The sequence below is a fragment of the Lampris incognitus genome, chromosome 2, assembly GCF_029633865.1.
Source record: "Lampris incognitus isolate fLamInc1 chromosome 2, fLamInc1.hap2, whole genome shotgun sequence".
NCBI classification, from domain to species: domain Eukaryota; kingdom Metazoa; phylum Chordata; class Actinopteri; order Lampriformes; family Lampridae; genus Lampris; species Lampris incognitus.
Genome location: NC_079212.1, coordinates 7496565 through 7567917, shown reverse-complemented (window position 1 = coordinate 7567917; position 71353 = coordinate 7496565). Strand labels below are relative to the sequence as shown.

The 71353-nt window shown below is 45.3% G+C and overlaps 4 protein-coding genes across 7 annotated transcripts in view; 1 reads left to right on the top strand and 3 right to left on the bottom strand.

The window, feature by feature from the left end:
• Positions 1 to 3910, bottom strand: part of LOC130108174 (ELKS/Rab6-interacting/CAST family member 1-like) — a 280684-nt gene extending 276774 nt beyond the window's left edge. The window contains exon 1 of the mRNA XM_056275029.1: positions 3041 to 3910. Within this exon, the coding sequence (XP_056131004.1) occupies positions 3041 to 3910 (870 nt within the window). The remainder of the gene's footprint in view (positions 1 to 3040) is intronic.
• A 21244-nt stretch (positions 3911 to 25154) lies between these two features.
• On the bottom strand, positions 25155 to 28828 carry tlr9 (toll-like receptor 9). The gene is made up of 3 exons (XM_056274093.1): positions 27417 to 28828; positions 25850 to 27149; positions 25155 to 25361 (listed from the first exon to the last, which is right to left on the bottom strand). Exons 1-3 carry the CDS (start codon positions 28826 to 28828, stop codon positions 25155 to 25157), a joined length of 2919 nt encoding a protein of 972 aa, XP_056130068.1.
• A 16009-nt stretch (positions 28829 to 44837) lies between these two features.
• apeh (acylaminoacyl-peptide hydrolase) lies at positions 44838 to 65228 on the bottom strand. Of its 4 annotated transcripts, XM_056273319.1 has the most exons (23): positions 65160 to 65228; positions 64582 to 64711; positions 64201 to 64327; positions 63988 to 64075; positions 63619 to 63694; positions 63401 to 63492; positions 63183 to 63257; positions 62856 to 62993; positions 62658 to 62749; positions 62262 to 62302; positions 62019 to 62140; positions 60894 to 60954; positions 60674 to 60771; positions 60426 to 60477; positions 60141 to 60229; positions 58856 to 58994; positions 51894 to 51977; positions 49033 to 49113; positions 46928 to 47016; positions 46335 to 46525; positions 45855 to 45957; positions 45529 to 45635; positions 44838 to 45426 (listed from the first exon to the last, which is right to left on the bottom strand). In XM_056273319.1, exons 1-23 carry the CDS (start codon positions 65169 to 65171, stop codon positions 45321 to 45323), a joined length of 2193 nt encoding a protein of 730 aa, XP_056129294.1. In that variant the 5' UTR covers positions 65172 to 65228; the 3' UTR covers positions 44838 to 45320. The 4 variants fall into 4 exon arrangements, with proteins under 4 accessions (XP_056129294.1, XP_056129293.1, XP_056129296.1 ...); XM_056273318.1 differs by lacking the exon at positions 65160 to 65228 and having other exon boundaries at positions 64582 to 64870; XM_056273320.1 differs by lacking the exons at positions 44838 to 45426; positions 45529 to 45635 and having other exon boundaries at positions 45911 to 46045.
• A 3036-nt stretch (positions 65229 to 68264) lies between these two features.
• Positions 68265 to 71353, top strand: part of capza1b (capping actin protein of muscle Z-line subunit alpha 1b) — a 5214-nt gene continuing 2125 nt past the window's right edge. Inside the window, exons 1-7 of the mRNA XM_056275477.1 lie at positions 68265 to 68317; positions 69919 to 69982; positions 70100 to 70151; positions 70454 to 70517; positions 70628 to 70834; positions 70919 to 70998; positions 71212 to 71290. Coding sequence (XP_056131452.1) covers positions 68279 to 68317; positions 69919 to 69982; positions 70100 to 70151; positions 70454 to 70517; positions 70628 to 70834; positions 70919 to 70998; positions 71212 to 71290 — 585 coding nt within the window. The 5' untranslated portion in view covers positions 68265 to 68278. The remainder of the gene's footprint in view (positions 68318 to 69918; positions 69983 to 70099; positions 70152 to 70453; positions 70518 to 70627; positions 70835 to 70918; positions 70999 to 71211; positions 71291 to 71353) is intronic.

Here is a 71353-nt window from a genome sequence, read left to right as displayed (position 1 = left end):
CCTCCATCACCATCCTCTACATCTACACCCCTTTATATCATTTATACATGGACACCTCCATCCTCTACAGCTACACCCCTTTATACCCTTTATACATGGACACCTCCATCACCATCCTCTACATCTACACCCCTTTATATCCTTTATATATGGACACCTCCATCACCATCCTCTACACCTACACCCCTTTATATCCTTTGTAGATGTAAGGAATAACAGACAAGATGAGGGAATGCTTGCTTGCTCTTTAAAGGAAAATTCTGTTGTTTTTTTTTCTTTTTCGTTTTTTTAATAACCTGTGTCTTATTTTCATAGTTTTTACCATTGTGTGCATCAGTTATAATTTCATTTTGTAGATTTTGGAGACAGGGCCACCACTGGACTCAGCTTTACAAGGGTGTCTTACAGGATAACCGAACACGAACATCAGACGTGCTTCTACAAGTCCAGTTTAACCCCGCTATCCAAACCACATGTTTGAAAGTGAAACCCAGACTACAAAAGAACAAATCGCTTACCACAACTATGCGGACGACACTCACTTACTATATGTAGCTCTGTCGTCACGAGGCTGTGCTCCTATAGGCTCACTGCCTCTGTGCACTGACCAAATTTATGACTGGCTGTGCCAAAATTTCCTCCAACTAAACCAGGGGTGAGAAGTCTTATCCAGAAGGGGCCAGCGCGGGTGAAGGGTTTTGTTCCAACCAAGCAGTTCCACACCTGATCCCACTAATCAACCAGTCGAGTCTTTGCTGAGGAACTTGATTAGGAGACACAGGTGTGTAACTGCTTGGTTGGTACAAAAAACCTTCACCCACACTGGCCCCTTCTGGATGAGACTGCCCACCCCTGAACTAAACAAAGACAAAACTGAAATAATTGTCTTTGGCGCTAAGAGAAAGAAAGGCTGAACGTTGGTGCTCATCTTCTTTTCCTTTCTCTGAAGTCTAAAAACCAAGTCAGAAATCGTGGTGCTATTATTGACTCAGCTCTAAATTTTGATACCCATCAATTCTATAAAAATATTTGCCCATTACCGCCTCAAAAATATAGCAAGAATTAGAGGATGTGTCCATTTCCTGTAGGTTAGACTGCTGTAATAGTCTTTTCTCAGATCTTCCCCAGAAAGCACCATAGGCAGTTACAGCTCATTCAGAATGCTGCTGCTACTCTTTTTTGGGGGGGGGGGCTTTTCCCCCAGAAGTATGTGGCAAATTATTCCAGTCTTCCGAGCCTCCTCCTGTACATGCGGCGTCACCAGCCGCTTCTTTTCACCTGACAAATTTGTAATTTGTGATATTGGGCTATACAAATGAAATTGTCTTGACCTGACTTGACGGTGAGGAGTTTCACCAGGGGGGCATAGCGCGTGGGAAGCTCACGCCCAGTTCCCCCTCCGAACAGGCGCCCCGACCGACCAGAGGAGGCGCTAGTTCAGTGACCAGGACACATAGCCACATCCGGCTTCCCACCTGCAGACACGGCCTGTCTGTAGGGACGCCCAACCGACTGCTGCTACACTTCTAACGAAGTCTAGGGAAACTGAACATGTTACACCAGTTCTCAGGCCTCTTCGCTGGCTCCCAGTGTGACCTCAAGATGCTGCTACTGGTCTATAAATCCCTTAATGGTTTAGGGCCTAAACATATCGCTGACCTGCTTCCACGCTATGAACTCCTTAGAACTTCTTCCTATAGACTTCGTGGGTCACCAGGGAGCGGTCTGCTAACTAGGATTCCTAGGATTAAGGCAAAATGTGGTGAAGCAGCATACAGTTATTACGCCACACATGGTTGGAATAAACCTCCCGAAGATCTTAGATCAGCCCCAAACTTGGCTACTTTCAAAAATAGGCAAAAAACCTCTACGTTCCCCGTTGCCTTTAGTTGAAACTTAGCTGCGGCTAAAACTGCACGCTGACTCTAAAATGCATTGAGACTTTTCTTCTTCTTGGTTTCTGTGCTTTTCTAAAACCTTTATTTTTTTAAAACCTATTTTATGTAAAGCACTTTAATTTGCCCAAGTTTGCCTCAACTTGTGCTAAGGGACCGCTCCAAGACACACGCCTGTTAGCATACGCTTCTTTACTCGGACAACCCACGTCACACTCCTTCTCCACTCTTACATTCACTTACATCCCATCTTGTCCTCTAGCTCCCCCTACTGTCCTCCAACTGCATCAACTCAAGACGTCACAACTTGCCAAGTTAGTTATTACCCAAAATGTCCGATATGATCAATGGTGGATGACATTGCTGATCTACTTCCTGGGTCAACCTGCAGGAAGTAGCAGCCTATACATAAACTAGCCGGCCAGCACAGTAGAGGAGTCATAGATGATGGACAGTCATGGACACAGTCTGACTGACACACTGGGGGGGGGGGTTGTTTATAGGACACGTGTAACACTCATGTTCACTTGTCCCCTAAGACACAGCTGTAAAGCTGAGTCCAGTAGTGGTTCTGTGTCCAGAATCTACTAAATGAAGCCGGGGAGTAAAAGGAGGTCATAACTGATGTATACAATGGCAGAAACTACCAAAATAAGACCCAGATCGTAAAAAAAAATAAAAATAAAAAAATAAAAATCCTGAATTATCCTTTTAGCATGGCTGTGTTAGAGAGTCTGGTAGGATGCTGCCACAAGGAAACACGTTCCCATGGAAACACAGACAGCACTGAGCCTCACGTAAGTCTTTATATTCAAACTGCACACAAGCCTCTTTATGTGCATGCGCGCGCATGTACACACACACACACACACACACACACACACACACACGGGAAGACAGTGATAACAGGTATGAGGTGAGGGTGGTTGGGAGCAGGAAGGTTGGATTTGACATTTAAACAGACAAACTGATAATCACTGAGGTGTTTCATTTCAAAAGTGAGATAGCCACCATTTGGTTTGAAAGCCCTCACTTTCTCCAGTGGTGTAATTATTTCCTGTCATGAGAAGTAACACTTTTTTTCATTTTGTAACTTACATGTCACATTGTGGAAAATGGCCCCGTGATTGTGCCTATAGTCTCACCTGGCTGTCCTCCTGGTTAGTCCTGTACTGGTCCTTCAGAATGGAGGTCCTAACGCCCTCCTCCCGCCGCGGGCCCCTGTCTCTCTTCACCTCCGGGCTCCAGAAGTTCACACTGTTTGCGCTGGGACACGCCCTCCCGTCCCTTCCTCCGTCTATCTCTCTCCTCAGCAGCTTGTTCTCTCTCTGAAGCTCCTTCAGCTGATCCTGGAGATCCAGACTCGACCCTTCTACGCGTCTCACCGACTCCGAGGCCGGCGGTTGCCTTGCAGGCCGGCGCCTCAGACTGGAGGAGTCCCTTGTCAGCAGCGGTTGGGTCGGGTCTCCGTAAGGGTCTGATGGCTGTGGTACCCCGGAGGAGGTGATGTTCGGGCTGCTGCCCATGGCAGTGGAGCGGCCAGTGTAGGAGGAGCGACTGGCGGTCCTGCCGAGGGTCATGGTGCCTTTGGGGTATCCGCCCGATGCCTCCAAGGCATCCCGGTCACTGGGGTACATGGCGCCGGAAGTGGCATAGGCTGCACTCAGAGACTGGATGTTCTCCATGGACAAGGTTTTCCCTCCCGGAGCCGTTCCCGAGCCGGTTACCGTCCGCGTGTCAGCCGCCAATCCAACTTTAAGCTTTGAATTTGGCCTTGAAGCAGACCCTTGACCTCCAGGTGTTTTTGACCCCACTGCAGGCCCGCCGCCTGACACCGAGCCCGGCTCTAACCCGGAGCGGGAGCCGGGCCCAGAGTTCAGGGCCTGTTTGCTCTTGCCCTGTTTGGGGGACCTGGAGAAGCGAGAGTGAGGCGGGCCGCCATCGGCATGTCCAGCGCTCTTGGAGCCGGCAGAGAGTTTACTCTGCGAAGGCTTGGCTCTGATGTTTAAAGGCATCGTTTATGTGGCAAAGGATGACGTCTGAAAAAAAATGGTTAAGACAACAGATAGGGCTCGTGCTCTTTTTAGGAAATTATTTTCCATTACAGTTCAAGGACATTTTCCAGGGCTGTTGCTTGGATCTACGACAGGCTTTGCTGACAGAAGGTCATGATATTCAGTATGAACCATCAGTGGAAGTCTCGTCAGTCTCTAAATGGACTGTGCCAGTGAACATACTGCCCAAACGTCACACACTGGTGTCACATCTCAGCTAAAATAAATAAAATAAATAAATATGTGGATGAAAATACAATCTGTAACCTCACTTGACAAGTTGTGCATCACCTTAATATGATTTCCAGGGCATGTGATCATTTTTTATCACGTTCCAGGTGTTTTCCATGACTGGCCATAGCTAGTCCATACATTTCCGGGTTTTCCAGGATGCGTGGGAAACCTGTAAGAATATGTCCATATCCCCTCTTGGGAGGAAAGATGAGAATAAAGGGCTTCCGGTTTTCGCCCGTCTATCCCTGCAGGTCTTGGTGGACGGTTGTACTTCCTGCAGGGGGGCGTCGGGGTCGAGTTCGAGTCCTAAGCAGCAGGAGAAGTTTGCAGAAACTGCGGGCTGTTGGTTTCCTACGCAGACAGGCTGGTAGTGCGGTGATCCCAGGTATAAAGAGTGACGTCACGGATCCTAGACGGGGCAGAGAAGGACAAAGATTCAGAGAAGGACAATAGGAAAGGATGTAAAGCATGGACGGCACTGATGAAGGATAAACACTGTAAGTTTCTTTGGATGGGGGGGGGGGTCCCCCTTTTTCTTCTCAATTGTATCCGGCCAATCACCCCGCTCTTCCGAGCCGTCCCGGTCGCTGCTCCGCCCCCTCTGCCGATCCGGGGAGGGCTGCAGACTACCACGTGCCTCCTCCCATACATGTGGAGTCGCCAGCCGCTTCTTTTCACCTGACAGTGAGGAGTTTCACCAGGGGGACGTAGCGCGTGGGAGGAGTTTCACGCTGTTCCCCCCAGTTCTCCCTCCCCCCGAACAGGCGCCCCGACCGACCAGGGGAGGCGCTAGTGCAGCGACCAGGACACACCCCCAGACACGGCCAACTGCGTCTGCAGGGACGCTCGACCAAGCCGGAGGTAACGCGGGGATTCGAACCGGCGATCCCCGTGTTAGTAGGCAACGGAATAGACCGCCACGCCACCCGGACGCCCCAATGCTGTGTAATGGGTCAGATCAGCCAAGATATTACAAGCTTTGGATGTTAGGTTAATCTTACTTTTCTTGTTAAATCTTCCCCAACTTGATTACGGGGGGGGGGGTCACCAAAGGACTCAAAGCACCAAAACCAGACAGCACCCTTTAATTCTCAACTACACAACACTGTTCCTTGTCTCGGTTCTTCATTCAATCTTTTATTCAGCTCTGCCCTTGTGCAAACCCAACAGAGAGAGAGAGAGAGAGAGAGAGAGAGAGAGAGAGAGAGAGAGAGAGAGAGAGAGAGAGAGAGAGAGAGAGAGAGAGAGAGAGAGAGAGAGAGAGAGAGAGAGAGAGAGAGAGAGAGCGAGGGAGGGAGGGAGGGAGAGAGAGAGAGAGAGAGAGAGCGAGAGGGAGGGAGGGAGAGAGAGAGAGAGAGAGAGAAGGAAGAAGATGCCGCTTCGTTTCTTCCACTCCAGCACGAGCGGAGGGTTAAACCTGCGCGCGACGGTGCTCGGGCCCCGCCATACTCACACGAAGAGGACTCCGTAACGTTTCAGGGGAGCGCCCGGTTCTGAAAGTCACGTCCAATCAAAGTAGTCCCAAAGGGCTTTACGGTCAGAGCGCCATACAGCGTTCGAGAGCGAGACCTGCACGTGCACCTGGCCCGACCCGGAACTGGAGAAACTGTAGCAAAACCGCTGTGGCCCGGACCCGTCCCACACCCCCACGTTCACACCGCGTGGAATGACGGCACTTGGGCGGTCCGCTCCTGTTTGCCAGATCCGGGCCAGAACCGAGCCATAGCAATGCCGCATGCGCCACTTATTTGCCAAAGGTGGCCCATACTTGTGTTGTGATATTTGGGCCATGTTCACCATTTATCACACGGGCCACTTCAGGGTCACATCCAGATCCCATATTGCCCAGAGCACCGCATCTTTGCCAGAAAAGGCCCCACATGTGATTTGGCAGATTTGGGCCATATTTGTTATTATACACGTGGGCCATTTCAGGCTCACATCCATTTTGTCAGGGCCAGAAGAAGACCATCGGTGCCTGAAGTGGCCCACATCCGGATGCTCTCTGGGTATCCATCAACCCCCAAAGGGCACTAACAAAACGCACCGCCAGACCATGGTATAGGGTGTTGGCATCAACTCGGGGATCGGGACCGTGTGCAACCCCGTGTGGGTCTTACAGTAAAGCAGAAACGGAGGTTTGAGCACCAGTCCAATAACACACCAGAGGGCCAAGAGCCCGGTCCGCGCGGAGCAGGCCGCGGGGACCGTCAACACCAAGCGGACGCCAATCTAAATCTTAATCCCTCCTCTAATCTGAGAGGATTGGGTGCTGGGAGTCACTACACGGGTTCCGACAGGGAGATTGGTTCGGCCTGTCTGTCAGTCACAGCCGGGCTGTCAATCCCCCCCCCCCATCCATCGTTACAATTCCACGAACTGAGCCCTCTGCGATCGCAAATCAAGCCACCGACGCCGTCAAATTGAGATTGCGACGGTGTTTGTGATTGAATCGTCAGGGTGATTGCGAACAAAATTGCCCCCCCCCCAAAAAATAAATAAATAAATAAATAAATAAATAAATGAAAGAGACTGTAGAGGCTGTAGATACGGGACGTTCTCGTACATGTGGACGCGTTCGCCGGCGCGTCGAAGGCGTTGAAGTCCGTGCGGCAACAGGCGCGAGGTTCCGCCGCACGCAAAACTTTACGCGTCCTCGCGCAACCGCCTCCACCATCGCTGCGCGCTTCTCAACTCGCCGGAAACAAGGAAAAAAAATAAAATAAAAAATAAACGTAACGCCAAACCCCGCCGGTAGGAACGAGGGGAGGGGGGGAGGGGGGACCGACTGGCCCCGCGTCGGTATCCGGCGCCCTGGTTCGCGCGCTAACGTCTAGGCGTGGGGTTCGCAGCCAGCTGTTGCAGGGCACGAGAACTCCACAGCCACGAGCCCGGCTCCTCCAACACCCCGCCACGCTTATTACCTATTGAACTCCACCACCCCCACCCCCCACCTCCACCCCCCTGCGCCTCACCGCTGCTAACGTGCGTCGCCGGCCTATGGGAATTGACGGGTCCGGGATGAGAGCGGCGGGCATGTGACTGGAACAGCCTGCGCGGATGGAGGGGATTAGTTTCCTCCTCCTCCTCCTCCTCCTCCTCCTCCTCCTGCTGCTGCTCCTGCTGCTCCTGCGGTGCGTACGGCTGCATGAGTTGCTACATTACATAAGAATTAAGCCGTGGCACACACCCGGAGCGTGCAGCGGCGCCTCCGTTGGGTTAAAACATCAGAAAGGAGAAGGAGAAACAGAAACAGGGTCAGCAAATGGCGCGCGTAAAACCACTTCGGATCCCCTGTCTTACCGGACCGGCCCCTCTCCTCCGTCACCTCCAAGTCCCGCTCGCACCCGCTCCAGCCTCGGCACAAGCTCCATCACACCGGCTCCATCGCACCGCATCCTCCCCCTGACCCGTCCCGCTATCGGGGCCGCGGGGCCGCGCGCTCCCCCTCCTCCTCCTCCTCCCACTCCTCCGAGGCGACGAGCACGCGCGCGCATGATCGGCGCCGCCGCCGCTCGCTGCCTCACCGGACACGCTCCCGCCGACCTGCACGTGCCAGACCCGCTACAGGTCGCTACAAATAAACCAAGATACGGTAACAGAGGATCATTTTATAGATATCATAAACTCGTAAACTATACACTGGCGCCACAAACCTGATGGTCTCCATCAAGGCTATGGATTATAAACTACACTGATGTTAAATACTGTTAAAATACCCGTACGTTATGGATATTGTAGCGAATTCGGGAAACAACGCAACCACAGGAAGTGCCGCGGCCGGGACGCGATCCCGTGTCGCCCGCAACGCAGGAGGCATCGCTAACCGCTAGACTAAAGGGTCAGACCCGCCAGCCAACGGCCAGCGTGTCTACTAATCCATGCACGTTATAGTATCATAAACCATACACTGGTGTTATCAACTTATAACACGCACACACACACACACACACACACACATATATACACACACGCACGCACGCACGCGCGCACGCACACGCACGCACACGCACGCACAGATATTATATAAAACCTGTACACTGATACTATGAACGTTCATACTATCCACAAAACGTGGATATTATACACTGGTATTATCCACTTTCACAATATCTATAAAAAGTGTCGTATACCATCAACTCCACACCTGTAGTACACGTTTTTACATCATAAATACAAGGTTATAGGTATCACAAAGTATACCCTGGTGCTGTCAGACTAGATCATGAATGTAAGCTATATGAGCAGCTTCCTCAACAGTTGCTCTGCGTTTCTCTGCTGCTGGAGACTCTTCATCGCCAGGCCTTCCCCTGGCGGCCTGCACATGACGCCACCTTCCTCATATGTCTTATACTTCCCTTATGATTCTATTATCCTCTTTCAGTGTCCTATTGTGTAAACAGAGGGCACACACACACACACACACACACACACACACACACACACACACACACACACACCTAGGTGAAGTATTAGTGGACGACAAGGCAGACAACCAGAATAGGGTTTGACACAACTTGATTATAGCCCCCCCCCCACCCCCCAGATCTTGTGTGCGTTGGCTCTGGGCTTTTGAGCTCCTCCGCATTTGTGTTGGTTTCACCGGTTGGTGTGGTAGGTGTGTTTCACCTGGGCCCCTGTGGTCCTTTTGAGCTTCATCTTGACTCGGTGGCTGAGCAAAGCGGGTCCTTCTTATGTTCTGCTGCACTTGTGGATTGTGCAGCTCTCGCAGATGGCTCCTGCAACGTCTGACCTGGTTTCCATTCGGTGTTTGGACCATGCAGCTCCTTGGCTCAGTGCACGTTTGCGGGACACTTGCTGGGCGCCATGTTCCCCTCTCCTTATTTAACACAGTGACATGCTGGCCCGGGTGGAGCGGAGGTAGTTCTCTGCAGCAGCTGCGGTCATGATGTCCCTCTTTGCCTGGGCCCTGGGTCTGCCCGACTTGGCGGCAGGGCGGTAACGGGCCTACCAAAGATCAGTTCTGCAGGTGAGGGTAGCTTACTATCAATAGGGGTCATCACAATTGATTTGATACGTCGCACATATCGAACCCGTGGCTTTTTGGGTAGTGGGGGTGCGCTTGTTATGTGTCTTACTCCCCAGTTAGTTACAGACTTTTTAAAAGCCTGCCCTGTGTACTGTGGCCCATTGTCGGTTAGTATTTCATCAGGGCGTCCAAATAAGGACGTGTACATTTGCATTTTCTGTGCGACTGCTTGGCTAGATACTGGGATTTTCATTTCATCCACCGGTGGACATTTTGAATATCTGTCTACGGTCAGCGAGTATTGGTGGCCATTGACTTCGTATAGATCAGCGGCTAAAGATTGCCATGGCTTGGAGGGAATTTCATGCGGTTTGAGAGGCTCTTTCGGATGTGCATCGTGGCGTTCCACATATGCACTGCAAGATCTGCAAACTCTTTCAATGTCGTCATTCATCTTTGTCCAGTAGACACTTTCTCGTGCAAGCCGGCGTGTTTTCTCCATGCCTTGATGGCCTACGTGTAACTGTTTTAGGATAGCCTCAGCAGCCATGGAGTCTGGAGTGAGAGCCTGCCTGCCCTTGAATATGACTCCTGACTCCACTGCGAGTTCATCCCTAAAGGACCAATAAGCACGCAGGTCTTTAGGCAGGTCTTGTATATTTTCTGGCCATCCTTGGTGAATCAGCTCTTTCAGCGCACTGAGTTTAGGATCTTCAGCAGTTCCTGTACGGAGTGCGTCTTGTTTTTCAGAGGGGACATTTATTACGTTGATGGTGTGCAACTCTGAATCCTCAATCTCTGCATCAATTCCATCTCGTCTAGCTCGATGTCACCATGGTTTTCTGGATTTGGTAACTGGCTTAGAGTATCCTCCAAGACCATTTGTGTTCCAGGTCAGTACCTTACTTCATAGTTGTACCCCTGTGTCTTGATCAGCATGCTCTGGAGTCGTGGCGGTGCAGCATGCAGTGGTTTTGCTCATATGGGGACGAGCGGTTTGTGATCTGTTGTCAGTATGAATGACATCCTGTACAGGTACGAGGTGTGGTATCGCTGCATCCCATAGACAGTGGTGAGCATTTCCCGCTCTATGTTGCTCTATCTAGACTGGCAGTCTGTTAGGGTCTTTGAGCCAAAAGCAATGGGTCTGTTGTTCTGCACCAATGCTATACCTGGGCCTTTCTGTGACACATCAACTTCAAGGGTTAAGGGTGTGTTTGGGTCATAGTATTTCAAACATGCACCCTCAGTGATTGCTGACTTCAGTTCTTACAGCATTTTTGGTGATCTGCGTCCCATATCCATGGTGCTTCATTTTTCAATAACCTTCTTACTGTAGGTTGAAAACTCACCTCTTCACGAACTACTACCCTGTTACTTGTTCTTAGCACTTATTGTATTCACTCACTTAAAAAAAAAATCACTTTCTTGCGCTTTTACTTTAGCACTGGTTTTGCTCTTAGATGCTTGTTTAGATACACTTATGACCTCTGATGACTAGTAGTTCTCCTGATGTCCTACGTTAATTGATGCACTTATTGTAAGTCGCTTTGGATAAAGGCGGCAGCTAAATGACTGTAATGTAATATAATGTGTGAGCTTTGTCTGCAAACTTTGGTATGTAGGGTGATAGGTATGTCAACATTCCCATGAACCTATGTAGGTCATCTTTGTTTTGGGGTTTGGCATTTTCTGTATGTCTCTGATTTTAGCTGGGTCTGGTTTGATGCTGCTGTCTGTATACAGATTGCCAGAAAATGAGATGCTATTCTGTTTTATTGTGCATTTGCCGCTGTTGAACACAATACCTGCTTCAGCTGCACATTCCATCAGGTTGAGCAGGTTTCTATCGTGTTCTTCCTCATTTTTTCCGCATACAGCTATATCATCAGCTGTGCTAACCACGCCATGAAGGCCCTCAAGGATCTGGTCCATTTTGGCCTGGAAAAGATCTTGAGAGACACTTAGCCCAAATGGCAAGCGTTTCCAACACTACCTGCCAAAAGGAGTGCGAAATGTTGTCAGTAGTTATGAGTCTTCATCAAGGTGTATGGACCAGTATCCTGCTTTTGCATCGAGCTTGCTAAACATTTTTGCATGTGCAAACTTTGGGTTCAGTTCTTCCATGGTTGGAATCTTGTGCGGGCACCTTTTCAGGCTGGCATTCAGTTTTTGTGGATCTAGACATATCTGTAGGGACCACAAGTTTGTTTAGCTCTCCCTGGAGCTGGTCTTTGATGTGGATGCTGCACTTCTGTGGTGGGTCTATAAATGGCTCAGCATCCTCCTTTAGAATAAGCTTAGCAGTTCCCTTGAAGTCGCCTATTTGATCAAATTGGTCTGGGTACACTCTCTTAAGGTCTGCACAGGTTGATATTTTGGGTGGTTTTGTTTGCTTTGCCGGTGCTTTTTTCTGGTTATCCTTTACTTTTTCTTTTACTGTATCCACATTCACAGTTACAAGGCTTAACCGTTCACCTGTGGGTAGTCCAGCTACAGCTGGCCCTGGTACATCCACAACATAGAACCTGGCATTGACCCATTTAGACTCCTTATATTGGCCTGGGCTGTTAATAGTTCCGAAGCAAGGGATCTCATGGCCACTATATGCAGACAGTTTTGTGTGGTTCTTTGTTAGTTTTCTGTAGGCATAGGCTTCGTTGCCATACATTTGTCTAAATGTGCGCGATGGGAGTGTGTTCCCCGATGCCCCTGTGTCTATTTTCAGGTGGACTGTATGTCCATGGCCTGGTAGATCAGGTGGTCTCACATTCAAGGTTGTGTATGCCTCCTCTCTGGGTGGTTTGCTGTCAATGCCATGCGTGCACTTTTCACAGATTGTGATGGAGTAGAACTGTTTTTGATACACGTGCTCTTCATCAGGTTCACAGCTGTCGACAACATCAATTTTGGACTCGCTTCGTGGTCTGTGGCCCTTTCTGGATGTCTGGCGTCTGCGATGTTTGTCTTGTGGTGGGCGAGGCTTACTTCTTTTGACTTCTGCTGGAGTGTTGCTGCCTCTGCCGTCTGTCCTTTCTGCAGCCTCTTGCCCAGTGTCCTTTCGCGCCACATGCAGAGCATTCATCATTATATGCTGGACGCTGACGTGGTTTATGGCTCGTACCACAGTTCTGGCATGTTTGCCCTCTGTTTACAGCATGTGCTTTTTCCGAGTGTGACAGATCAAGCTGATTTAGCTGTTCGTTGCCTGCTGATGGTGCTTCATATTTCCGTCCTTCTGTGAGTATTTCAGCTAAGGCGTAGCCTTTGGGTTTGCTGTAGAGATCGTTCCTCAGAGCGTCATGCGGTGTGCTAGCAATAATGAGCTCAATCAGACGTTCATTCAGTTCCTCATCAGTGAACTGGCATTTCAGTGCTAATGTTCTGGCTCTGGTCACAACATCATCAATGCTCTCGTCTGTTTTTTGTCTATACTGCATTAAGTGGAGCCCGTGGATCCTAAAGTTCACATTCAGTTTCAGCTGACTTTCGAAAAAGTTCCATAGGCTCTCAGGCTTTTCCTTGTCTGCCTCACCGAGTCCGCTAGCATTCAGTCGTTTTAGCCCTTCGCCTCCAATGCCTCGGCATAGTTTCCTTGCTTGTTTGGCTTCGTCTGCTATAGGCTAGGCGCACAAGCGGTCGTCATTGATACTTCCGGGCGTCCTGGAGTGCATAGCCATTTCCGGTCAGATTTGTTGTGAGGAGAACGGATAGCTAGCTAGCTGTATCTTTCAAGAGGAGTGTCTTCGGAGCAAAGAGGAGGCGACTGGTTACTTATCAGCGACAACAGACAGCGACAACTAGTTACTAGGTCATCTATGCTAGCTTGTTTATTCTGTAAAGCACTTTGTGAAAAGCGTTTTATAATTAAGATTGACTTGTCCTACATCATATCTATTATTTCATTTTTCTATTCCTCTGGTTATAACATCATCGAGAGTATTTGGTCTGTTGGTGCTTGACAAACTTCAACAGGGGAATCACTCAGAAATGGTCAATAAAAACAGATTTATTGTAAAAACATATTACAAACCAAAAGAGCAATTCTATTCTCCACTGACAGAACACATGGCATTCATACAAATGTTACATACATTACCACTTACTGCTTATCCTTCAAGCAAACAGACATGTAAATGTTGAAAAAGAAGTAATCCCCTTTCTCCCTAATGGTTGTAGGAACATCAGCCTCTTTGTAGATCCTCTGGATCACCATATCCTCTTCCGCACACACTACAAAGTCACACCACTGCATCCCTGAAACCAGGAGCTGGCCTTGCGTCTGCCAGAAGTAGGAATGCTGCTTTTTCAATGTCATGGTGTCACCTTCCACTTTCAAGTACTTCCAGTCAACATAGCTTTTCACATTTGGACATTTTATCTCCAGCAGGCCAAAGGGTGGATTTTCTGTTGGGTCAAACACAACCCCATCAGGAGAGGATCCTAACCAGGGAGCGTCTGGGTGGATGATGAACCCACATGGCCAGTAATTGGTATTTTTAACCCGGCAATAGTCTTGTATGGAGGCAGGCTCCAATGCCAACCCCCGTTTCATCAGTGGAGTTTGAACCACACCCTTGATCATCCGCTCAGCAAGGTGTTCTGCCGACCTGGCACCCCGAACATGGCAGACCTCTCTGAAGTGGGAAGATGTCACCCTATCCCTCCTGACTCGGTGCCACTCCACACATGCACTCTGCTCCCTCGTAGCAGCCTCTATTTTCCTCGCCATATCAAGATCGATTGCTAGTGAGATCAGATAAGATCTTTAACTGTCATTGAACTAGTACATGTACAAGTACATCGAAATTGGACGCAGTCCCAAAGTGCTAGTAATAGTAGTAAAAAAACACAGAATAATAATAATAATAACATAAATATAAAGATAAAAGGAGACAGTTTAAAAGTGATTTCAGTGCATGTGCAGGGGTGTAGCCTTACACTATGCTGTACTCTGTATACCTACTATACCTACTATACATACATACATACATACATACATACATACATACATACATACATACATACATACATACATACATACATACATACATACATACATAGCGATCGCAGATGTAGCTGCTCTTGAAGACTACTCTGATACTGGCAACTGGTGGGTGCGAGCCTATGATTATCCAGTGGGAGAGGTGGCGGTGGAGGGGCATCTGGGTGGATCAGAATCACACGGCTCACAGGCACCGGGTGTTGGTAAGAGATTGGACTCCCCTCCTGAACATCACCAAATTTTGAGCTGACCAGTGGGACTTCAGCACTGATTGACATGGTGGTGATCAGTGGTGCGATGTCAGCTGGAAAGTCCTTATAAGCCTCTGCTACTTTAAGGACGTCGGGATCAGGCAGCTTTATAAAGTGTGCTCCTGTGTTGAATATAATTTGGGCATTGGAATTAGAAATAATAACTTCACACTGGAAGTAAATCAATGTGTTGCATTCCAGTTTATAATGAAACATAAATACCTGACACCATTGCCAACGGTCCTCTGCTTCGACTTGGTTGATAGCACCACCATATTGCTGACCCGACCTGGCTTCACACCCTAATAATATGAACATGTTAGTTAGGTAAATTATTTATTTAGTTAAATTATGTATGTATGTATGTATGTATGTATGTATGTATGTATGTATGTATGTATGTATGTATGTATGTACTTAAACCATTGGCTGGTACAGGTGCGCCCACAGACTCACCATCGTCCGTGGCTTGTGCCAGCGCTGTTCCGTCTCTGTACAGCTCAACACTGGAGGAAGAGCTGTGAGGTTTAACTGAGAGCAGTGTGCAGTCTGAAACAGCAGTGCAACATTATGATTGCAGAGTGCTGTTCCAGCCACACATGAACACTCAGCCTCAACCACTTGGACTGGGGAAGAATCGGCAAGCACAATCCATAAACAAAAGAAAGATAATCAAGTTGAGCAGTCGGGGTAGCCTGTGGTCTAAGATGGTCTATTTCTGTTGTTTATGGAACAATAATGAGTCGTCATAACATCAATGCCTTAACTGTCTCAATCCTACAATCAGTAATTATTTTGCGCAATGAATACTGAACAGCATGCCAAATAAAACCTCAAACAGCTATGTCTGTGAATGTTCTCATTCATCCAGTTCATGGTTATCCAAAGGAGTTGAATCAAGTGCAACTGGACTTGGTATACAGTGCATCCGTAAAGTATTCACACCCCTTCACTTTCCCCACATTTTGCTATGTTACAGCCTTATTCCAAAATGGATTAAATTCCTTTTCCCCCCCATCAATCTACACACAATACCCCATAATGACAAAGTGAAAAAGGTTTTGTAGAAATTTTTGCAAATTTATAAAAAATAAAAAAACTGAAATATTGCATGTACATAAGTATTCACACCCTTTACTATGACACTCAAAATTGAGCTCAGGTTCATCCTGTTTCCACTGATCATCCTTGAGATGTTTCTACATCTTGATTGGAGTCCACCTGTAGTAAATTCAATTGATTGGACATGATTTGGAAAGGCACACACCTGTCTATATAAGGTCCCACTGTTGACAGTGCATGTCAGAGCAGAAACCAAGCCATCAAGTCAAAGGAATTGTCTGTGGACCTCCGAGACAGGGTTGTATCGAGGCACAGATCTGGGAAAGGGTACAAAAAAATTTCTACAGCTTTGAAGGTCCCGAAGAGCACAGTGGTCTCCATCATTCGTAAATGGAAGAAGTTTGGATCCACCAGGACTCTTCCTAGAGCTGGCTGCCCAGCCAAACTGAGCAATCGGGGAGAAGGGCCTTGGTCAGGGAGGTGACCAAGAACCCGATGGACACTGACAGAGCTCCAGCGTTCCTCTGTGGAGATGGGAGAACCTTCCAGAAGGAAAACCATCTCTACAGCACTCCACCAATCAGGCCTTTATGGTAGAGTGGTCAGACGGAAGCTTCTGCTCAGTAAAAGGCACGTGACAGCCTGCTTGGAGTTTGCCAGAAAGCACCCAAAGGACTCTCAGACCATGAGAAACAAGATTCTCTGGTCTAATGAAACCAAGATTGAACTCTTTGGCCTGAATGCCAAACGTCACGTCTGGAGGAAACCAGGCACCTCTCATCACCTTGCTAATACCATCCCTACAGTGAAGCATGGTGGTGGCAGTGTCATGCTGTGGGGATGTTTTTCAGTGGCAGGAACTGGGAGACTAGTCGGGATCGAAGGAAAGATGAATGGAGCAAAGTACAGAGAGATCCTTGATGGAAACCTGCTCCAGAGTGCTCAGGACCTCAGACTGGGGCGAAGGTTTACCTTTCAACACGACAACGACCCTAAGCACACAGCCAAGACAACGAAGGAGTGGCTTCGGGACAAGTCTGTGAATGTCCTTGAGTGGCCCAGCCAGAGCCCAGACTTGAACCCCATTGAACATCTCTGGAAAGACCTGAAAATAGCTGTGCAGCGACGCTCCCCATCTAACCTTACAGAGCTCGAGAGGATCTGCAGAGAAGAATGGGAGAAATACCCCAAATATAGGTGTGCCAAGCTTGTAGCTTCATACCCAAGAAGACTTGAGGCTGTAATCGCTGCCAAGGGGGCCTCAACCAAGTACTGAGTAAAGGGTGTGAATACTTATGTACATGCAATATTTCAGTTTTTTATTTTTAATACATTTGCAAAAATTTCTACAAAACCTTTTTTGCTTTGCCATTATGGGGTATTGTATGTAGATTGATGAGAAAAAAAGGAATTTAATCCACTTTGGGATAAGGCTGTAACATAACAAAATGTGGGGAAAGTGAAGGGGTGTGAATACTTTCCGTATGCACTGTAAATCCGTGAAGATGTTTCACCTCTCATCCAAGAGGCTTCCTCAGTTCGTGCCTTTCTGACTAGACCAAGCTAGTCTGACTGGCTGGTGATGAGACTCAGAGACTCAGCATCGGATCACAAAGAGCCACGCATATCAATAGCTCTGACAACGACTCCTAGAGGATAAATTCTGAGTCTCATCACCAGCCAGTCAGACTAGCTTGGTCTAGTCAGAAAGGCACGAACTGAGGAAGCCTCTTGGATGAGAGGCGAAACGTCTTCACGGATATATACCAAGTCCAGTTGCTCTTGATTCAACTCTTTTGGATACTCAAACAGCTATATACAACAACCAGTAACTGGGGTTTTCATGAAGGATAATAGAGCATTCCTGTCAGTGCACCTTGTAAAAAGTTGGTCTGTCAGTGAGGAGTTTTGCCCCACAGCCATAATAACGCCATTGTACAGCCAATACAATAGCCAGACAACTTAATTATGAATGCCTGATTTCACGTTGAATTTGAACTTCTTCAAGATACAACGATATATTGCACATATCCTAGCCACATAAAATCCCCAGAACTGACAGATAACTGAACTATCTTCCACTCTACTCTCATAGCCTACTCTGAGGTTGTGAGGTCTTTCATGCTTCCTCATTGATCTGTGGCAGACTGCTCTCACTCACTCTCCCTGTCTGCTGATCTTTACTTGAAACTGGGGGGGGGGGCATGTTATTCATATAATCAAATCATCAAACGTTATCAGTGTTTCTCAACCCAGTCCTCAAGGAACCCCTATCCTGCATATTTTCTTTGCAACCCTGAATAGGTACCTGCTTGTAGTTATTCAACCAATCAGCAATGAATTTTGTCAGATGTTGCACACCTTGCATAATTAAGTGCTGCGAGATGATTGGTCGAGTAAGTACAAGCAGGGCTACTGTAATGAATGAAAGGTCACGTGTTTAACTTGACCTACTCACGGGTGTACGTGCAGTGCGTGTGACGTATACAGGAAGTTGGAGACGCGCATGTTATGAAGGTTGTAACTCGGATGAACGCTAGTAAAAGCTACACAGTTAAGAACCTACGAAGTCGGCTCGTTCTTGAATTATTCTTATGTCAGTAAGACAAGGCGTCTACGGACATTACATGGTGTCAGAATAGTCTGTGTATCGGAACACGAGCGGTCATGCCGAAGTTTAATCCGCCGAGTGAATTCAAGTTTGACTGCCCCGTTGAATGGCCGGAGTGGAGACAACGGTTCTCGCGCTTCAGGCTCGCGACAAAGCTGGATAAAGACGACGGGGAGATTCAAGTGAGTTCGCTGATTTATGCAATGGGCAGCGAGGCTGAAAAGATATTCAGCTCGTTTGACTTCGCGGCGGAGGGTGATAAAGTGGACTATGATATCGTACTGAAAAAGTTCGACGGCTACTTTATTCCCCGCCGTAACATCATACATGAGAGGGCGTGCTTCTATCAACGTAGCCAGCAGCCAGGAGAGACAGCGGAGATGTACATCCGGACATTGTATGAGCTGTCTGAACACTGTGAGTTTGGGGACAAGAGGGATGAACATATCAGAGATCGTCTGGTAGTGGGCATAAAAGATAAGGGGCTCTCCCGTCAGTTCCAGCTCACAGCGGACCTTACTCTGGTGAAAGTCATTGAACAAGTGCGCCAGGCGGAGGCAATAACAAAGCAGCTCAGCCTCCAAGCTAACCAACCAGAGGCCCAGCTGGCTAACGTCAATGTTGTCCGATGGCGGGACGAACGCCAAAACAAAAAGGGCGGACAGCGTCATGGTGGCGGCAGTCCGGCAACCAACAAAGTAGACGCATGCGGGAGGTGCGGCAAGACGCAGCACACCGATGAGCGGAAGTGTCCTGCAACGAACAGTAAGTGCAACAAGTGTCATAAAAAGGGACATTGGGAGCGTGTATGTCACTCTAAAGCGGTGAGAGAAGTCACTGAAGAGGTTAAACAGCTGTACTTTCTGGGAGAAGTTGGCAAAGAGAGCAGTCAGGAAGATTGGACTGTTAGTTTAACAATAAGTGATGTACCAATAACCTTTAAAATTGACACGGGGGCTGACGCTACTGTTATCAACCAAGGGACATTTAAAAAGCTGAAGCCAAACATAAAACTGGGACCTCCTGACACATGCTTCATAAGCCCAGGTGGAAACATCAGCTGCATAGGACAGTTTCAAGCCACAACCAACTACAAGGAGAAACAATACTCCTTTCCAGTGTATGTGATCAAGGGGAGAGGCAGCTGTCTGCTGAGTCGTCCAGAGGCAGTGGAGATGGGTCTAGTGAAGCGGATGAATGAGGTCAGTGGAGTTTTCGGTTCAAGTGGACTGCTGAAAACAGACCCAGTGAAAATAGCTCTGGTGGAGGGTGCCCAGCCATACGCGGTGCATACAGCCAGACGGATACCGCTGCCACTTGTACCACTGGTTAAGAAAGAACTGCAGCGCATGGAAAATGAGGGCATTATTGAAAAAGTGACTCAGCCCACAGAATGGTGCGCCGCTATGGTGCCGGTGCTGAAACCGAACAAGAAAGAGGTTCGCTGCTGCGCTGACCTCAGGAGGCTGAATCGAGCGGTAAAACGTGAGAAATACGTGCTGCCCACTATGGAGGAAATAATGCCAAGGCTCGCAGGGTCAAAGTTCTTCACAACGTTGGATGCAGCAAGTGGGTTTTACCAGATCCCCTTGCATGAAGACAGCAGGGGGCTCACCACTTTCATCACCCCATTTGGGAGGTATGCTTTCTGCCGCCTTCCATTTGGTATAACGAGTGCTCCAGAGATTTTCCAGAGAAAGATGGCGGAAACTCTGACCGGGCTAGAGGGCACAGAGGTGTACATGGATGACATCCTTATACATGGAGAGACTGAGGATATCCATGACCGGCGCCTAGCAGAGGCGCTGGGGGTCATTGAAACAGCAGGTCTCAAACTGAACCAAGCGAAATGCAAGTTCAAACAGAAACAAGTCCGCTTCCTTGGTCATATCATCAACGAGGCAGGCATCAGACCTGACCCGGACAAAGTGGCCGGAATAGAGAACTTTCCTCAGCCCCAGAACGTGACGGAACTCAAGAGGTTCCTCGGGATGGTGAACTATTTGGCAAAATACGTCCCAGAGCTGTCCACTGTAGGTCAGCCGCTTTATGGACTGCTTAAAGCAACGACAGAGTGGCTGTGGGGACCTGCACAGAACACAGCATTCCGAGACCTTAAAGCAGCACTCGCCACCGCCCCGGTACTCACCTTTTATGACGTCACTAAGGCTACGGTGGTGTCAGCAGATGCCAGCAGCTACGGGCTGGGAGGCGTTCTGCTCCAGCAGCACGGGGAACACTGGAAGCCCGTGGCCTACTGCTCCCGACGGCTGAGTGACGCAGAGACAAGGTACGCACAGATCGAGAAAGAGTGCTTAGCCAGCGTCTGGGCATGTGAAAGGTTCGAGAAGTACTTGTTTGGGCTTGACAATTTCAGACTTGTCACCGATCATAAACCACTAGTGCCTCTCATGAACAGCAAAGACTTGGATAATGTGCCCATTAGGTGCCAGAGACTGTTAATGAGGCTGATGCGTTTCAATGCAGTGGCTGAATACGCACCAGGCAAAACTTTAGCTGTGGCTGATGCACTCTCCAGAGGCCCAGAGCAGTGCTACGGAGATGGTGCTTCTCATGATGATGTTGCAGCGCACATTGATGCCATCGTGTGCCAGGTGCCTGCCACACCTCAAAGGATGCAGGAGATAAAACAGAGCACGGATGGGGATCTGCAGCTCCAGACAGTGTTGGGCTTCATCAGACACGGCTGGCCTGAGTATGTCGATAAAGTGCCGGAGACAGTCAGAGACTTTTATCAGGTGAGAGGGGAGTTATCTGCGGTAGATGGTTTAGTCATCAGAGGCAGTCGTATCGTCATTCCCACAGAGATGAGGGAGGTGATCTTAGACAGAATACACGACGGGCACCAGGGGATAGCTAAGTGCAGAGAGAGAGCTAGCCAGTCAGTGTGGTGGCCCAAAATGACAGAGCACATTACAACAAAGATAGAGCAATGTCAATTCTGCAGAGAACACAAGAACACACAGAGAAAAGAGCCTTTAATGTCAAGTGAGCTCCCATCCAGACCATGGCAGAAAGTTGGCATAGACCTGTGTGAGTACAAAAAGCAAAACTACTTGATAGTGTCTGACTATTATTCCAGGTTTTTGGAGATCCTAAATCTACCAACAACTACTAGCAGTCAGGTTGTAGCTAGGCTGAAGGCTACATTTGCACGTTTTGGTATCCCTGAAATTGTAGTTGGTGATAATGGGCCACAGCTAGTTTCAGAAGAGATGAGGAGGTTCAGTGAGGATCATGATTTCATCCATGTGACTTCAAGCCCACACTACCCCCAGAGTAATGGACAGGCAGAGAGGGCTGTTCAGATAGCCAAAGGCATATTAAGGCAGGAAGACCCTCTCCTCGCCCTGTTGACATACAGAGCTACACCCTCTTCTTCCACTGGAGCCAGTCCAGCGGAATTGCTCATGGGTAGGAGACTCAGAACCACCTTACCCACATTGCAGCATAACCTGAAACCGGCCTGGCCTAAAGAGGAACTGATCAAAACCGCTGACGCCGCAGCCAAATCGAGGCAGGCTTTCTACTACAACCGCAGGAACGGCGTGCGGACACTGCGCCCACTGAACTCAGGTGACGCAGTACTCACCAAACCTGATGGACAGAAAACATGGACAATGCCAGCAGTAGTTCACAGTCAGAGCTCCACTCCCAGATCCTAGATAGTGGAGACAGCTCAAGGTGAACATTACAGAAGGAACAGGCGCCACCTGTTGGCCACACCCAAAACACTCACCTTTGTCAGCAGGGATCCTGACCATGTCACTCCAGGGGAGAATGGAAACACGGATGAGTCCCGAGCAGCAGAAATGCCAACTTCCACACCATATGTTACTCGCTCTGGCAGGGTGAGCAAGCCAGCAATCCGGCTGGATTTGTGAGGCGTATGGACTTGTGTATTGTGGGGGATTTTTTATTTTTTTTGTGAAAAGGGGGGTGATATACAGGTTAGAAAATCATCTTAGAGGGGGAGATGTAATGAATGAAAGGTCACGTGTTTAACTTGACCTACTCACGGGTGTACGTGCAGTGCGTGTGACGTATACAGGAAGTTGGAGACGCGCATGTTATGAAGGTTGTAACTCGGATGAACGCTAGTAAAAGCTACACAGTTAAGAACCTACGAAGTCGGCTCGTTCTTGAATTATTCTTATGTCAGTAAGACAAGGCGTCTACGGACATTACAGCTACCTATGCAGGGTTACAATGAAAATCTGCAGGATAGGGGTTCCTTGAGGACTGGGTTGAGAAACACTGCGTTAGATGGTTAGAAGACTGATAATAGTAACGTACTAAGTGCAAGCGACCTGAATTTTCTCTTGATGTTTATGTTAGCATTAGGTAGCTAGCTTCTGAGGTAACGCTAACTTACCTTCATAATTATCAATGTAGCTCGAAATATACATCTTGAAGCCTTTCTCCTGCTTACCCCCCGGTGTTGCCGAGGAGGCTTGAACGATCCGGTGAACATCACCGACTGTGATTTTTGGTAAATCCCTGAAGACACCTTGTGCAAAATGCCATCGCATCTCTCTGCTTCTCGCATCAAGACCGGAAATGGAAATACACTCCGGAAAAGGGAGGCGGAAGTGGTAGAATGTCGCTACGCAACTAGCCTATTTCCTCATCTCCTAAGTAAAGACACATTTTTTTTTGTCTGAATAGCGAGACAGCCTCACTCAGATCAGGGTCGGACCAGTTCATTGCTGGTAAATGCGATGCCATTTTGACTTAGCTGTGTTTCCACTGTATTGGTCTGCACGCTCCCGTTAGCTTCCTAGCCTGAGGTAGCCTGTGGCTTACACTCGCCGCCTCCGGCCACAGAAATCCTCCTCGGACCACTCTGTTGGCGTCTCACGTCGAGCACAAAGCGGGTGTTGGCGTCGGTTTTATCGGCAATCCATTACCGCTGCCACCATGTGGTGTTAGTGGATGACAAGGCAGACAACCAGAACAGGGTTTGACATAACTTTACTCCACGTTATGCTCAGGGGTCAATACATCATACATCACTTCCTGTATCACTCCACCTAGCATCCTGTCCTAATTAACATGTCACAACACTAGGGACAATTAGTACGGTCGATTCACCTGACCTACACGCAGAGAACATGCAAACTCCACACAGGGGGACGACCCAGGATGACCCACCAAGGTTGGCCTACCCCGGGGCTCGAACCCAGGACCTTCTTGCTGTGAGGCGACTACGCTAACCCCTGCGCCACCGTGGCTAAACAACAGCTGCAAAACTACGTTTGTGCCGCAACTTTCCTCTCGCATGAGTTGACGAAGGAAACAAACAAACACACACGCAAAGCTCGGCCTTGTCAAAAGTGGACCGAAGTGACTCAGCAGCGTTGTGTCCCAGGGTGCCTCGCCGAGGGGAAGCGAAACAGGCAACTCAGAACTGACAGCGAACGTAGGCGAGAATCAGATTTTCATTCGTTTCCTTGGGTTTTCTTTCCCATCACTTCCGGGGTCACTTTACCGGGTAAGTAGGACAGTACAGCTCCGCACAAAACAGCCCAGACGCCGTTTCAACACCCAGCAACAGTCCCAGGGAGGAAGCGTTAAACTCGGTAACACTTTAGTATGGGGAACATAGTCACCATTAATTAGGTGCTTATTAGCATGCAAATTAGCAACATATTGGCTCGTAATTGGTCATTATTACGTACTCATTAATGCCTTATTCTGCATGGCCTTATTATACAACCAGTAAGCCATTAACTATGAGTTTTCCCTCTATAACCTCAGAAGTATTGCTTATTAGTAGTACCACCTCAATATGCTTTACTTAGTATGGCCTTTATAAGGTGGTAGTACCACAAGAGTTATTCTCCCTTACTGACACTTAATGAATATGGTCTGTTCTTACATAACATAACACAAAACTACAAGTGTTCATAGTGTTACATTACTCTAAATTAAGTGTTTGTTACTTAGAATATGTTCCCCATACTAAAGTGACGTCTTGATCATTACTAATTCACTAGTAATTAAGTTGTTGTTACTTAGAATATGTTCCCCATACTAAAGTGACATCTTGATCATTACTAATTCACTAGTAATTAAGTTTTTGTTACTTAGAATATGTTCCCCATACTAAAGTGTTACCTAAAACTCTACCGCATCATTTCTAGGCAGATATCCATCTGCTGGTCAAAAAGCATGTGTTCATAAATACAGACATGAGAAGTGAGATAGCAACGAGAGAACCCTTAAAGATAAAAAAAATCACCATTAAAAACATCAAAGGAGTCCGCGGTGGTGTAGCGGTCTAAGCATCGGCTTTGTGTCCATGCAGTTGCCCACTGGGGACCGGGGGTTCGCGCCCCGGTCTCGTCAGATCCGACTATGGCCGGACTCGATGAAGCAGCGATCCTTGGCGACGCTGTCTTCGGGAGGGGGGCGGAGTCGGCTTGTGTGCGTCACGTGAATGCGTCTCGGGGTGTGTCGGGAAAAAACAGTGGTTCGGCCTGGAGTCGCCTTGTCACGGAAGTGGGGAGGCGTCTCCTTCCAGACTGCCGGCCGGAGAGATGCAGTCGGCGAACGCATGCGCAGTACGAGGGTGGGCAGGGGCGGAGCTACAGGGTGGCAAGGGGTGGCAGCTGCCACCTCTGGGACACAGTCTTGCCACCCCTGTTGCCACCCCATTTATAAATCAGATAATATGTTTTTAAAGTAAATTTTATGTACATGCACGGTGAAGGTCAATGAGACCCGCACCAAACTCGTCTCAAACAGAGTTCGCCGATTTAGAATCCCCCTCCCCCCTCACAGGCGCGGATCTACAGGGTGGCAAGGGGTGGCAGCTGCCACCTCTGGGACACAGTCTTGCCACCCCTTTGCCAGCCCAGGAAAAAATCTCTAGATCCACCACTGAGGGTGGGTGTTTGAATTAAAATAGGGATCGATTGGCCACTAAATTGGGAGAAAATCAGAAATAAATAAAAAAAAAAACCATCAAAGAAGAATTAACAGTAGAAATTGTCCTATACTGCCACGTCACTGATCTGTGCTGTCAGTCATATGAAGCTTTCGCTCATGTTGTTGTCATAGAGCCGGAGGTTATCTGAGGACAGCGCCATCCTCAGTTTGTTCCAGAAAAGCAGCTGGGCCCTGGGATTCCTTGGCCAGGACAACACCGACTTCCGACACAGTCGCTTCCTCAGCTGCAGGTACTTGAGTTTGGGAAACATCTCATCCAACAGAACCAGCACCGCCACGTCCACCTTGTTCAGATGAAATAAGAGAGGAGTGTTAACCATGGAAACGAGCCAGCCACTTAACAGGAATTGGGATGATGTACAGTAAACGCACATATATCTAAATTATAGCAATGCATAAATGCTACTGTGTATCGATAGGTACAGACAGATGCTGCACACGGACAAATAGGTAACGTACAGTTAGAAACAGACACCATTCAATACTTTAATTCTGTAATTAACACAGATTCAAACTGTTTTATCCTGACTAAACTTTTATTACACTTTATTCTTTTTCATTTCATTCAGTCTGTACTCTTCTTTTTTTTAACTTTTTATTGCTGCTTTAATTTTTATGCTGCTGAAAGTTGAAGTTAAAGCATTTCATTGGCAGCCACTATTACGGTGTGCACTGTTACTGTGCACTCAGTAAATAAAACATGAACTTTGAACAAAGTACACTAACTTATGAGCAGAAAAAAAAAGGAAACCTAAAGTTTACTCTACTGAACCTTTTCATCCAGAAGCCTCTGCTGAACCATGAAGAAAGCCTGACGTATCACGCCATTCACTACCGCGTCGCCATTGCTACTCCAGCCTTTGGACAGCACGAACACCGTCTTCACGCTGCTGTACACAGCATTGTGGAGGTTCTCGATGCAGGAGAGCCCAGGAACCCAGTCTCTCTCCTCCAAACAGAGACAGAACCTCCTGTGACCCGAGCTCTCCAGGTGGACGGTTAGCTCGTTGTAGACCCAGTCCCTCACAGCCTGGTTATCTACGTCAAATACTATGAATGCATCATAGTGACCATGGAAGTCACTGCCTGGTAAATGGGAGTAGCCCTTGTATCCTGCCCACAACAGCTGGAAACAGTACCAAAGGTCCCAGCCGTAGAGATGTTTCAACAGGGGTAAAATTGTAAGCAACACGACCAGGAAGGAGGTGAAGAGGAAGGCCAAGCCCCCGTAGATCTCCTGGCAGGAGCGCTGGTCGATGGACAGAACGCTCTTACCTTGCAGGGACTCTGGGAATTCGCAATGAACGCTGGTGGTAAGATAGGGGATCAGCACTGTGCTGGACCGCAGGAATTCAGCGAACCCGGAATTATCGCAGTCACATTCAAAGGGGTTTGCATGCAGGGTGAGTTTCTGAAGAGCTGTACCATTTTTCAGCAGGGCAGGGAGCGACAGGTGGTTTAGCGCTTTCAGATTATTATGGCTGAGGTAGAGATATAGCAAGGATTCTGCTTTATTGAAGAAGTCCTCAGGAAGAAAGCTGATCTGGTTGTAACTGAGGTCCAACAGAGCAAAATCTGGGCCAAAATCTATGGCTGTGTTTGGCAAATAGGATAGGTGGTTTTCACTGAGGTTGAGGTGGCGCAGCTTGATGAGAGCCGTGACGTTCTGCCATGGGAAATAGTTCAGTTTGTTGTTACTGATCCAGAGGGCCTCGATGCTCTTTGGTAGGTTACAGAGCACAACTGGCGATATTGATCTCAAATGATTCTGAGAGATGTCCAGATGGATTAAATTTTCAAGGTCCTGGAAGAAATGGAGGTAATTGTTGTCACTGGAGTCCCACATGATGTCAAGATGATTTCCAGAGAAATAGAGGTATTTCAGTGAATTACTGGCCAGCCTCTGATCTATCCTCATCGCAATGCCATTGTTTGCCAGACTTAAGACTTCCAAATAAGTGAGATTGCGGATGAACCCAAAGCGATGCCCCATGCCCTTCATCTGGAAGTGAAACTCATTGTTGCTGAGGTCTAATACCTTCAGAGTAGCATTAAGTTCACTGAAAGCCTCTCTATAGTACAGGTCAATTCTATTGTATGCCATATTGAGGTAAACCAAGGATTTCACGTTTCCAAATAATCCACCTTTCAAGGTCTGGCTCATGTAATTGTAAGAAAGGTCCAAGCACACAGCCTTTTCCATACCTACAAGTAAACCTTTGGTAAGGTAGAGAATGTCATTTTGGGAGAGGTCATATGTCAGATTGTTTCGACAAAACCGGTCTCTGAATTCCCATATTGTTGGAATTTGTAAGACATTGTCCTCAGTTATTTCTGACATCTTCTTTTCAGGAGGTTGCCATGGGTTGTTTTCAGTGGCCCTCCGATCCACAAGTATTAGGGCTGGATCAGGGAAATCATGAAACGTGGCCAGGTCCTGCCAGGGGCCATGTTGCAAAGCATTCTCAGGGGATGGACCGGAACAAGACCGAAAGAAGTTCAGCATGTTCTGTGAGAGGTCCACTTTCTTCAGGGAAGGAAGGCGTCCCAGAGCACTCATGTCACATGAGTTGATGAAGTTCATTCGCAGCTCAAGGACCTTCAGCTCATGCAGTTTGAACAAAACGTCAAGGCTCTGTGCTGAAAGCATGTGGAAAAAGTTCCCACTGAGGAGAAGATATCTCAGACCAGAGATGTGGCCAAGATGTGGTGAAAGTTTCAGCTCATCAAATGTTCTCATGGGTTCATAGTTATAGATGAGGCTGATCCACGTCAGGCTCTTCAGCTCCGTGAAGAAGGTGCCATTACGGATGGCGTACGCCAGGAGGTTGTCAGAGAGGTCCAGTCTTCGTAACTTGGTCAAAGGTCGGAAGAGGCCCTCTGGGAAATCACGCAGAGAGTTTCCCCTCAAACTGAGGTAGACGACGGAGCTATTCTCAGCATAGAGTGATTTTGGGTGTAAGAAGAGGGACTTGTTTTGGGGGCAGGGAAAGCATGGTCGAGCTGCGTGATCGCAGCGCTGGCAATTCCACTCCAGATTTAGATAGTTGAGTTTAGTCAGGTTTGCAAATGCTCCTTCTAAAATCTCCGTGATTGTATTCTCTCTCAAATCCAGTCTCTCCAGCGAGGATGGCAGCCCTGTTGGGACTGACGTCAAATTGTTGTAACCCAGAGTCAGACGCTTGAGTTTTGGAAGCTCCCTGAAAACATCCTCACTGATGTAAAATGACTGGTTGCAAGGGTTGAGATAAAAACAGTTTTTCATGAGGGAGAGTTGCTCTAGATATGGAACTTTCAAAGGGCGGTGTATGTTGAAGATGCAGTTGTTTTCCAGATCCAGAATCCTCAAGCTTTTTGGTAACCAGGGTAAGGACGTGAGGCTGTTTCCTGACAAATAGAGAAAATGGAGATTCTGCAGGCCTTTGAAAGCATGGTAGTGGATCTCCATTTTGCATGAGCGGTCATAAAATGCTCGCTGGTTACCCGGGGGACAATTCCCCATTATTTTCAGCGTATGAAGGTTTGGAGTTCCCGAGAAAGCATGCTGTCCCACTTCCTTAATCTTGGTCCAGCTCAGGTTGAGTGACAGCACTTTTGAAGAGGTGAGAACAGGAATTTCAACGAGTGGCCTGTGAGAGCAGTCTATTGAGGTGGCGTTCACATCACTGTCACAGGGGAAGAAGATGGGATACCTGGTTCTCACCAATGGAAGAAGCTGACCAAGCATGAGAATAAGGACATTTTGCAACATGGCCTGAAATGGATCAAAAACAAAAACAAACAAACACAGCTTAAAGGATATATTCAAAACGCATTATTTCATAGGCAACATACTGTTGCTTCAGATTTATTACTGCAGTGTCACCCTCATACTACAGTGCAGATAGAATTGCCTGAGGTTTTTAAAACTTGGGATACTGGCTCCAGTATGTGTGTTTCATAGAAATAAACAAACGCAATAGACGTACAGATGTTTGTGGTTTTTAAGTCAATTCATTTTTTTTTTCTTAGAGAAAGGCAAGGCAAGGCAAATATATTTGTATAGCACTTTTCAGCATCAAGGCAATTCAACTTGCTTTACGTAAAATATAAAAGGCATTACGAAAAGCAACATACGGCAACAAAAAGACATTTAAAAGCAAATAAAAAGATAGAGTAAAAGTTACAGTGCGGTGCAGTGATGTGCGATGGGGTCGGCGGCTGGGTAGGCAGTGGGCATTCACAAATCCAAATTACATCCTTTTGTGCTCTCTTAATATTTTATAACAACCTGATCCTTCTTCATCCGTCCAACTGCCACGGAATTCTAGAATGTTGTGCCCCCCCCCCCCCCGGCTGAACTACATCCCAAACGAGAACCTAAACAAAAATATTGTCAAAGTATTTCTTGTTGTATATGGATTTTGATAGCTGTGAAATGACGAGGTAACACCATTCATTGCCTTTCCTTAGTGCTGCTCCCAAACCACTGGGGACTTCGTTGAGGCCAGTACAAACAGCAGTTATCAGATACTGTTTGTAAATATTGTTGAAACATTACCTGAAAAGAAGAACACAAACATCACACAAAGAAACAACATTTTTGGTAAAAAAAATATATAATTTTATATATGTAAAATATACAATTACATATATTTAAATTATGTACCATTTCATTAATTCATTGCCAGCATTGTGATGTACAATAAAATGAGTGAATTCATGCAATGTTCATATGTACTGAGGTCACCTACTATAGATCAATTAAAAACACCAGTTTTGGGGCAATACGTGTGAAAATAGCAGTTAGTCACTTAGGGCATGCTTTTACCCAAAACGATTTAGAAGCAAACTCATAAGATACAAAGTGTCCTCAGCAGGTGACAAATGGTGAGAAGGTAAACATATAACAGCGCGTATCCCAGCATCAATGCGCCTCCTGTGCAGTTAGATCCCAGTCCAGTTCAGCTACATCATATAACAACTTGTAAACATTTTAAAAAGAGAATCAACATAATCACAAATATTGAGTAGTGAAAGTGAACAGCAAATATCATTTACGAGTAATTGCACCGATTTGTGGAACTGGAAGACAAACTGAGATGACTTGCACAGATCTGTACACTTCAAAATGGTTGACAACTTTCAGGGCTGTTTTTGATGTGTTAGTGGGAGATGAACTGTCAATCGGTGAAAAGAAAATGTGGCATGATGCCTTGAGCCAGCCCGAAAACAACAAGGCAACACCACAAGTAAAAAAAAAGTGTGACTTGGGAAGCCATACATGACTCATGTAGTCATGTCATTCACAGTACTCAATTTCACATCTAGCCAGTATCTTAGAAAACACAAAGTGACAAAAGCATAATAAAAGATACTGGCTGCAAAGCATGCATGCAAGCACCCACTGCAGCTACACACTCCAGTTCAGCTACACAGCTGCAAAAGTGCATGAATGTAAGAACAGTGGCAGGCCTTTGTGGACTCTACATTGTATAGGGTTGTAAAAATGAACAATAAACATCAATTCAAATGTTGTACAGATTTGTAAAATCCATTACCATACACTTCAGTTCAGCTACACAAACAGTTGCATACCTTTGTGAACTCTACATTTGTATAGGTTTGTAAAAATGAACAATAAATATCAATGCAAACTTTTGTAAAAAATGAACAATCAAACTTGAAAACTTCCACAAAATGACTGTATAAAGAGCTATTATTAATAATAAGGATGTGATGATGTAACAGGTGAGTGCAGCTGATAGGGGAGGCGATACAGCGATGGTTGTCTGATGCAGGACAGCGTTCTATAAAAACAAATCAAAATTTAGAGAATTAAGTCAAATTAAAAATCTTGCTTATAAGTTAACTTGTCCAGCACAGCCACACTACACGAAAAAGACGTATACAGATTAACACTGCCACGAGCATAAAAGCACAAAATCAGTGGCTTACCTTCACTTGAAGATGAAGTCCATTCACCTGTCTCCGCCAAGCTCTCCATGAGACATATGGCGTGACCTCGATGGCTCTGATTGGTTCGCAGTCCCGCCAAAAGCAGCGCCTTTCCTCATCCGTTGATTTTTTTGCCCCTAACTACGCAATACGCATGCGCAAACTCCGAACTTCACCGCGTTAAATGTCATCCTGGGAAAAGCAGAGCCTACCCTTCCCACTGAGAGAGTAGGCGAGCTTGTGCGCTATGTGGCGTTTCGCTCTTAGAAATTTAAAGACTTAAAAAGGACAAGGACATAAAAATATCATTAAAAATACGTTATAACACAGCATACTTGTAACTAGAGTGAGATTTTGACATGTTGTTATGACATTTTTGTATGATTATTTTGATTAAATTATCACAGGCACGCCATTGGTGCAGTGTAAGATGATAATCAAAAGTTTCACATTTTATTTAATCATAGGCAGCAGATAACAGGAAGCTCTTCTGCCTTGATTTAAAAGAACTGAGAGTTACAGCAGACCTGCAATTTTCTGGGAGTTTCTTCCATATACATATGTGGTGTATAAAAACCGAAAGCTGCCTCTACACGCTTAGTTTTGACTCTGGGGACAGAAAGCAGACCTGTCCCAGATGATCTGAGAGGTCTGGATGGTTGATACTGTAGCAGAAGAGCAGAAATGTATTTTGGCCCTAAACCGTTCACTGCTTTATAAACCCAAGAGCAGAGATTTAAGATCAGTTCTTTGACGGACAGGAAGCCAGTGTAACAACCTCAGAATTGGAGTGATGGGATCCATGTTTTGGTCTTAGCGAGGACTCGAGCAGCAGCAGCGTTCTGAATCAGCTGCAGCTGTTTGATCCATTTTTTAGAGAGACCTGTAAAGACGCCATTACAGTAGTCGAGTCAACTGAAGATAAATGCATGCAAGTTTTTCCAAATCCTGCTGAGACATAAATCCTTTAATTCCCCATATGTTCTTCTTCTTCTTGTCTTAATGTGCCTACATAAATTCATGTCTGAGTCCATGACTACACCAAGATTTCTGGCTTGGTTTGTGGTTTTTAACATTACCGATTGTAGCTGAGTGCTGACTTTTAATCATTCTTCCTTGGCTCCAAAGACAATTACTTCAGTTTTGTTTTGGTTTAACTGAAGAAAATTCTGAGATATCCAATCATTGATTTGTTCAAAGCACTTAGTGCTTGGATGGACATATAGACCCCTGGTGATATGGTTATGTAAATCTGTGTGTCGTCTGCATAATCATAGTGACATTTTGCGGTTTTCCATAATCTGAAATAGTGGGAGCATATAGACGTTAAACAGAAGCAGCCCCAGAATGGAGCCCTGGGAACTCCACAGGTAATTTTTGTACGCTCAGATTTGTAATTACCTATGGACACAAAGTAGTCCCTGCCCTTTAGGTAGGATTTAAACCAGTTTAGTGCTGTGCCAGAAAGTCCCACCCAGTTTTCCAATCGGTCTAGTGATATGTTGTACTTGACTGTGTCAAATGCAGCACTGAGATCCAATAATACCAGGACTGAGATTCTGCTACTGTGTGTTTAAGCAGATGTCATTAAAGACCTTAACAAGAGCAGTCTGAGTGCTGAGGTGTGGTTGGTCAAAATTCTGACTGGAAGACATCAGAACAGTTGTTCAGCACCAAGAAGTTGTTCAGCTGCTGCTGGGAAACAGCTTTATCAATTATTTTACTAAGGAATGTGAGGTTTGATATGGGCCTATAATTGTTCATTAGTGAAGTGTCTAGATGATTCTTTTTTAAGAGTGGCTTGATGTCTGCAGTTTTCAGGGCCTGTGGGAAGGGACCTGAGAGAAGAGATGTGTTGACAATTTATAGAAGATCTGAGGCCGTGCAGTTAGAAATTTTGTTTGAAAAAGCCTGTTGGCAGAATATCAAGGCAGGAGGAGAAGGATTTCAGCTGTTGGATAATGTCCTCCAACTTTTTATGGTTGATGGGATCAAATTGTGTCATGCTATTTGAATTGATTTGAGGTTGATCCAAGGACAACATATACCCTGTACCTAGTCTGGAGGCACTGACTGCCTGCCTAATTTTATAAATGTTGCCATTGAAGGTGGCGGCAAATTCTTTGCAGGCCCTGATAGTCAGAAATTCATAGGCTACTGCCACATGAGGTTTGTTAGCCTTTCAACAGTAGCAAACAAGGCACATAGATTGTTTTGGGGAATGATGTCAGAAAAGTATGACCGCCTTGCATTGCTCAGTTCCAAATTATAAATGTGCAGTCTCTCTTTTAAAGATGTCATATCGAACAGTAAGATGTTTTTTGCCACCTGCGTTCATCTTTACGACACTCTTTTTTTCTACTCTGACCAGCTTGGCACACGTCCGTGGAGAGCTTTCCTCACTTGACACCACCTTCACCTTAGTGGGTCCATTGGCATTGATAACATCGATAATGTTAGAATTAAAATTATCTAGAAGCTCACTGACTGAGACCCAAGAGAGGGCGGGTGTGGAAGAGAAAGCCTGAATAAATATTTCACCGGTGCTTTCAGTGATATGTCCTTTTGTGATTACCTCTGTTTGAGCATTTGTGTGCACGGAGATGGTACTCTTAACACAGGAATGATCGGAGGGAGCAACAGTCACCACAACCTTAGAAATGTTCAGACCCTTAGAGATAATTAAGTCCAGAGTGTGCCCCTTGTTGTGTGTGGGCTCCATCACAAGCCAAGTCAGTCCATAGATATCAAGAATACAACAGTCCTTTAGTTCCTCTGTCCAAGGGGTTGTCAGCATGGATGTTTAAATCACCACCAGTGACAACACTGTCAAATTTAATGGACTATAGACAGCAGTTCAGTCATCAAAAGAGTTTGCATTGTATTGAGGTGGCCTATAGATATTTAGAAACACAACTTGAGAAGAGGAATTCAATTGAAGAGCCACAAATCCAAAAGGAGCAAGATTTCCAAAAGATATCTTCTTGCACTGGACTGAATGATTAAACAACAAGGCAACTCCACCTCCTTTCTTGTGCTGTCTGGTGTCGCTCACCAAACTGAAGTTGGCAGGGGTTGACTCGGTAAGAACATTTGTGCTGTTGTCTTGGTCTAACCCCGTTTCAGTTTAAAACATTAAATTGAGATTGTGCTTGATGACAAAATCATTGATTAAAAATGTTTTTCCTGCCAAAGACCTGATGTTTAGTAACGCGAAGTTTAGTGTGTTAAGAGTATCATCTGCCCAGTTTTTTTGACACGGGCTGTGGCTGCTGGCATACAAGTCAGATTAGATAAAGTACCTGATCACTTTGGGTACACTTTGTTCTTCCTGAAGTTGGTCAAAAGCAGGAACTGCAGACCTTGGAGTTGCTCCCTGCCGTCTTAACCTAATTATATACTGGATAGAATAGGTTGGCAGTAAAATCACAGGTGCATAGAGCTGGCTTTCTGCGTAAATGGTACAATATAATAATTATAGTATATTCAACACACCAATCAATAAAACATGCAAAGTAAAACATTATACACAACCATGACCAGACCAGAGAGTAGTCTTTCATCTCCGACTGGAGACATTGATGATCAGCTAACAGCAAGGACTAGAGAACGTGAAAAAAGGAATTAAAAGACTTGCAGATATTCAGAACACAAATCCAGTGGCAGCTGGTGCTAAAAAAATATTTTTTTGGGGGGGGGGGTGCAATTTACCTTAGTGCAGCACACCTGACAGCTGCTTTAATGTCCACACAGTCACAAAGTTATTAAGAAGGACAATGTAGCCTATAGGCCTTCTTAATAAACTCTGTGACTGTGTGGACATTAAAGCAGCTGTCAGGTGTGCTGCGCCAAGGTAAATTACCCCCCCCCCCCAAAAAAAAAAAATTGTTAGCACCAGCCGCTACTGCATAAATCACAGGATATGGAAAATGATATCCATCCATCCATTATTCGATCCGCTTATCCTGGTTTCAGGGTTGCGGGGATGCTGGGGCCTATCCCAGCAGTCATTGGGCGGCAGGCAGGGAGACACGCTGGACAGACCGCCAGGCCATCACACCCAGAAAATAATTTAACTGTCTATACTACACTGATCATCAGTTTAACATGATGGTCAACTCAGATAATAAAATTTCAATTAGCCACATTAACAGCAGAAGCCTATATGCCAATTCCAAAACATCAAAGAATACCTAAGTCACTTTAAGAATCCATTCAACATAATAGCTACATGTGAAACATGGATTAGCCCTGAGAACAGCGTTGACTTTGAGTTAGTCAGATACAAATTGTCTTATTAGAACAGGAGGAACAAAAATGGGGGGGGGGGGGCGCAACAGCCTCAATTACAAGGTGGTGGTAGGAGTAATGTCAACAACTGTTGATGATGTGCTGGAATGTATCACAATTGAAATCTGTGTGGAAAAGAGGAAGAATGTAATCATAAGTTATATACACAGATTACTGGGATCAAATATTGAAATATTTAAGGACTGGATAGAAGAAACTTATTCAAAATCAACACAAAAGAATATGTTCATATGTTGGGATTTCAATATACTAGACCTGTTAAATCCAAATAAGAACAACAAGAGTTCATTAATACGATGTCCAGTTTGGGTTTATATCCTAAAATCACTGGACCTAGCAGAATCACACCACACTGTGCCACCTTTATAGACAATATATTCACAAACATTATAGAAGGCGACACAAACACCGGGCTTTTAATAAATGACATCAGCGACCATCTTCCGGTTTTTACAGTCTACGACTGTAATTTTATGAAGAACAAAGTTCCCAACAACATTAAGAACAGAAGAATCCATGAATGCTTTTTAAGATGAACTACTAACATGTAACTGGAATACAACATACAAAGAAAAAGACACTGACAAAGCTCAAGATTCATTCCTAAACATATTTCAGTCCTTATATGACAAAAATTGCCTAACAGAACAATTCAGAAATTGTTCTATTGGGTTTTGAACTTGGGATTGAACTTGTTCCATCAGAAATTGTTCTATTTACATATGTCTATTCAAAGACGTATGTAAACAGAAATATAAAGATAGTCAGTGGATCACAAAGGGACTACGTAATGCTTTTCATATAAAATAAGCTCTAGAGAGAATTCATGAAGCACAGAACCATTGAAGCAGAAATAAAATACAAAAACATATTAAAAAAATTTCCAGAAAATCTACTGGAAAATGGCGGATTGCTCCCTCCAGGTTGGGGATTCGTTGTTGCCTCAAGTGAAGGAGTTCAAGTATCCGGGGGTCTTGTTCAAGAGTGAGGGTAGGATGGAGTGGGAGATTGACAGGCGGATTGGTGCAGCATTGGCAAGGCTCAGCATTTCGGTTTTTATTTTTCATGGCCATCCAGCATGCCAAATTTTGCCACAAGAGGACACTGTTACATAACCTCACATGAACAGGAGCAACTTTTGGATCCGTGGAAAGATAAAATCCGGGTGAAAATCAGTTTAAACTGATCTGCTCCTTTTAAAAATCTGGGTATTTCTCAGTGAAAATCGGTAAAAACCGAAAACGCTGAGCCTTGAGCATCAGCAGTAATGCGGACGTTGTACCGGACTGTTGTGGTGAAGAGGGAGCTGAGCCAGAAGGCAAACCTCTCAATTTACCAGTCAATCTTCGTTCCAACCCTCACCTATGGTCATCAGCTTTGGGTAGTGACCGAAAGGGTGAGCTCGCAGATACAAGCGGCTGAAATGAGTTTCCTCCGTAGGGTGTCTGGGCTCAGTCTTAGAGATAGGGTGAGGAGCCCGGACATCCGGAGGGAGCTCGGAGTAGAGCCGCTGCTATTTCACGTCGAAAGGAGCCAGTTGAGATGGTTTGGGCATCTGATTAGGATGCCTCCTGGGCACCTTCCTTTGGAGGTTTACAGGGCATGACCAACAGGGTCTACCCCGGAGGAGACCCCGGGGTAGACCCAGAACTTGCTGGAGGGACTACATGTCCAATCTGGCCGGGCCTTGGAATCCCCCCAGGAGGAGCTGGAGGGCGTTGCTTGGGACAGGGACGTCTGGAGTGCCCTACTTAGCTTGCTGCCACCGTGATCTGACCCCGGAGAAGTGGCTGGTGATGAATGAATGAATGAAACTATAAAAACAAGCTAACTAAACATTATGAGGACATGCAAGAAGGAATACTACAATAAAGAATTAGAGACCAATAAAAACAACACCAAAGGTATGTGGAATGTGTTGAATAGTATTATTAGAAACTGAACCCAGCCACTGAGGATGCACAAGCCAGTGCATTCTTAGTGCCGGTCACAAGCCCGGATAAATGGGGAGGGTTGCATCAGGAAGGGCATCCGACATAAAGTCTTTGCCAAATCAAATATGCGGATCATAAATCAGATTTCCATACCGGATCGGTCAACGCCCGGGTTACCAACAACCGCCACCGGTACTGTTGGAAACAATGCCATTGTTGGGCAAAGGAGAAGGAGAGGGGGAAGGCATGTCCAGAGGCAGCGGGAGAGGAGGAAGGGTAGGAGTGTGGAGGTGAGAGTCGGAACTTTGAATGTTGGCACTACGACTGGTAAAGGCAGAGAGCTGGCTAATATGATGGAAAGAAGAAAGGTAGATAAACTGTATGTAAGAGACCAGGTGGAAGGGGAGTAAGGCCAGGAGCATCGGAGGTGGGTTCAAACTTTTCTACCATGGTGCGAATGAGAGGAGAAATGGGGTAGGGGTAATTCTGAAGGAAGAGTATGTGAAGAGTGTTTTGGAGATGAAGAGGGTGTCGGACAGAGTGATGATTATGAAGCTGGAAATCGAAGGTGTGTTGATGAATGATATCAGTGCATATGCCCCGCAAGTTGGGTGTGGGATGGAAGAGAAAGAAGAATTCTGGAGTGAGTTTGATGAAGTGGTGGAGAGTGCACCCAAGGGGGAGAGAGTGGTGATTGGAGCGGACTTCAATGGGCATGTTGATGAAGGGAACAGAGGTGATGAGGAGGTGTTGGGTAGGTATGGTGTCAAGGAGAAAAATGTGGAAGGACAGACGGTGGTGGATTTTGTAAAATGGGTGGAAAAGGCTGTGGTGAATACATATTTCAAGAAGAGGGAGGAACACAGGGTGATGTATAAGAGTGGAGCAAAGTGCACACAGGTAGACTATATCTTACGTAGGAGGCATGATCTGAAAGGGATTGGGGACTGCAAGGTGGTGACAGGGGAGAATGTAGCTAGGCAGCATCGGATGGTGGTCTGTAGGATGACTTTGGAGACCAAGAAGAGGAAGAGAGTGAAGGCAGAGCCAAAGATCAAATGGTGGAAGTTGATGAAGGAAAACGTGTGGAGCTCAGGGAGGAGGTAAAACAGCCACTGGGTGGTAGTGAAGAGTTGCCGGATGGCTGGACAACCACTGCAGAAATAGTGAGGGAGACAGCTAGGGAGGTACTTGGTGTTCATCAGGACAGAGGAAGGAAGACAAGGAGATTTGGTGGTGGAATGAGGAAGTACAGCAAAGTATACAGAAGAAGAGGTTGGCAAAGAAGAAGTGGGATAGTCAGAGAGATGAAGAAAGTAGACAGGAGTACGAGGAGATGCAACGTAAAGTTAAGAGAGAGGTGGCAAAGGCAAAAGAAAAGGCGTATGGTGAGTTGTATGAGAGGTTAGACGCTAAGGAAGGAGAAAAGGACTTGTACCAATTGGCTAGACAGAGGGACCGAGCTGGGAAGGATGTACAGCAGGTAAGGGTGATCAAAGAAATGTGCTGACAAGTGAGGAGAGTGTGTTGAAAAGGTGGAAGGAGTACTTTGAGAGGCTGATGAATGAAGAAAATGAGAGAGAGAGAGAAGGTTGGATGATGTGGGGGTAGTGAATCAGGAAGTGCGGTGGATTAGCAAGGAGGAAGTGAGGGCAGCTATGAAGAGGATGAAGAGTGGAAAGGCAGTTGGTCCAGATGACATACCTGTGGAGGCATGGAGATGTTTAGGCAGTGTCGGCGCTACGGGGGGGCATTGGCCGGGCCTCGCCCCCACAAATGAAAGTTGTGCCCCCCCGCCAATTACCCAGTGATGATGTGAAAATTAGTACTTAAACATCATGTAAAAATTAAAATGAATTAATGCACATAGCACATTTAAATACATAATCAATAATAATAATAATCAATCAAATAAAATGCTTAAATTTCGTGATTGTGGAGGAGCGGGGTTAGCAGGACACCGGAGCGGAACATCAGTGTGTGATTTTGTCCATTCAGGTGGTAATTGCCTGTGACACACAGGGCTGATTGCTGCGAGTAAGCTCACGCGATCTGCTGGTAGCGTCTGTGCGCGAATGGAAAACAACGGGGGAAAAGAGCAGAGCACAAGTAAGGATTCTAAGCGCACATTCGAAGGTTAATTTAGCAAATAATTAATAAAAAAAATTCACAATCGAAGAATATTCAAATATAGAATGTAAATTTGACAGCCCTAATGCTCATGCCCCCCCGTGAAAACCGTAGGCCCGGCCGTCAGATTTGTTCTGGCGCCGACACTGTGTTTAGGCAAGATGGCAGTGCAGTTTTTAACTAGATTGTTTAACACACTCTTGGAAAGTGAGAGGATGCCTGAGGAGTGGAGAAGAAGCATACTGGTAGCGATTTTCAAGAACAAGGGTGATGTGCAGAACTGCAGCAACTACAGAGGTGTAAAGTTGATCAGCCACAGCATGAAGATATGGGAAAGAGTAATAGAAGCTATCCAAAGGAGTTGAATCAAGTGCAACTGGACTTGGTATATATCCGTGAAGACGTTTCGCCTCTCATCCAAGAGGCTTCCTCAGTTCGTGCCTTTCTGACTATAGACCAAGCTAGTCTGACTGGCTGGTGATGAGACTCAGAATCTCATATCTATGGCGCTGTTAGCGACGGGCGTTGGTAAACATCGGATCACAAAGATCCACGCATATCAATAGCTCTGACAACGACTCCTAGAGCAGTGTTTCTCAACCGGGGGTCCACGGACCCCTAGTGGTCCGTGGTGTAATTGCAAGGGGTCCGTGAAAATAAAATATCTTAAAAAAAAAAAGATCCTATGACATTTATAGAAATAGGATTATTTTACTCAAATGTGACTGAGACCTTTATCTACCTAAACTATAAAGGGTAACAGGACTTTTTTCTCTAATTACATCTGTTTCACAAGTGTAATTTATTGTATTTTAATAAGAGATCTCGCTCCCGTTTGTATTGTTAAAAGTTACTGCATAAAAATTCTGTTGGTACATATATCTGAAAGTTACTGAATACATATTCTGTTTTGTTACATATATCTGAAAGTTACTGAATACATATTCTGTTTTGTTACATATATCTGAAAGTTACTGCATAAGAATTCTGTTTTGTTACATATATCTGAAAGTTACTGCATAAGAATTCTGTTTTGTTAACTATATCTAAGTTACAACTGAAAGATCTTATTTTTGACCCAAATAGTGAATAAATGCTATAATGCAATTTAAAATGCAGTTTCTACTGTTTCTTTCAAATTGCAACCCCCCTCCCCCAAGATCAGGTATAGGGGTCCTCAGGGTAGATCAAAAAAACGCAGGGGGTCCAGGACCCCAAAAAGGTTGAGAACCACTGTCCTAGAGGATAAATTCTGAGTATCATCACCAGCCAGTCAGACTAGCTTGGTCTAGTCAGAAAGGCACGAACTGAGGAAGCCTCTTGGATGAGAGGCGAAACGTCTTCATGGATATATACCAAGTCCAGTTGCACTTGATTCAACTCCTTTGGATAACCATGACCTGGATGAATGAGAACATTCACAGACAAGTAATAGAAGCTAGGTTAAGAGGAGAGGTGATGATTAGCGAGCAGCAGTATGGTTTCATGCCATGAAAGAGCACTACAGATGCAATGTTTGCTTTGAGAATGTTGATGGAGAAGTATAGAGAAGGCCAGAAGGAGTTTCTTTGTGTCTTTGTAGATTTAGAGAAAGTATACGACAGGGTGCCGAGAGAGGAGGTGTGGTATTGTATGACGAAGTCAGGAGTTGTAGATAAGTATGTAGGAGTGGTGCAGGATATGTATGAGGGAAGTGTGACAGTGGTGAGGTGTGTGGTTGGAATGACAGATGGATTCAAGGTGGACGTGGTATTCCATCAAGGATCGGCTCTGAGCTTTCTTGTTTGCAATGGTGATGGACAGGTTGACGGACAAGATCAAGCAGGAGTCTCTGTGGACTATGATATTTGCGGATGACATTGTGATTTGTAGTGAGAGTAGGGTGCAGGTTGAGGAGAGCCTTGAGAGGTGGAGGTATGCACTGGAGAGAAGAGCAATGAAGGTCAGCAGGAGCAAGACAGAATACATATGTGTGATTGAGAGGGAGGACAGTGGAATGGTGAGGATGCAAAGAGTAGAGGTGACAAAGGCGTATGAGTTTAAATACTTGGGGTCAACTATCCAAAGTAACAGGGCGTGCAGAAGAGAGGTGAAGAAGAGAGTGCAGGCAGGGTGGAGTGGGTGGAGAAGAGTGTCAGGAGTGATTTGTGACAGAAGGGTACCAGCAAGAGATAAAGGGAAGGTTTATAAGATGGTTGTGAGACCAGCTATGTTGTATGGTTTGGAGACAGTGGCACTGATGAAAAGACAGGAGGTGGAGCTGGAGGTGGCAGAGTTGAAGATGCTAAGATTTTCATTGGGAGTGACGAAGGAGGACAGGATTAGGAACAAGTATATTCGAGGGACAGCTCGGGTTAGATGGTTTGGAGACAAAGCAAGAGAGGCAAGATTGAGATGCCTTGGGCATGTGTGGAGGAGAGATGCTGGGTATATTGGGAGAAGGATGCTGAATATGGAGCTGCCAGGGAAGAAGAAAAAAGGAAGGCCAAAGAGGTTTATTGATGTGGTGAGAGAGGACATGCAGGTGGATGGTGTGACAAAGGAAGATGCAGAGGACAGGAATAAATAGAAACAGAAGATCCGCTGTGGCAACCCCAAACAGGAGCAACTGAAAGTAGTAGTAGTAGTATTATTAGAAATGGATCTAGAGGCCAAAGCCGCCCTCAATATTTTACAGATAATAAGACTATACATAACATGGAAGGTGTGGTCAATGGCTTCAACAGATTCTTTGTAAATGTGGGCCCAAAACTGGCAGAAAAACATCAATGACACAATCACAGAGGGGAATGATGGTGATTATGGGGACAGAAATTCAAGTTCCAGTTTTCTTAGAGCAGTAGAAGAGAAGGAAATTGTGGACATTGTAAACAAATGCAAGAACAAACAAAAAAATCTACTGACTGGAATGATATTGATATGACAATAGTTAAGAAAGTGATCGAAGTTATTGCAAAACCACTAACCCACATTTATAACATGTAATTTCAATCTGGTAAAGTTCCAAGCAAAATGAAAATCGCAAAACACAAATTTACACACTACAGACCAATTTCCGTATTGTCACAATTCTTCAAAATATTGGAAAAACTATTTGCTGCTAGACTAGACAAATTCATTGAGAAGCACAATTGGCTGACTGATAGCCAGTACGGGTTTTGACCAAACAGATCGACATCCGTGGCACTCATTGAACTAACTGAGGAAATAACTAATTGCATAGGTCAAAAAAAGTTTGCTGTGGGAATATTTATAGATCTAAAAAAAGTTTTTGACACTATTGATCACAATCGATTAATAGATAAATTGGAAAGGTATGGTATCAGAGGGGTAGTGAAGAATTGGCTAAGAAGCTATCTTAGGTAATAGGCAGCAGTTTGGTAATAGGCTAACAAAAATCATCAAGCATGGATATTGCTTATGGTGTACACCAGGGGTCAATTTTAGGTCCAAAACTGTTCATTCTGTACTTAAATTATACATGCAAGATATCAAAATATTGAAATTTGTTCTATTTTTGGATGACACGAATATATTTTGTTCTGGTGAGAATTTCCAGCAGCTTTTGGAGGTGACCACGATAGAAATGGGAAATTTTAAATGGTGGTTTGACAAAAAAAATTATCCTTAAATCTGGTCAAAACAAAGTTTATGTTGTTTGAAAATCACTTAATAAACACCAAAGTAAAAGTAGTGATAGACAATGTCCAACAAGAAAGAGCATATGAAAATAAATTCCTAGGTGTGATATTAGACCACAAAATCTGCTGGAAACCTTACAAAATATGTGCAAGCAAAGCTGGCAAGAAGCATTGCAGTCATGAGAAAAGCAAGTCACATTCTGGATCATAAATCATTGTACACTCTGTATTGTTCATTTAGTTTACCATATCTGATCTACTGTGTGGCGGCGGTATGGGGTAACACCGACAACACCAACCTACAACCATTATGTATACTACAACAAAGAGCCATAAGGATAGTTAATAATGTAGGATATCGTGAACACACCAACAAGCTATTTTAAAGTCAAGTGCCTTGAAGTTCAGGGATTTAGTAGAATTTAACACCGCACAAATAATGTTCAAAGCAAGAAACAATCTACTGCCCAGTAATATACAATAAATATTCTCAGATTGAGAAGGGGGATATAATTTGAGAGAGAAATTAAACTTCAAGACATTATGTGTTGGTACAACTTTGAAGTGCATGGGCATTTCAATCTGTGGGGTAGAATTGTGGAACAGTCTGAGCATGGAACTCAAACGAAGTACAAACATTACACAGTTTAGAAGAAGTACAAAGGACTGATTGTCAAGAAATATAGGGACGATGAAGAGTTGCATTAACGAAGTTTTATTTATCTAAACATTTTTTTTTTCATTTTTCTATGACACCGAGTGGATATTTGGGTTGTACGTAGCATTGAGATCGGTTTATTCTTGGTACATTAGGATGTTTTTCCTTTTTTCTTCTTCTTTCTCTCATGTTTTTGATGCGGTTTTTTTTTTCTTCTCTTATTGTTCACAGTAGTTGAGTTTGTATTGTGCAGCACAACTTGCACTGAATGTGAACTATACAGTACAGTGAGAATTGAGTTTGTAATGTGTAGTAACTGAATTAACTTAAGAGTAGGTGAGAAGGGGTAGGAGAAAACAGGTGTATACTTCCTCCTACTGCTTTCCAACATGTAACAAATAACCTGACGCATATGGAGATTTGTTCGCCGAGTTTGATGTGTGGATTTGTTGATCACTTCAGACTATAGGCAATGGCTTATCTGTATATGTCCTGCTTATTTACATGTTCAAAATAAATCATCATTCATTCATTCAATACAAGGGCAAAATCCTACCTACCATAAGTTTTCAGACTGATCTCCAACAATCGTCTCCAGCATCCAGCAGACATCCACTCATACAGCTGAGGCTGTATCGATAAGAGGAGGTCTAGAGCTTACCTAAATATCTGAACAGTGGCAAACAAATGGAACCAGTTATGCAGAAGTGAAACCAAGTGGTTATGCATCGAAGCGCCAGATGTCGACCTGAACTCTGAAATGAAAGTAAATTGCGTGATACCGCCAGCAGATACAGTGGACACCTGATGCCAAAAAATGTGGGAAAAAAAAACACGCAAAATTTACGGTCATACGGTAACCTTTTTTTTCCGAGCTATTAAGAGTCCAGCTCATTTAGTTTCCTTTCCCGTCACTATGAATGTTAGCCAGAAGAGAGGATGGAGGAGATGCAGGGTGACCTCAGCGGAGGTGAAGGTTGATGGACTCTGGTTCGTCAGTCTGAAAAAATGTATTTTGTAAAAACTGTTTACCAATTGCCTTAATGACAAAAAAGCACTGTTAAGCACAATGTGAATATGGTGCAGAAAATAAGGTTGAAACAGTTTAAATGTAATAACTTTTATATGTGTCCACCTTTGTCACAAGAAGTCTCAAGACTCATTCCTGTTACAATCGCTTTTTTATTAAGTACAGTGAATAACATAGCTCACTTTTAAAGTGGTATTGAGATCTTTTGAGAAAGGCTAACAATCACAACAGTCGTAAAAGAAAACCTTGATTTCGCGTATTTTTGGTGGTATGGAAATATGACTGACTAGATCCACACCATTGCACTCAAAAGCCCCAGTTTATTTGGGTAAAGGCAGATATAAAGGTGGGAAATGTCACAGAGATGTTATTTTGAGAAGAGACAAACAGCTTACTTTGAGGCCCTGTATTAAATATGGCATTTTCCGTACACTTGGGAGTCATTGTAAACATCAGCCTAGCCACAGATCAGTTAGTTATGGGAAGATCCTCGTCAGGGGAGTGTACTCTAAATGCTTTGGCTTGGACCTCACACCATCCCTTAAAGGGGTCTCGTCCCAGAAGACCGCCAGCTTTAGTTCTTTAGGTTTATCTGCACATCGTCACTGACACAGATGCTTAACCACCCAGAGAGCGATGTTCATAAAGCCATCCGATTCAGCATCCACCTTGGAGAGAGAATGGTTGTTCCCCGGGTACCAAAGCAACCTTTAAAAGGAAGAAGAGGTGCGTAGGAATAAGGTACACAGTGTTCAGGCCTGTGTGACCTACGTTATCCCAGTAAATGTGATATTACGACAAGCCACTTACCGGACTGGGACCTGCAGCGCTTTCAGGGCTCTGTAGTACTCAACGCCCTGCTTGTTGGGCACACGCTTGTCATCTTCGCCCAACGTGAGCAACACAGGAGTCTTCACCTGGGGAACCCAGAAAACACACACAGATGCTAAAGATTGCCTTAAGACGCTAATGAACAAATATGACAACACACAAATTACACACATGCTACAGATAATCTCAAGACACTAAGTCTGTGAATGTTCTCATTCATCCAGGTCATGGTTATCCAAAGGAGTTGAATCAAGACACTAACAAAGACATATGACATTCACACACACACACACACACACACACACCTGTGTGACATGCTTAATAGGAGACTTGTTGAGCATCTGCTCCAGAACAGCAGGGTCTGGCAGACAGTCGGTGCTGTAGTCATAGCCGGCCTCCACCATACACCTTCAGCAAACAGGATTCAAAACACACAAGTTCTGACTGGCTTTGTTACCACAGTGGATATGCGCATTATCAAAACATCTTCCTTCCTCTAAAAGGACAAAAAAAAAGACACAGAAGCTCTATTACCCATCCACTCATTCCCTACCACACACACACACACACACTCACTCCCTCTGTCACCAGGGCAGAGGATCAAGCCACATCTTCTACCACTTTCACACTGGTCAAAAACCCGCAGAAAAACCCGCTAATGTGTGCGTTTGGTCAGTGTAAAAAGGCGGCTGTTAGCAGGTTTTTTCGGCTGGTGTGAAAGCAGTTTTAGAGAGACAGACAGAATAACGATGCAGTGACAGAACACAATCTGCAGCAATACAAACCAGTCTGGGATGTCGGTGCTGCCAATCATAGAGGCCATGTTGATGACAGGGTTGCGTGCCACACAGGCTTTGTAGAATCCTGGGTACTGGCCAATCAGATGACAGGCCAGGAAACCCCCATGGGAGCCCCCGGAAACTGCCACCTTCCGCCCATCAAACTCCCCCCTTTTCAGGACGCTCTCAACAGCAAACTGGTGCAGAGCAACAAAAAAAAGTCATAAAGTATGAGAATCACTTCTGGTGGAAAGAACAGCACTGAACGGGGAGAACATCTCAAAGTGGGGGAGGATGAAGTGAAAGAGAACAAAGCTAAAAATAAGAAAAGAAAGGTTCCGAGAGGGAATAATAAGATAATAAAGAAGATATGAAAGATGACTCAATCAGAAACACTGAAGAGCCCTTAGCAAGCGACAACTAAGTATAGAAACATGTCGGCATGTCCACATACACATATGAAAAAGATGGTATCATTACACAACATGCGAAGTCTCGTCTATCCCTGGTGCAGAAGCTGCTTTCAGGAAGAGCAGATGGTATGGATTGAAAAACCTAAGAAGCTGAAATTTTCTCAGTTGGAATTGGGTTATTCTCACTTGGACATCTTTGACGTCCTGGGTGCCCACGTTGCCCGGTAGGGAGAGGATGCTGTCCTGCCCATAGCCAATGGAGCCCCGGTAGTTCACTGAAACACACGAGCACATTAAAATCTGTGGGTTTGCCTTGGATGCTCCAGCACATCACAAGAGGCTTTCGGACCGATGATAGTATACGCCGTCCACTACTGACCTGCTTAATAGAAAGGCTGTGATTCCTGCATACCCGTTTAAACACAAGGTGGGTTTCCATTGTAGTTTTGTGCAAAATAGAAGTGATATTTTAAGAAGTCTACAACAACACAGTTGGTGCTGGTCTGTGTCTCCATTGAGTGATGTCACGTGACTAAAGCTAGGTTTTCTCCTCACACGACATGGCGACGGACCTCCATGACCTGGTAAGTGTTGGCATAGTGATTTCAATTACATGCACCGCAACAGCCGTGGTAGTGTTTAATCGAAGGAGATGAGGGCATGTGATGTCATTGTTGTGTGGTCTGAGTCTTCAAGGCTGAGCTGTTTCGGGCGTCCGGGTAGCGTAGCGGTCTATTCTGTTGCCTACCAACACGGGATCGCCGGGTCGAATCCCCGTGTTACCTCCGGCTTGGTCGGGCGTCCCTACAGACACAATTGGCCATGTTTGTGGGTGGGGAGTCGGATGTGGGTATTTGTGCTGGTCGCTCCACTAGTGCCTCCTCTGGTTGGTCGGGGCGCCCCCTGGATTGGCAGAGAGGGGGTGGAGCAGTGACCGGGACAGCTCAAAAAAAAGAGCGGGGTAATTGGCCAGATACAACTGGGGAGAAAAAGGGGGCAAATTGAAGAAAAAAAAAAGGCTCACCTGTCCCCCATTCCCATGTTGGCATGCCGTTTCTGTTCCTGCCCCTGCTTTGCTCACCTGTCCTCCATTTCCCTGATTGGCTCTCCAGCAGTTCTATACTCCCCCTGGTTGCCCCGGCTCATTGTCGGTTTGTAAAAATGTTACTCTATGTTAACTTGTGGTAGCCGGATGCTTCACGTCTTGTCTCGAGCCCTCCTTGCTGTCTGTATCTACTGTTTCTGTTTTTGGAAGTTTGTTTGCTTTATTAAAGCACTGTTCTAGCCCAGCCGGTCTCCGCTGTCTGCATTTGGGGCCCTCGATTCCTGCTCCCGGCGTGACGTGTGATGCACGCAATGGCAGAAAGCCAAACTCCTTATACCAGGAAGCAGCCACACATATCAGGGGTTTATGGGAGGTCATTGTCCACAGTGAATTTACAGAGGCCCTGTGGATTCAACACTTCCAACACAATGAACCGCTTAACATTTGATGAGTTACGCAGCACAATAGGACCCCTCGTGGTGCCCGCTGTATCACGCCCACGGGAGCCAGTTCTAACCGAGAAGTGCACAGCCATGCTCTTTATAAACTGGCTACCTTGACTTAAATGCGAAAAATGTGTTTCCATTTCAATTTTACAAAATAATGCTTTGTTGACCCTCTCAAAAACAACCTCATTCGAGCGTATAGACTTTTTTTTCCTCCCAATTGTACTTGGTCAATTACCCCACTTTTCCGAGCCATCCCGATGGCTGCTCCACCCCCTCTGCCAATCCGGAGAGGACTGCAGACTACCACATGCCTCCTCCCATACATGTGGAGTCGCCAGCCGCTTATTTTCCCCCGACAGTGAGGCGTTTCACCAGGGGGACCTAGCACGTGGGAGGATCACGCTATTCCCCCCCAGTTCCCCCTCCCCCCTGAACAGGCACCCCGACCAACCAGAGGAGGCGCTAGTGCAGCGACCAGGACACATACCCACATCCAGCTTCCCACCCGCAGACACGGCCAACTGTGTCTGTAGGGACACCCAACCAAGCCAGGGGTAACATGGGGATTCGAACCAGCGATCCCGTGTTGGTAGGCAGCAGAATAGACCACCACGCCACGCGGATACCGGAGTTTATAAACTTTCTCGCGATAATTGAGAGTTTTTCCAAAATTCACGCATTTCCATTACTCGTTTTTGAGTTCACAATTTCAAACTGTGCATTAGGCAGGTTGATGGAAACCTGCCTATAGATAACATCCCCCAGGTTTCACACACACAACTGAAATGTGAACTTACCTAGTAAAACAGCAAAGCCCATCCTACACAGCACAGAGGTGGACAGAAGCCATTCAGACACAATCACAGAGTGAGGGCCACCTGAGTAACAGAAACACATTATATATTACATGTTGAGTACGACTGGAAATCACTGTGTTTTTGTTCTTCATATCAAAAACGCAGGGATCTCATGGCTAAAATTATGTTGCATTCTGAATGAAATGACCCGAAACATGACAAGACTAGAGAGGTATGGTTTACACATGATCACTTTGTGATTTCTGGGAAAACTGACCACGGAAAGCAACATTTAGGTAGCAACCCCTTTTAGTAATGGCAACTCCACCTGTAACAGCCAAACTTCAGGGGGACTGAGAACAAATGCACCAAAAAAATGTAGCTTTAAATATAAAACTGCCTCTGTATCTTCCTGTAAATGGTAGTAGACTGTCAGTGCAGCTCATTTCCAATACCGCTTGCTCAACATTTTTATTCTGATGTTGATTAAATAACAAAAAAGCCCCGAGCACATCGGCATTCTTGGGACTTCCTGTATTTAATTCAACAGAAGCCAACGCTTCGGTCAAGCTGGACCTTCTTCAGGGATTTGCTTGGATAATAACTAGCTATATGTAACTCCAGATAGTATTTCACCAGTTTTCCCAAACCCAGAAATTTTTTTTTAGAGATCTTAGTTGGAAGAACAGTGGCTCTCTGTGAGACGTGGAAGCAATGCAGACGGGGGAAGCGGGCCGGTGCGCTGGTGAGGCTCTGACAGCGGCGATTTCAATCTGCACTCCCAGCGATTCACCTGGCAAATCTCCACTCCATGCCCATTAAAATGAACGAGCTGCTTCTCCTGAACGGGATGAATAAGGACTCTGCATGTTCTGCTGCCTTTTGTTTCACCGAAACCCGGCAGCAGATTACATCTGCCGGGCTTCCAACTACACCGAGCGGATCACGTTACGGCACTATCGAGAAAAGCGAAGGGTCAAGGAATTTGCTTCTGCATAAACAAAGGTACCCTGTGATGGCCTGGTGGCCTGTCCAGGGTGTCTCCCCACCTGCTGCCCAATGACTACTGGGATGGGCTCCAACATCCCCTGGACCCTGAGAGCAGGATAAGCGGTTTGGATAATGAATGGATGGATGGATGGCTAAACAAAGGTTAGTGTACAGCTTTCACAGTGTTAAGTAAATACTGCACCCCGAACTTGGAGACATTGTTCATAAACTGCAGGCCATTTTAGTCACGTTGGGAGTTTTCGTCCTTCATCCTGGTCAGTGTTTACATCCTACCCCAGGCAAGCATGAATGGCATACTGCAAACCCTGGCCGACTCGTATGCACAGGCACACTTGGCCAATAAAGTTGATTCTCACACTCACACTCAAACTCACACACACACACACACACACACACACACACACACACACACACACACACACACACACACACACACACAAAGATGAGCCAAAACATTATAACCACCTGCCTAATATGCTGTGGTCCTCCATGTACCTCCAAAAAAAAAAAATCGCTGACCCACCAAAGTATGGACTCTACAAGATCCCTGAAGGTATCTTTTGGTATCTGGCACCAAAACATTAGCAGCAGATCCTTCAAGTCCTCTAAGTTGTGAGGTGAAGTCACAATGGATCAGACTTGACGGTCCAGTACATCCCACAGATGCTAAATCTGGAGAATTTGGAGGCCAGGGCAACACCTTGAACACTTCATGTTCTTCAAACCATTCCTGAACAATGTGTGCAGTGTTGCAGGACACACTATCCTGCTGAAAGAGGCCACTGCCACCAGGGAACATCACTGCCATGAAGGGGTGTACGTGGTCTGCAACGACATTTAGGTAGGTGGCACATGTCAAATTGACATCCACATGAATGGCCAGACCCAGGGTTTCCTAGCAGAACATTGCTCGGACCATCACACTCCCTCCACCGGCTTGGTCGTCTTCCCACAGTGCATCCTGGTGCCCTCACTTCCCCAGATAAATGGCACACATGTACATGGCCATCCACATGATCTAAAAGAAAACAGGACTCATCGGACCAGGCGACCTTCTTCCACTGCTCCCAGGTCCAGTTCCGACACTCGTGTGCCCATCGTAGGCAGTTTTGATGGCGGACAGGGGTCATCAAGGGCACTCTGACCGGTCTGCGGCCACGCAGCAGGGTGCGATGCACTGTGTTGCGACACATTCCTCCCGTATCCATTGTTAAAATTTTCTGTAACTTGTGCCACAGTAGAGCTTCTGTCAGTTCAGACCCAACGGGATGGCCTTCATGTATGGCATTATATTTGAGACTCATTCCTGAGTGAGTATTGAGTTATTTGGAGCACAGAAGAATAAATTTTGCAAGCACATAAACTATATTTTGAAGAGAAATTATACACAAACAAAAAAATAATTTCATTCAAGCAAACAAAAATCTATTCTGGGCTCAATAAATGCATTTGCATGTTTGCTATGATCCAATAAACACCCCTCTTACTCAGTCTTACCCACATGCCCTCTCACATACTCTTGCGCGATGCGCTGGGGGACCGCTGCACACTAGCTCACCTTGTCTCTCTCTCCTCTGACATGTTTTTCCTGTGACCCAGCTGGGGGATCTGGGCTGAATCTCTATGAAGCCATACCTCTTCAAGTCTCGTTGAACAGGGGTAATAAAGTCATACTAACTCCAGGGACAATGCACAAGATAGGTGGCGTTGTGTCCCAACCAGAGGGCAAAGTAACGTTTTAATATAAAACAGACTTTAATAATGTTCCCTGTGTGTTCTCTGGCTTAACGGGCAGATATGCAGAAGAAGCAAACACAACAACACTGTGTCAAAATATGAGAGTCAAAAACCGTGAGGGGTGACGATGAGAGGCAGTTTCACTCCGTCCTTCACCTGCTTTGGCTTCACCAGCAAGGCTTCAAAATCCAGGCCAGCTGCAAGACAGAAGGGACACCATTAGTCCCATCAATATCAAATTCTGTATACAGGATGTCCTTTCGTACATCCAGCGCCCTGCAACAACTAAATCCTCCCCACGAAGAAACACATGACACCCAGGGGAGACAAAAAGGCAGGAGAGATCGTCATTGACCTTTCCTATGTGGGCAACCATCTGTTCTAAACACAAGCAACAGAATATTAAGTGTGTACGAGCAAACTGAAGGGACCAGTTTATCATCCAGAACACATCCTGTCATGTACGGCAGGTTCTGTTGCTAGGCGCACAATTTGTATCAGTGGACCAGGTGTCTGCAAATATAATTAGGTTAAATCTGAGGCTTGATAACACCATCTAGGGCCAGCAAAAATAAAATTTAAGACCAAGTTCAAAACTAAAATAAACATGAAAACATCCGTAGACCTAACAGATCATGAGCGTGCATGAATGGGTTGATTTCTTTCTTCTTATTTTTTTTTCCTCTCCCTTTTTCTCCCAATTGTACTTGGCCAATTACCCGATTTTTCTGAGTCACCCCGGTTGCTGCTCCACCACCTCCGACGATCTGGGGAGGGCTGTAGACTACCACATGCCTCCTCTGATACATGTGGAGTCGCCAGCCGCTTCTTTTCACCTGACAATGAGGAGTTTCGCCAGGGGGACGTAGCGCGTAGGAGGATCAAGCTATTCCCCTCAGCTGCCCCTCCCCCCCTGAACATGTGCCCTGACCGACCGGAGGAGGCGCTAGTGCAGTGACCAGGACACATACCCACATCCGGCTTCCCACCCGCAGACACGGCCAACTGTGTCTGTAGGGACGCCCGACCAAGCCAGAGGCAACACGAGGATTTGAACCAGCAATCCCTGTGTTGGTAGGCCATGGAACAGACCGCCACGCTACCCAGATGGAATGGGCTGATTTCTTGTCAGAAATATCAGTGCACCTACAACTAAAGGAGCTTAAAAATGAACCTATAACTTAACTGTTCTTTATTACATTAATGACATTTAATCACCTGGTCTTTAGATATGTAAAGATACTCTAAGATGTTATTGGACTTGAACATGGTGTAGTGAACCTGCTGACAATATGGTGACGACGATGTTCCAACACCAATTTACTTAGACGTCCAGAGAATTTTTTTAAATTATTTACATTTTCGGATTTAGCAGAAACTTTTATCTAAAACAACTTACAAGCGAGACAGCAACTGGCAGTTATATTTGTGTGTCAACCTACAGGCTCCTTACGACACAGTAAATCATATAGCCGAGAGAACATGTCAAGTCAAGTGAAAATAGTACAAGTGTAAAATGAGTAGATCACCAACACTGACAGATAATAGCAGATGTCAACACAAATCAGTGTAACAGTCATGCTCAGAGGCCATCTACAGAATAAGATAGCCCTGGAAAAGGAAAGCTGATTGGTCTTTCTTGAAGGAAGTGGGTGAGTCTGTAGCACTGAGTCACTACGAATTTGGGGTCTGATGACAGAAAAGTCTGGATTTAGAGCTCAGGCTCTTTGGAAGTGGGTGTAGCCAGTAACCTCACAGAGGTAGAACAAAGACGGGGCACAGGGGTGTCTATGGTAACATATGGTTGTTTACAGGTAAGTCAAAGTAATTCCCTGAACTGCCTAGAAACCCAACAGCGACGGTGTGAACTTGGTGCTTGCAGCAACTGTGAGCCACTGCCAGGATACAGAGAGAGGCGAGACATGTGCACATCTTGGCAGGTTGCAAAATCGGTGCACAGCAGGGTTCTGGATTCTTTGCAGCAGTTGGACTGCAGAGGCTGGAGAACCAGCAAGAACTGCATTACAATAGTCTAACCCGTGTCTAGACTGCAAGCGTATCAGACGTGGTTTTTACTCGCACGTCACACAGAACAGACACGCTCTCATTTTAATCTAAGCAGCTGTCTGCACCAGCTCACGTCTCCACGACCTGAAGCGTTTACTTACACTTCAGGTCTATTTTTTCAACAAGACATGCATAAATGTGAGGTTGATGGCCAATAAAAGGGCAATGAATTAATATATTTGTCTGCATTTTGCAACCTAGGTTATTTGTTTTTATAAACTTCATGGGTTTACTACAATTTACTATATACTTTAGGGTTTTATGATTATTTTACCATTTTTTTCCATTTGATTTTATTGTTTCTGATGTTTCTATGGCTCTGTAGGCTTGTAGGTTAAAATATGAAAATTGCCTACTTCGCCGTCAGGTTCAGTGTAAAATTATGAATGACTTAAGTGTCAAGATGGAAAAAAAGAACAGGAATACTCACACATATTAAAGGAAAACTGCACAGAAAGTTTGGCAGCTTCTTGGAGCTTTGAAATGCACGGACAAGACGGAACCAGTATAGACAGTCGTTTCATTGTCACATGAACGTTGTCGTCTCGCGAGCGCGATGCTGATGTGATGCTTGCGGTCTAGACACGGGGTAACAGAGAGACGATCAAAGTTCGGTCTAGCAGCTTTGTAGCATGCTCTGATAGCTATGATCTTTCTGATATCAGATAGGGCATAGCAGCAGGTAAAGGAGACAAGATGCATGGGGTCAGAAAATGAGAGCTGGTAATCGATCAATATCCTGAGGATTACTGTCATTGTAATGAGCAGGGATTCAGCTTTGTTGATAACTGGCCTTCTTTCTGGGGCCACCCTTACCTGCTGAAAGCAGACGGCATTCACCCTACTGGGGACGGCGCCATTCTTTTGTCTAGCAATATAGATATCTGTTTACGTTTAATTTGACACTAGGGAGTTATCATTCAGCAGGCTGCAGGTGATTAGAGAGCCTGCTAGGTCTAAATCTAGTGCGGATGTGGAGTCAACTAGTTTAATTAATATGTTTAGTCAGAGAATTTCTCAGTGTAGATTTGACAGCTTGGTCTATAACATTGAGACCGTCTCTCTACCCTGCTGTATTGCTCCCAAGCTCACCTCTCCTAGATGTGCGAATCACAATAACCTAACAATCATTCCTACCACTGGTGGTGGTGAAATGTGCAACGAAGTACCTAATAATCTACAGAATCAAACATCTATGTTATCAAAAGTGTGATCATCCAGTAGTCCGCGGTGGTGTAGCGGTCTAAGCATCGGCTTTGTGTCGATGCCGTTGCCCACTGGGGACTTGGGTTCGCGACCCGGTCTCGTCAGATCCGACTATGGCCGGACTCGATGAAGCAGCAATCATTGGCAACGCTGTCTTCGGGAGGGGGGCGGAGTCGGCTTGTGTTCGTCACGTGAATGCGTCTCTGTGCGTGTCGGAAAAAACAGTGGTTCGGCCTGGATTCGCCTTGTCACGAAAGTGGGGAGGCGGTCTCCTTCGAGACTGCCGGCCGGAGAGATGCAGTCGGCGAACGCATGCAGTACGAGGGTGGGTGTTTGAATTAAAATAGGGATCGATTGGCCACTAAATTGGGAGAAAAAAGGGAAAAATCAGAAATAAATTTTTAAAAGTGTGATCATCCAAAGTGTTGACCCTCAAAATTGTCAACAAAGTGTCTAATTCCAATTAATATTTGTCCTATTGTTAGTTCTAAAGTTCTGCCTACTACTGATCACTTCCACAAGATGCTTAAATTTGGTTTCATAAATATCAGATCATTGTCTACCAAAGCCTAACTAATAAACGATCTGATTCTTGAACATAGTTTCAATATGATTGGGTTATGTGAAACATGACTGACACCAAATGTTTTCCTTCCCTTAAGTGAAGTTTCCCCACCTGACTATACTTATGCCCATGTAGCTCAGGTAACGAAACAGGGTGGGGGTGTTGCCTTAATATAAATCTATTTTCAATCTGACTTCTAGACTTGAATCTAAAATCCAGTCTTTCGAGGCTCTTGTTCTTGGTCCATCTCCTTCAGCCAAGATTAGACCCGGCTCAGTCCAAATTGTGATACTCTATTGACCTCCTGGCTGTTACTCACTATTTCTTGAATAATTTGGAGAATTTGTCTCAGGTCTTGATACTAGAGAGAATTGTGTATCAACAACTTTTGACTCATATAGACGAAAACCATCTATATGAACCTTTTCAATTGGCTTTCAGGGCTGTCACTCCACTGAAACTGCTCTGACCAGAGTGGTGAACAATCTTTTACTAGCTATGGACTCTGATTCTACTTCTGTGCTTCTACTACTGGACCTCGGTGCAGCCTTTGACACCATTGATCACTGTATACTATTAGACAGATTAAATTGTAATTTTGGTGTCTCTGGCTTAGCTCTCTCTTGGCTCAAGTCCGACTTATCTGGAAGAACACTGTGTCTGCTATATTAATATTACATCAACATTCTCTGACGTTAAATATGGTATACCTCAGAGCTCAGTTCTTGGCCCTCTACTTTTCTCTCTTTATATTTTACCTCTTGGCCAAATTATAAGCAGTTATGGAATAAATTTCCATTGCTATGCCAATGATACTCAGAGCTGTATGTGCCTATAAGCGCTGATGACCATGCTCAAATTACTAATCTAGAGGCCTGCTTGGCTACTGTGAAAAATTGGATGTTACTAAGCTTTCTGCTTTTAAATTTGAATAAAACTGAGATGCTGGTCATTGGCCCTGCTAGACACAGACACCAATTTGATCAAGTAACAGTAATGCTTGACAACTTTGATTTCACAAAATGTGGCAGCCAAAAATCTTGGTGCTATGTTTGATCCTAGCCTTTCCTTTGATAAGCACATTAAAGAAATCACCAAGACTGCCTTTTTTCACTTACACAACATAGCTAAAATTCTGTCTTTCTTGCCCATGGCTGATGCAGAAACAAATGCAAATACATGCATTTGTTTCATCCAGACTTGATTACTGTAATGTTCTGTTTTCAGGTCTGCCACATGCTAGTACTAAAAGTCTTCAGATGGTTCAGAATACAGCTGCTAGAATCCTAACTAAAACTAGAAAATCTGACCATATTACACCAATTCTTGCCTCCATTAATTAGCTTCCTATCCATGTTAGATCAGACGTCAAAATGCTTCAGCTGACTTATAAAATCCTAAATGGGCTGGCCCCATCTTACCTGTCTGATTTCCTTAAATCGTACATTCCATCTCGAGCTCTTCGCTCTCAATATATAGGGCTCCTGTGTGTACCCAAAGTTAAAAAGAAGTTAGCTGGTGGCAGGGCCTTTTCCTATTGGGCCCTGTTCTTGTGAAATAACCTGCCTGCTGCCATCAGACCATCAGAGTCTGTTGAGTCCTTTAAATCCAAACTTAAAACTCATCTTTTTGCCTTCGCCTACAATTAGTTGCCTTTAAATTGAGTGCTTCACAACCTGTACTGCATGGCAGGTCTGTTTCTGTCTCAATGAATTTACCAAGCACTGTTCTGCCGACGAGATTATAGACTATAGATTATTGACTATTGCAAATTGTTCTCTTCGCTCACATGTCCCTCTGAATGATGTCTTCTCCTTTCTCTTTTTGTGTGTGTGAATGGTGTGATGTGAGTCTCCCTTGTGTGCACATGCAGTCTGTCCTCCTCCCAGGTCTCCATGGTGATGGTAGTCGCCACCTGGACACTGCTTGGCATCCCTCTCATCACATTTTCTTTTTATATATCTTATAAATCCATAATTTTTAATATCCTGGTTTGTTTTTTTTTCAGGGGGGATTTCCCCCCCCCCTTTTCCTCCCCAATTGTATCCGGCCAATTACCCCACTCTTCCAAGCTGTCCCAACTGTTGGTCCACCCCCTCTGCCGATCTGGGGAGGGCTACAGACTACCACATGCTTCCTCTGATACATGTGGAGTCACCAATCGCTTCTTTTCACCTGACAGTGAGGCGTTTCACCAGGGGGACGTAGCGCATGGGAGGATCACGCTTTCCCCCCCAGTCCCCCCCCCCCCCGAACAGGCGCCTCGGCTGACCAGAGGAGGCATTAGTGCAGCAACCAGGACACATACCCACAACCGGCTTCCCACCCACAGACATGGCCAATTGTGTCTGTAGGGACGCCCGACGAAGCCAGAGGTAACACAGGGATGTGAACCAGAGATCACTGTATTGGTAGACAATGGAATAGACCGCCACACCACCTTGACGCCCTTGTTTTCCTGTTTTAATGTTATATCCTTCTCTCACAAAGACGTGTGACTAAATTTTTTTTTTCTTTACATGGTGACGCTGTTCACGTGGCTCGGGTGCTGGGCTGTTCCGGTGGCGTCTGGACACTAGTTGACATGCTCCTCATCATATTCTTCATATATTTTATAATTTCATTATAATTCTGTTATCCTCTTTCAATGCTGTATTGTGTAAATTGTGTAATCACAACATTCATTGCACGTTGCCCGTCTTGGGAGAGAGATCCCTCCTCTGTTGCTCTCCCTGGGGTTTCTTCCTATTTTTTCTACCTGTCAAAGGTTTTTTTTTTTAGGGAGTTGTTCCTTATCCAACGTAAGGGTCTATGGACAGGATGTTGTACTGCTGTAAAGTCCCCTGAGGCAAATTTGTAATTTGTGATATTGGGCTATGCAAATAAAATTGACTTGACTTGACTTGATCCTCATGGATACAGAGGGCATTACATTTGCTGTTAAGTGGCTTTGAGAACAAAATATTATATGGTACAAAATATTGCTACCGCGGCCTTTTAAATCTAACAGTGAAAGAAAAGTGTATGCAGTTAAAGTTTGCAGGTATGCAATTTTGGCATTATTGCCATACCAGTTTAAATAAATATACTGATAACAGTTAAAGCATTGTTGTTCATGTATTAAGACATAAGTATCATATAAGACTCCCCTGAAACTTTTAGGAAAACTTGCCCTAGAACAATACTGACATGAACGCAGTCCCAATAACTGAAAAAGGTGAAGGCAGATGGTCTTACAGTATTGGCTGTTGTCTTGGTCTGGGGGAGGGGTGAAGGTCAGGATCTGCCAGTCGATGTCTGGCTGGCTCTGAGACTCTTCCAGAGTAACCCACGCCACTTCCTCCAGGGAACTGCTGGCTGGCAGGAAGCCAACCCTCTAGACACAGGAAATAACATCAGAGCATGTGACTTGTCATTCCAACGTTACGCGATGGTGTGGCTCTGCTTAATTCTCAAGTATTCTACTCAGTGTTTTACTTTTCCATTACATTAGCTGTGGTGCATCGTACAGCAAGAAAATACAATTACAAACATGTGAACACAATCAAATTTTATCGTTTAGCCGTATTGTTCAACTGGTTAAATTAAAAGGTATCCAATGGAGTTTTTGACCACGAGTAGCACTGTGAAGTACAGTAAGAAAAGTGGGTCTCTGTATTGCTTGTATCAAGTGTTCTTCCAGCATGCAAACGAGGACAAGGACGCACATGCATGTCACAAGTAAAGCGGTGGACGTATTACACATTTCTGTGGACATAAAACAAAAAGACGAAGAATAAAACATGTCAACCAGAGAATTTTGTTTGGAGTAACTGATCAGGGCAGGATTTCAAGCAGTTTCATTTAATGAATTTACCTATTTTTTTCAATGAAAATCTACATCAAAAAGTCCAAATTGGCAAATAAGAAACCAAGCTTTCCTGGACTTTATGTTGATCTCAAGCAACATATTTCCACTACTTACTTACTCTTTATCTTTGTATTTTTGAGCAACATGCCGTCTGTGGACTTTAATATCTAGGTTACTCCAAGTCAGTGACTGTGATTATAAAATGCGGTCGTCACTGAAGGTTAATGAATGAGGCACTAAACAGAGGACTGAAAGTCACTTTGCCAACGCTATGCTACACCTGTAGGTCCAGCGAGAAACAGCACACAAAGGTTTACAAGTGGTTGGTGTATTATTGCCCCCTGGCTAATTCTGGCTCTCACAAACTTTCATTTCACCAAGTATCAAAGATTCTGAAATTTAGTTTCCACTGAATAACTGAAATTTCATCAATTTGGGGGAAAAAAAGGGCTTGTGAAACTCTACAACAGTCTGTAGCGAGATTGCATTGTATTACATTGCATTACAGCCCCCATTTGGAAACAGAAAGATGCATTTGAAAAGACAAGACAAACATGGGGGGGGGGGGCTTTTAAGGACTCCCTGTGAGGCCTTTTGTTGGGAGAAAGTAATCCCCAGATACAGAATCAGGACCTGCCAATCTATCGCATGAAAAGGAAATAAAATTCTTACCAAACTGGGAGGGCAGTTTGGAGAGGAGCAGCTGACCACCATTAGATCTCTCTCTAAGTTCAGCAGACACCAGTTACCAATGTCAGACTCTATATGCAAATGAATAATATCATTACTCACTCACACTGCAACAAACACATTCTAGTCGATTGAAGGAAAAAGTTAAAGTCATCAAATAAACAGCAGCAAACTGACAACAGTCAATATCGGTAAACAGAACTCTTTGAATCTGTCGGGCTTGACTGGGTGAGAATGACGCAAAGGCTGATTAAGTTTCTGACTCACTGGAAGTCAGAGAGGTGATGCTCCCTGTGGTTATATCCACCACTAGCAGATCCTACAAAAAAAAACAAAAAAAAAAACACAAATAAAAAAACAGCAAAATTTCCAGTTAAGTCTCAAATGTGTTTACCTGAAATATGTATAAGACGACAACTGTGATTAGTTAGGCCAAAATTTCAAACACCTGAGAAAAGGAATCCAAGCTAAATGTTCTCTATGGTAACAGCCTGTTGCCTTGGTAACAGCTTTACCTTACGGCTGCGCTGAGGACAGGCAATGAGGACTCGCTGGCTGTCAGCAGACCAACACTGAGGGGCCAACTGTGAGCTGTAGATACCAGCAAAGCCATCTGTAAAGCCACACACACACACACACACACACACACACACACACACACACACAGCTTCACATGTAAAGAGATGTTGTGTGATGCAAAGTGCATTCGTGTAACGAATACTGCAAGTTCCTTACCCTCTCTAGGTCTGTTCACGATATCCACCACGACTGAGGTCTTCTTAGTGTACCAGTCATACTAGAAGCAAAAGATAAGAGAATACCATCATGATTGAATGAAAAGGATTTTGTATGCATTAGCTTTGCTCCATGTATGCATGGGTGTTGCAAAAAAACAAAAACAAACGCCGGTAAGACTACACAAACAAACATTCTTTCCAGTACAAGTGGATGATAATGTGTTCATAATATATCTATTATGACAGAAAGTCAAAATAAAGTACATATTCTATGTCAGTGCATGGCAGGCATGCCACCAAGTCTCACAGAATCCACAACAGACGTTGACAGCATAGGTTTTTATTTTTTCCAGGCCACAAACTCAGGTGGGCACATTCAGGTGTATGGCCATAGTGCAGGCGTGACAACGTCACTGAGTTTGTGCGCTGTAGCGCATGCCAACACAGCAACTAGTCTGATGGTTATCAAGTTGCTATCGTACCTATGCAACTGTAGGATATAGTAACTTTGCAACTTATTGCCAGCTAACACTGCAACTCGTATGGATTCACTTTTTTTGAGTTCAATGATGACATGGAGGGAGAGGACTATGAGGGACATAACGTTGACATTAAATCTGTTGAAAAAGTACATTAATTTTTTTCCATTTGTCACTGTTCTGTAGCTCTGTGGGACAAGTCACACCTTTATTCAAAACATTTGGTGTGTTGCTTAAAAGAGTGGGTCATGCATCAGCTTCACACAAACACGTATAGTAAAAAAACACACATACGAAAAGGCACAAGATGAGCAGTAAATAGCTTGCATATCTGGTAAACCTGATAGCTGATGACTGCTTTCTGTCATGTTTTACAAGGCTTTACAGTTAGGACTCAAAGATGATATCAAGTACTGTGACGATAACTGGAAAGGAATGCGGGCTAGCAGCCGGTTCTGGAGCAAAAGCTTGTGAGAGTGAGCAGGTGTGGCAGAAAATTGTGCAGGCTCGGCACATAAGGTAGATGGAGTGAGCAGGTGCTCTCTTAAAGAAATAGGCCCCATGCAGACCTCTTCTCCATAGTCTATTGAAAAAGGGGAAATGTGTTGGTATTTAGTAGAGGAAGAGGCTTTTGTCTGTCTTACCATACAAAGTCTGCTGCACTGCATGTGTGGTCCATAGACAGCACACTCTAGGTACACAATCCTACACTTGTCTGGGCTGAGCCTTGGGGAGCACACTGCAGTAGTGCCTGAAGACAGCTGCTCTGCAGGACACACCACAAAAAAAAATATCACATTTTCTCATGCGGACATTTGTATCCCCAAAAGAGTCTACTTACAGAAATAAATGACAGGTTTATTAACAGAGGACTATGACATACATACCACATTTCCCACCAGTAAGATCAACATAGAACAAGGATGACCTAAGAGGAGCAGAAACACAGAAAAGAGGAAGGTGGATGATAACCAACATCATTCTTCAAAATTCATGCTAAACTAATGGAAACTAAGTCCATTGCATGTCTGTCCATCTTGGGAGTGAGATCCCTCCTCTGTTGCTCTCCCTATTTTTTCTTCCTGTTAAAGGGTTGTTTTAAGGGAGTTGTCCGTTATCCGATGCAAGGGTCTAAGGGCAGGATGCTGTATTGCTGTTAAAGCCCACGGAGGCAAATTTGTGATATTGGGCTATACAAATAAAATTGATTTGACAGAATGCCTCAGTTCCCGACAGGCCCCCTTTTAGTTCTGACTCCTCTTCGACCATTCAGCAGTGCTCACCTCCTGTTCGGACAATATGTCAAACCAAGTCTGAAAGGCTCATGCCACCAGCCAACAAAAACCACACCAGTGTCACCTGGAGCCCAGAACGCCTGCCCAGAGACAGAGAAAAAGAGGAAGAGATAAACAGAACTCTTTTATGACAGATATCTTCACACATCCATACATTATTATAGAAATTCAAATTTCAGCGCTGACCTGTCCAGGTGAGATGTTTTCAGGCACTCCCTCAAGCACAGAGACGTTGCTGCCCTCGATGTCTAACACACAGAGCACAGGTAAACTTTTACTGACCAGGGTCTCTCCCCAGTCCTCATAGAAGACAAACTGCTCCCCCTGCAGGGTAGAACAGAAAATAAACCACTGATGATTTCAGAGAGTAATGTATTCTAGGGGTCGCTGGGACCCCTGAGAGCAGGACAAGCGGTTTGGATAATGGATGGATGGATGTATTCGAGGACTGTTGAAACATGAGATGATGATGATATAGTATGATTTGGCAGGAAAATGTATGAAAATAATCACCCTGGTGGCCTCCTTCCTCTCTGCTTTCATATTCTCCTCCTCATCCCCAACAGAGGATGATTCTGGCAGTTCCGTCTACAAAAATAAAATGAAACACAAGATGACAAATTATAAACCATTGGTAATCAGCTGTTTACTGTATGGGCACTGTGTGTCAAGAGCAAATGGGCAAACATTTGCTGCTGAAGCTCTGGTTTAAACCTGTGGTTCAGACAGACCTGGAAAAAGGACTCAGCCTTGGGCCTCTTCTTCTCAGCCACATACAGAAGATGGGTCTCAGAATGGGACCATACTAGGCAACCAAACTGCTCTAGGGACAGAAAATATATTGTGGTTTAACAAGGACAGTATGCACTGAATCATATTAATCAAGAGGAAAACTCAGGAAAAAAAAAACATTGAGGGCGAATGCAGTTTTAGAAAACATTACTCTCACCATCCTCGTAGACCTTGCCATGCTTCTTTAAGGCAGTCAAGTTGATGCTCTTCACTTTAATGTTCTTACTCCAGACCTAGGGTGGGATAGGGATGGTTTAGTGGGAGGTGTGACAGCTGGCAGAAATCTCAGCAGCCAATAAGGTCAAAGATCAGGGAGGAATAGAGAAACAAAAGGTTGTCTATCATTGATATTCTTTTGGTATTTTACATGTGACTTTAAGTAGAATGTGCCAATTACAGGGAGTGCTGCTGTACACAGAGAAGAAAGGGTCATTGGTGAGGTAGACAGAGGAACAGAGAGGAAGGGCTTCAGCATGCAGAGTAGGTTGAGAGAAAATTTGCAGATTCAGACCAACAGCCCCCTCACCTCCAGAAACTGTTTATCCTCTCCTTTGACTGAACACTCTCTGACCACAGCCTTCATTTCTCCTGATGGGGAATCTTTACTCAACAACCTGACAGGACAAATAAAACCTCTTTTACCTGACAGGACAAATAAAACCTCTCAGCGTGGTCATGTAACGTGGCCAATGTGTCAAACCTGCTTCACTTCTGGCACAGCTATAAAATGTTTACATACTCTCCCTTGGTCTCGGTGCAGTTTCCCGAAGGTCCTGAGTAAACCACTGATTTGTCATCATGGAACACAATGTACTGACGGCAGAACTTGACCTTCTCGTTCCTCTCCAGGTCACGCTGGCTCCATTCTGAAACAGAAGCGATGCACAATGCTAAATATGTCCACACACACACACACACCTCTTTACCTTATCTGTAAACAGGCCGTTATAAGAAGGTATCTTGACGTACAGGACGCAAGACAACCCAACAGAGTAACACACCTGCCCATACATGCTAGCCTAGAATGCATTATCGACAGGTGATTCCGATACACACCACACACAGCTTTAATAGACAACGATGACAGATGGGAACACCCTAACGTGAAGCAAACGGACACCTGTGTAGATGTTGCTGTATTTGCCTCCGTATTGGGAGGTGATGACAGGTCCCACGTCGGCTCTGCTCAGAGAGGGGAAGAGGCTGAGCTCTCTGTAGAGTTTGGAGATGTCGCCTGGGTTGGTCACCACCTGACAACGAGCAGCAGAGGAACTCACACCGCGGCTCAGCCACAACAAGTCTCTCACAAAGAACAACGACCTACTCATATCTCCGCGGACCGGCCAAGCCAGCCCATTTGCTGCTAATGAGCTAACTTGCCCGTCCGTTTTTGGCGGCGTGCCCACCTAGAGTAGCTGAAGATAGTCTGCTGCGCCCCCCCAGACAAACCCAACGATTCAACACGCGACCTCTCCACCCGGAACTAGGAAGTTCCTTGGATACGCAGCGCGTGACAGCTCAGCGGCTAACAGACACCGCTATAGCTTGCTAGCTCGCTCGTTCGTTCGCAAGTTTCTAAAGGTAGCAACTCCTCCTTTTCGACCATGAACTGCAGTTCAGTCACTCGCTATATAGTCGTGGGGGTCTGTCACTTGCTCATAATAAAAAAAGGGTACGATTCGTGGCATAGGAACGTACCTGGGACTCCATGGTTGCGCGTTGCCAAGCCACGGTTTTCCGTTTCAGCACTACGGAAGGCGCCTGTGTTTACGCCGTCGACGCCTTTTTCTTCTTCGTGTATTTCAACACCGGTTGGTACCCGGGCTTATAGGTGCACTACCGCCACCTAACGGCTTCGGCTGAGGTCCGCTTTTAGCGCCCCCCCCCCCCCCCCCCCCGCTTCCATACAGACCGGATTTATCGCTTGGCTTGTTGCTTTGTTTTCCCTTTTTTTTTACATTAATTTAGCCCAAATAACTTTAGCGGAACCAGATTAAGTTTATTTAGCCAAGTATGTGTCGGCCTACACATGCAAGGAATATGACCCCGGTTCCTCCATTGCCGCCCATGTACTTACACAGAATAGACATGAGAATAGGTTTTTTTAAAAAGAAAAAGACATGCATGTTAGGGTTAATACATCCTGTGCCCCTGACCAAGGCAATAGGAACAGAACTGGAGCTGGTCCCTGGGCTGCTCCTGGTTTTGTATTTGTACTATTTGTAAAGCGCTTTGGGTGGCTGTTGCGGCTAGAAAAGTGCTATATAAAATGCAACTTGATTGATTGATTGATTGATTGATTAAATGCAGAAAATATTTAAACCAACATTTAACATTTAAACTAAGCCAGAGTGAATTGACAGGACGTCCATCAATTTTTATGCAGTAACTTTTAACAATGCAAACGGGAGGGGGATCTCTTATTAAAATACAATAAACCACACTTGTGAAACAGACGTAATTAGAGAAAAAAGTCCCGTTGCCCTTTATAGTTTAGGTAGATAAAGGTCTCAGTCACATTTGAGTAAAATAATCCTATTTCTATAAATGTCATAGGATCTTTTTTTTTTAAAGATATTTTATTTTCACGGACCCCTTGCAATTACACCACGGACCACTAGGGGTCCGCGGACCCCCGGTTGAGAAACACCGGTGTAGTGCACGGTTGCAACAAATACCTGCAGACACTGCGGCCCTCGAGGCCTGGAGTTGGACACCCCTGGTTTACAGGGATGTTAATAGAAAGAAAAATGATGCGTGGAGGCAGATCTCTGAGATTGTCGGGATGAGTGGTGAGGTTTAATCAAGTGAATGGCAAATTTAAACAGTTGTCAATGATCCATCCATCCATTATCCAAACCGCTGATCTTGCTCTCAGAGATGCTGGAGCCTATCCCAGCAGTCATTGGGCGGCAGGCGGGGAGACACACTGGACAGGCCGTCAGTCCATCACAGCAGTTGTCAGGTATCTACTACTACTACTACTACTACTACTACTACCACTACTTTTGGCTGCTCCCGTTAGGGAGCGCCACAGCGGATCATCTGTTTCCATCTCTTCCTGTCCTCTGCATCTTCCTCTGTTACACCAGCCACCTGCATGTCCTCCCTCACCACACCCATAAACCTCCTGTTTGGCCTTCCTCTTTTCTCTTCCCTGGCAGCTCCATATTCAGCATCCTTCTCCCAGTATACCCAGCATCTCTCCTCCACACATGTCCAAACCATCTCAATCTTGCCTCTCTTGCTTTGTCTCCAAACCATCCAACCTGAGCTGTTCCTCTAATATACTCGTTCCTAATCCTGTCCTTCTTCGTCACTCCCAATGAAAATTTTAGCATCTTCAACTCTGCCACCTCCACCTCCACCTCCTGTCTTTTCATCAGTGCCACTGTCTCCAAACACAACCATCTTGTAAACCTTCCCTTTAACTCTTGCTGGTACCCTTCTGTCACAAATCACTCCTGACACTCTTCTCCACCCACTCCACCCTGCCTGCACTCTCTTCTTCACCTCTCTCCTGCACTCCCCGTTACTTTGGACAGTTGACCCCAAGTATTTAAACTCATACGCCTTCGTCACCTCCACTCCTTGGATCCTGACCATTCCACCCTCCTCCCTCTCATTCACACATATGTACTCCTCCTTGCTCCTACTGACTTTCATTCCTCTTCTCTCCAGTGCATACCTCCACCTCTCCGGGCTCTCCTCAAGCTGCTCCAGGCTCTCCTCAACCTGTCGATGATGCAAGCTAAAATTCCTCATGAACAGTGCACGGCAATGTGAATGATTGTGAGCTGGACTTGTGCACCTGATTTGTGGGTTCACACATGTATTGGGCGATAGGCCTACCTATAAGAAAATACAAACATACAACTCCACGGTGACTATGGCAAAGACGATGTAAATATAGCGTATAAATAAATATAAAATATAATATATATTTATTAGTATTTTTTTATCATCATTATTAATTTTTTTTCTAAAATTGATGCATCTCCTGTCAATTCATTTGTAGCCCACTTCCTCAAGACTACGTTAGCAACGCCCAAAAGCTGGCTGCAGGCAGCGACATAGCGACATAGCGACATAGCGACATAAGGTCGCTGCCGACCGGTGTGAGCTCAGGGTAGCGGGGAACCTTCATAGAAATGTAGTGGAGTCAGAATTACAATATTTGTCTTTCAAATGCAGCGGAGTAAAAGTCACAGGTTTCCCAGAAAAAATGTGTACTCGAGTAAAGCGCAGATACTCGACAAATGTACTTGAGTACAGTAGTCAAGCAAATGTACTTCGTTACCGCCCACCGGTTAAACTGAGAGTACTCGTCCATGATCCATCCATGATCCGAACCGCTCATCCTGCTCTCAGGTTCGCGGGGATCATTTCTAACACATGAACGAAAACTGGCACCGACGCCCTGTTCCTGTCAGTCAGCCGTGGTGGGCGGGGCCGTCGTTCCTGTCAGTCAGACGTGGTGGGCGGAGTCGCTGTTCCTCTCAGTCGGACGTGGTGGGCGGGGCCATCGTTCCTGGCAGTCAGACGTGGTGGGCGGAGTCGCTGTTCATCTCAGTCAGACGTGGTGGGCGGGGCCATCGTTCCTGGCAGTCAGATGTGGTGGGCGGGGCCATCGTTCCTGGCAGTCAGACGTGGTGGGTGGAGTCGCCGTTCCTCTGAGTCGGGCGTGGTGGGAGGGGTCATTGTTCCTATCAGTCAGATATAATGGGCGGGGCCATTGTTCCTGTCAGTCAGACATAGTGGGCGGGGTCATTGTTCGTCTCAGTCAGCTGTGGTGGGTGGGGTCAACGAGAGCCAAGATGGCTGACTTCGAGGAGCCGCTGTCAGACGACGAGAAGGTTTCAATATTATTTTATTTTTTTCGCCGAATGTGAATCATCTGTTTCCGACATTATTATCGGTTGCCGCATATCGCAGAGGATACACGGCGGATGTGGATAATACCAGTCCCTCCGCTACGTGCCGAACTTGTGTTGTTTTATTTTAGCTCATCGTCTGCTAGCCTCTGGCAAACGCTAGCTAACGGTTTCAAGTTAAGTAGCGGAAACAAGTTGTCGTGGCTAAAGTTGGTTATGCCAGAGCAATCTTGCGTCGTAAACGTCTAACGCACGAATGTCCCCGCAGTGCAGATTGTGCGGTTTATGGTCCAGCGCGCATGTGGGATGGTGGTAGTTTTAGCTAGTGCTGTTCTCTTTTACGTTGCCGTCGCTAAAGCTAACGTGGCTTCATTGCACTGCCTTTCTGGGTCAAACAGATTCAGTTGCAGCCTCACATGGCCCGAGGACGGCGCGAGGGTGCCTAAAATCTGTTAGATGAAGCCTGATAGTGATACCTTTCTCAATATCAGTGGGAGGGAGACTTTGCCATTTATTAGTCGCAGCGAAGCTCTGCTGACCGCTAATAAGACTTTCCAAAGAGTAACGGGGGGGGGGGGTTGCTGCTGTTGAGTTGTTTAATTAGAAATAAACCAAAATAATGCCTACAGTGGAATGCATGTGTTATTTCTATCGTCTCTGAGAATTTGGATGGAGCCTAAACGTGAACAACACCATACTGAAGCTAGAAGGAGGAGGTTGGCCAGAGTGTTGAACTCTAATCCAGGCGCGGGGTCTGCACCGAAGGAGAGAAATCAATAACGGTTTTATGGCACTATGAACATGAGTTTAATACGTAGCTGTTTAAATTGAAATAAGTTTTTTAAAATTTAGAACAGACGTGGTGGTATTTGAATAATGTTGGAACACACTCTGGTCTTCAGTTTATTGCTGATGGAACAACTCCAGGCTTAACTGCAAGGTTTGCATATTTGACAGAAAGCAATATGAACTGAAGTTTTAGATTATATTTTGGTGTTAGGTTCTTTTGTTAAAAAGCTTTCAAAGCGAAATGGTAGGAACTCTTGATTTTGGTAAGTTTCGGGGGGGGGGTTAAAATGTTTCCTTCAAAACAGCAAAATTTGCAAGCTAAGTGACAGTGTATACATTTTGGTGTTCCTCACACATGTAAAATAGCCAAGTTCCTAATTTCTTTATTTGTTTGCTTTTTGCAGAGGAGTTTGATGGGTTTTTTTTACTGGTAACAGTAGCCCATTGCAGTGTCAAGTTTATGGTAATAAATTATCTGCAAGTACCGTCTTTAAGGTGTTGAGCTATCATGAAAAGATGGTAGATTTGTAGCCATGTACAATGTATTGCACAATGTAATGAGATTTTAAAAAGTCCCAGTGTTCATTGCAAAGTTGGAATGTATTGCAGTGAAAGTTAAAACCATAATCAGTAATGAGCGAACGAAACATCAACTTTCCTTATCCATTCAAATCTTTTTGTTAAAGGAGAAAAAAGTTGCCCAGCGTACACCTCTCATCATTGGCAAATTTGGATTGAAAAATCTTACTTAGAATGCCTAACTCAATTAACCACATTCCGTTTGCTTTCTGCAGGTCCGCATAGCAGCTAACTTTGTAACTCATGCCCCCCCGGGAGAGTTCAATGAAGTATTCAATGGTGAGAAGCAGCTTTCTTGAACATCCTGCCATTAATAATGTGTTTTTACAATGTTTTGGCTTTAGGGGTGCCCTAATAACAGATTTATGATTGATTTTGTTTTTTGGCTGTTGTCAGATGTGCGGCTCCTCCTCAACAATGACAACCTCCTCAGGGAGGGTGCGTCACAGTGAGTATCTTGATTTCTTCCGACTTCCTACAATCCCATACTTATATAGGTCTGCACTAGCAATTTAACAAGCAGCTGCTCCATACTGATGGGAGTGATTGGTGAGGATTCTCACAGTCAGCTACATTTAATATCCAGTCCTTCTCATTGCAAAGCACCCTTTATTTAGGCTTCAGGTTTATTGCTGATCTGGCAGTGAAACATATATTTGCTTGTTTTTCAAAATGTTCAGTAGGAATAGTTACCCAGCTGCCATTGTATTAATACTAGTCACAGCTAAGAGTCTTATCTTATTCGCCTAGCTCCTTTGCGCAGTACAACATGGATCAGTTCACCCCTGCCAAACTAGAGGGCTATGAAGAACCGGTATGTCTCATTCTTGTTTAGGTTTTTGTTTGTTTTGTTTTTTTCCTCACTTTAATTTTATGCAAAGGAGCTAGTGTCAGACCTTTCTCTCTCCCTTGTACCTTCTTAAGGTTCTGATCACGGAGCATGGTGACTTGGGTCAGGGACGTTTCTTGGACCCCCGCAACCATGTGTCGTTCCGCTTTGACCACCTGAGGAAAGAGGTGAGCGATGTACAGCCGTGTGAAGGAGAGACAGCCCTGAGACCCTGGAGAGATGCCTGTGATACTGCCCTGAGTGCCTATGTCAAAGAGCACTACCCAAGTGGAGTCTGCACGGTAATACTCACACAAACCCACACAACTGCAAACAGTGTGACAGTAGAATTTAGACTTTTTAGCTACGTTTTCCGTTTGTTGCAGGTTTATGGGAAAACAGTTGATGGCCAGCAGACGATCATTGCCTGCATCGAGGGACATCAGTTTCAGCCCAAAAACTTCTGGTAAAAGTGTTTCCCCCGATAATTACCGCTCGTTGATAGATCTGAATGTACAGATGAGTTAAAGGGTTGAGTGTACGTGGAGAATTATTTATTTTACCTCTATCACAAAGGTGAAAGGGGTAAAAAGAAATAATTGGTGTTCACATTGCTTAAACTGCTGATTCCATGATTTATAATTGTAATACTAAACTACTTTTCATTTCTTCAACATAGGAACGGTCGCTGTAGGTCCGAGTGGAAACTTACCCTCGGTCAGTCCACTGCTCAGGTGGTAGGAGTGTTGAAAATCCAGGTGAATGATTCTACATGTACTCGGACGTAGTATGTGATTATGATATGTCATTAACATTTTATA

Coding starts and splice junctions, on each gene's coding strand:
- tlr9 (XM_056274093.1), bottom strand. CDS start 28,828: ATGTTGCAAAATGTCCTTATTCTCATGCTTGGTCAGCTTCTTCCATTG. Junction 27,150..27,416: donor CAACCTCCTGAAAAGAAGAT/GTCAGAAATAAC, acceptor CCTGTACTATAG/AGAGGCTTTCAGTGAACTTA. Junction 25,362..25,849: donor AGAGGCTTCTGGATGAAAAG/GTTCAGTAGAGT, acceptor CATCTGAACAAG/GTGGACGTGGCGGTGCTGGT.
- apeh (XM_056273318.1), bottom strand. CDS start 64,789: ATGAGTAGGTCGTTGTTCTTTGTGAGAGACTTGTTGTGGCTGAGCCGC. Junction 63,695..63,987: donor AGGATAAACAGTTTCTGGAG/GTGAGGGGGCTG, acceptor ATCCCACCCTAG/GTCTGGAGTAAGAACATTAA. Junction 63,258..63,400: donor AGGCTGAGTCCTTTTTCCAG/GTCTGTCTGAAC, acceptor TTATTTTTGTAG/ACGGAACTGCCAGAATCATC.